The following is a 54,476-nucleotide window of genomic DNA, read 5'->3' as shown; positions in this document are numbered from 1 at the left end:
AGTATGGGACCAGTTTTCAGATAGAGTTGCTTCAGATAAGGTTGCTTTAGATATACAGTTTTGAAAAAACTCCTATCAATTTTGGATCTGATTGTGTTTTTGGTCAATATAACCTACAATCTTAGTTAAGCGTCTCTAACCATCAGGGTGAGGTGGTCCAGTTTCCCAGTTATGTAGGGTTAAGTTCAAATAATGCAATAAGGCTTTCTCTCAGTTCCCAGAATTGAACAAAAGTTTTCTCACAAGACAGAATTTGAAGTAGGCCCATAATTAAATAGAAAGAGAACTAAGGTGGCTCCAGAAATGAGTCACAAAGTGGAGTCAGGGTGGTTTACTAGATTGTCTCAATTAACCACTTGTTTTTCTAATCCCCTCAATTCCCTCAGTTTCTTCAGGTGGAAATCTTGAATATAGAGAGTAGTTCCCTGAATCGGTCTCAGAGCGTGATTTAAACAAGCTAGGAAGGAAGGGTCTGAACCTTTGATATGGAACCTTGATATGAGTCCTTGATTCTCAGTCACAATTCATGTTGGAAACAGCCCTACTCATTGTAAACCAATCAAAGGAATAAATTATCTAAGTCCTCTCAGTAAGGTCCCAGCCCATGTGGTGTTCTACCATGGGAAGTATACTCCAGATGCTTAACTTGTAAAAACACAAAACTACTAAAGTAGTCAGAAAAACCAAGTCTTTAATCAGGAAAGAGATAGGTCCAACATTTGGCTGATACACAGAGCCCAGTGCCAAGAACTACAGGGCCTACACCCTGGGGACTCTGGGAACATATCCCTGGGAGAAGACAAGGCACTAGATGCTTTCTCTGAAGAGTGACAGAACTTTGGCGGTCTTTTATACCCTCTGGAGAACTTCGTACAGCAAGTATGCATAGACAAGCTGCAAGGAGGCTGCAAAGAGGTTGCAGCCAGCAGCTGGGGTATCAGGGAGCCTTCAACTATAATGAATAGCAAGGAAAGGTTCAAACCAAGAGCTGGGCTTCCTGAGAAACTTCTAAAACAAAAAAGGTATTCAACATTTGACTATGTCTACTAATTCCACCCATACTAGGTCCCCAAACACTTTATGGTCTATAGTTCAGTCCAAAACAGGTGTGCCTGGTACTTGAATTCTCAAGGGGCAGGGGCAAACTTGGGGTCTCCAGATTTCAAGCTGACACCTCTAAAGACCCACACCCTGTATTTTTATCCAGCAAAATGGGGAACTCAGAAAATTGATAAAAAGTTCACCCTCCTTTTCTCTTCACACTCTCACCAAAGATATCACAGGATATCAGAGTAGGGAGGAGTCTCAGAGACTTGGGAATTAACTTTTTCTTACCCCTGTTTTACAGATGAGTAAATGAGACCCATAAAGGGGAAGTCATATGGCCAACATCACATCAAATGGTTCATTAATGCGGCAACACCAGGGGCAGAACCCAGAACACATAGTTTTCTGGTCCCACCTATCCCAACCTTTCTCCACCTTTTATTTTTCAGTAGTTCTCCCTTTACCCCCAATTGTTCAGTAGCTTCCATAAGTGTGAACGCATCTTTCTATTTCCAGAACCTGTGCTATCCACTGCTGCCACAGGGCTGCCCTCCCAATAATTAGCATTTTACTATTAATTTAGTTTACCCCAATCTGAGGCAGGTTGAGTATATGACTTAATTATCTGACTTTTAGGAGGGTAGGACAGAGGAAAGAACTTTGTACAGAAAGTCAGGAACCCATGGTTCATGTCCACTGCTTTTTCCTCTTACTGAATCTCGAAGCTGGAAAGAACCTCAGAGGTCATCTGGCCCAACCCGTAAATGAACACTCCCCCTCCTGCAATATCCCAAGTCCTTAGTGATACGGAACTCACTCAGAGCAATCAATTGAACTGAAATCCGCCTCTCTTCTACGTGTACCCTTTGCTCCTATTTATCCCTCTGGGAGCAAGCAGAACAAGAACGTATTCTTGTACAGAACCCCCCTTTAGGCATTTTAAGAAGGCCAAGCTGACGCCTTTGAGGTCTCTTTTTCCTCAGGCTAAGGCAAGGAGGGGATACAAAGCTTTCATCCAAGTCAGAAAGACCTGGTTCTAGAGAGGCCCTTGACACTTCTGGCCATGAGGCCCTGGGACAAGTCTCTTTAAAGAAGTGTCAAAGGCGCGGCAGGAACCAAATTAAAATATAATCGGGGAAATATTTAACTAAACGAAACAAAATTATGTACGGATTAGTGACCCCTTCCCCCCTCACCCCCCGCCCGTTTCTGTTTGAGTTTGATACCCCTTCTCTAGGCAACCTAAGATTCATGTTTCCAGAAGAAGCTACTGCTTTGGTGGATGGAGTTCCCTCTTGTGGGAATACCAATGAAATTGCAGGTCACTCCTTGCCTGACCTTGGACAAGTCTTGTCCCCCTCTGTGGTCCTTAATTTCTACGTTAGTGGAAACGAGAGGTTTTGACTAGGGGATCTTTAAGATCTTTCCATTCCAGCCGGTCCGAGGACCCCGCCAGCGGTTCCAAATCTCCTAGCCTGGCCCTCCGGGGAGCAAGGCGCCCATCCTTTGAGCGGTGACGTCATCACGCAGGTGACGCAGACCTTAGCAACCGGCGCGCAGGTCGGCTCCGCCCGTCCCGGCCATGGCTTCTGTTCCCGCCCGCAGGACCATGGAGGTGGCCCTGCAGGAAAGGCCCCCGTCACGGCTCGGAGAGCCTTTGCGCCGCCGCCCCGACTTTCCTGGCCGAGTCTCGCCGCTGTTCCTGCTGCTGCTGCTGTTCGTCTTCCCGGAGCTGCTCAGCGGTGAGGGCCGGTTGGGCTCTAGGCAGGGGCCTGGGGAGCCGACGCCAGGTGTCCGGTCTAGCCCGGAGGGTGTCGGGGCCTGCGGCGGGGGCCTTAGGTGACCGGCCTGAGGTGACCGGCCTGGGGGTGGGGTGGGGAGGAGCCAGGAGTCACCGAGGCGGGGGCCTGAGAGGAGGGGCCTAGAGTGACTGGGGGCGTTCAGAAAGGAGGGAGCCGGGAGTGATTGAGGGCGGCTTTGAAAGGAGGGGCCGGGAGTGACCGAGGTGGGTACTCTGAGAAGAGGGGGCCAGGAGTGATTGGGGAGTATTCTGAGAGGTGGGGGTCAGGAGTAATTGGGGGAGTTCTGGCTGGAGGGGCCAGGAGTGACTAGGGGTGGTACTTTGAGAAGAGGGGGCCAGGAGTAACGGGAGTGGGTTGGGGGCTTTGACAGGAGGGACCAGACTCTGGTAGCGTGTCTGTGAGGGGTCCAGGACTAGGCGAGGCTGTGTGGAAGAGGAGAAACTTGAGCACCAGGACCCAGAAGCTTAGAGGTAGGGAGGGAGTCAAGCCCAGGAGTGTCCGAAGCAGGCTGGGAGAGAGGGAGAGTTGAGGCCTGGGACTTTGAAGTCGAGTGCAAAACAGAGTCGGAGTTAGGAATTACTGAGGTCTTGTATATATGTGTATATGTGAAGGAGTGGTGGAAGGATACATTTTAGAGTGAGGCCAGGGAGAGCACAACATACCTGTTAAGTTTTTTAGAGGGAAAGGAGTTTAGGATGAGGAGTCAGGCTTAGGAGTAATGACGGGAACTTGGGGGGCACCGTGAGATCTGGCAAAAGGGACTAGGACTTTGGTGGTAGTGGATGGTCCTGGGAGGGGAAGTTAGCTTCTGCCCCGCCCCCTCCAGAAGTAAATGAGATCTATTTAACAGCCCCTTCCCTCCAAAAAAAGCCTGGATCTTGAGCTACTTCAGAGAGCCATAATTCTAGGAATAAGGAGCTGACTATCCCAGTTTGGAATATTGTGTTCATTTCTGTCCCCTTTGGTAAACGGACAGGACTTTGGTAAACTGGTACTTAGAGAAGAGGCAGGTGGACCAGAGGGAGGAAGGTTGTGAATATTATAACTATCTATTGTTTTTAGCTTTAGGGAAGAAGTGGGAACCCTGGGTGGACGTCGCAAAAAAGCAAATTTATTTAGGCTTAATGTGAGGGTAAGGGCTATCCAAAAGTGAAATTTATTCTCCTTGGATGATGGGATGACCTCTTTAGTTGTCTTGAAGCATAGGCTGGTTGACGACTTGTTAGGTATATTGTAATAGGGAACTCTTTGAGTATGGGTTGGACTAGATAACGGTTGTACTTCTGAATCTGAGTCAGAAGGCAATAGGCGTGAGAGTAGTGCTCTGTATTAGGATGAAGGGTCTATGAAATTGGAATGTGTGGGGTAGGTCTCAGGTGGAGCAGATGACTAGGAGCCAAAAGATTCTGAGGGAGTAGCTTTTTGGCATTTTGACTGAGGAGATACTTTCTAAATGTGGAACTGAAGGAAGAACAGGAATGGGGTGAGATTGGAGGGGGAACTTTGTGGGGGGTACTGAAAAGTCACGAGGGAGATTAAAAAATAGAACTGAAGAGCATCTGTTTGTGGGATGCACTGAAAAGCAGGGAGAAAAGGGTTGTCTGGGGAATTGAAGAACTGGAATGGTTGAGAAGTTGGATACAGCTGAAAGAAGGGGCTAAGGAGTGGGGTGGGTGATAGGAGTAATTGAAGGAAAGTTATAGCACTAAAGGAAACTAGTAGAATAGAGGAGCTCTCACTTTTAGATAGCTCTTTTCCTTACATTTGCTTCTTTACAACTTCTACCCACTGACTCCCAGTTCTGTCCCTAGGCCAAACAGCAGACCTTTTAAAACTACTACTTCCCTCTCTCTGTTCACCCACCTCTTCTCTAAGCTCTAGCTTATCAATGTAAATTGTCAAGTATAGAAATTAATACATTGGGTGAGCCCTGCACAGGAAATGAAGAAGGTTTGACAAGGGACTGAGGGATGGTTGGGATCATTAAGGAGAGACAGGGAATTTTGAAGAGTTGGAGGTCTGGGACTGAATAATAGGAGTCTTTCTGAGAGAGACTAAAGGATGGCTCTTGGTAGGGAATAAGGGAGATTCAGGATTGGTTGTTTGGAAGGCACTGAAGAGAGGAGACTTTGATAACTCATATGGGGAGTGCTGCTGAAGAGCAGGGGGGTGTTTCAAATGGTAGAAGAGAAAATGAGAAGTGGCTCTGTGGTAGAGAAATCCCTAGAGTATTGGGAAGAATGTTTTGGATATGAGTTACTTCACAAAGTTTGAAGGTGAAATGTTTTGGTGACTGAAGTTGAGGGCAGAAGAAAGGTCTTAATGTTGAAATGTGATGGCCCCCCTATTTTTGTATGAGCAGTTGTTTCTCCCCAATTCTTGCCCCTTGTGTTTACTGTCAAACAATTCTCTACGGACCATTCTTTTAGTAAATACCAAGAAAAATATAATTTTGTAGATGGAGTACAAATTCTGGATATAAACTGACTTGCCTATAATTAGAGACAATGGGCAGAATTTTCAGGTTCTACTTCTCACTTGTACAATGCATTATGTCTCTGGTTGAAACTCTTTATCTTTGTTTCTCAATTCTACCAATACAGGCCAGCACTTTCTCTCCAACTTACAATTTTAGAGAGTTTTGTAGAGCACTGATTCTTTAAGTGACTTGCACAAGCTCAAGCTGTCTTTGTGGGGAAGATTTAAACTCAGGCTTTCCCAGCTTTGAGACTTAGTCTCTATCATGATATGCTACTCATTTGTAATGGAGCCTTTTCTCTGATTTGTACTATTGCAGTCTGAATTGGTAGTAGCAATTTGAATTGAATAATACTTCAATCAGGCTTATGGAATTTTAGAATATTAGAACTAAGTCTTTAAACAATATCTAGTCCATACCCTTCATTTTACAAATGGGAAAACTGAAGTCCAGAGTGGAAAAGTGACTTTCAAAGGTATAATGCTAGTTAGTGGAAGAACCATTAACAGGAGTCTTAACTTCTCCAGGGCAGATTGACTTCTGCACTTCCTCTCTTTGGATAATTATGTAGGAAGGAAACATTGTTAAATATCCACTTAGTGCCAGGCATTGGACACAACAAAAAATAATCTGCCCTATCCTCAAAGATTGAAATATTCTAACCCAGAGACATGTACACATACAATTATATTCAAAATAAACGCAAGTCAATTTTGTGGAAGACACTCAAACTGTTAGAGGGAGCAAGAGGTGACATTTGAGCTGAACTTTGAAGGAAATAAGGATCCCGAAATGTAATAGTGAAGATTTTAATACTTTTATTATAAATTACTTTACTCAACAACTCCATACTATTCAATCCAATTGAGACCAAGATTTATTTTTCCCATTTTAACCAACTAACACAAAAACTTGTATTTATATAAACAAAGGCCTATCTATCTGTTAGATTGTTAATATTCTTTATGAAAGTCTATGAATGACTTGATTCAATATAATATCTGTGTGATATACTACTTTACAGTAATTTAGTAGATCCTGGCAAGTCTTACTGAGTTGAAAAGACTTTGAATATGGGTCTGGCTATATCAGTGATTCCCAAAGTGGGAGCTACTGCCCCCTGGTGGGTGCTGCAGCGATCCAGGGCAGCGGTGATGGCCACACTTTTTTCGTATTACATTCTATTCTGAGTTCAATAAATAGTTTCATAATTTACAGGGGGCGCTAAGTAATATTTTTTCTGGAAAGGGGGTGGTAGGCCAAAAAAGTTTGGGAACCACTGGGCTATCTGTTTGTTTTGCTAGGACCAGACTAAAGTCAGAGAGGCATGCCTTTAATTTGGACTTTGCAGCTTCAGCAAATTTTACGGACTCAATTCTTAGTTCCTGATCTGCTGGTGGAGGGAATGAATTTTCATTGAATTTATGCATATTATTATATGATGTATTATAATATATGATGAAATTACACATTCTTGAAGTATAAAGCAACTTAGTATAAATATTTAGTTGTAGATTTTGAGTTGTAGAGTTTGTAACTTTGAGAGTATAGAATTCCAGTGTTTCTCACTGTAAATTACAAATTGATAACTGATGAAAATTTGAACACAAATTTTATATATGTACATAAAAAGTAAAAAAATGTACAGACAAGAAGGTACAAGTATTTTGCAAAGATGGCATATTTTTAACTACAGGAAACTTACAAACAACAGTTTAAATTTGTCACTATCAGTATAATAGAACAAGCTATGATAGACAGGTTAATTAAAAGAAAAAATCATTAAGCATTTTTTGTGTACATGGCACAATGCGAGAGGTTGAGTATGTAAATACAAAAAAGGAGAATAGGAGCAATTTTTGCCTTCAGGGAACTTAAATTCTTTTTTTAATTGAAAAAATTTATTTAATTAATTGATTTAGAATATTTTTCCATGGTTACATGATTCATGTTCTTTTCCTTCCTCTCCTCCCCTCCATAGCCAATGAGTAATTCCACTGCATTTTACATATGTCATTGATCAAGACCTTTTTCCATATTATTAATATTTGCATTGGGGTGATCACTTAGAGTCTTCATCCCCAATCATATTCCCATTGACCCATGTAATCAAGCAGTTGTTTTTCTTCTGTTTCTACTTCCGCAGTTCTTTCTCTGAATGTGAATAGCGTTCTTTCTTTATAAGTCCCTCAGAATTGTCCTGCATTGCTGCTAGTAGAGAAGTTCATTACATTCTATTGTGCCACAGTATATACATCTCTGTGTATATGATTCTCCTGGTTCTGCTCCTCTGCATCAATTCCTGGAGGTCGTTTCAGTTCACATGGAATTCCTCCAGTTCATTATTCCTTATAGCATAATAGTATTCCATCACCAACAGATACCACAATTTGTTCGGCCATTCCCCAATTGAAGGGCATCCTCTCATTTTCCAATCTTTTGCCACCAGAAAGAGCACGGCTATGAATATTTTTGTACAAGTCTTTTTCCTTATTATCCCTTTGGGGTATAAACCCAGCAGTGGTATGGCTGGATCAAAAGGCAGCCAGTCTTTTAAAGCCCTTTGAGCATAGTTCCAAATTGCCTTCCAGAATGGTTGGATCAATTTACAACTCCACCAGAGGGAACTTAAATTCTAAGAGAAATTATAACCTCATTTTGGAATTGACTTTTTGTAGTTTGGGAGAGACTGGGTAACAGCACTACCTAAACTTGTTTACTTTTTCTAGAGCACTAAAAAGTGAGGTTGGACTTAAATACTTGTACCTAATAGCATATAATAAAAAATGACAAGTTAACATTTTTAATTTTTAATTAAAAGATAATAAATATAAATAAATAACAAATATATAATAATATATAATATTAAATAATAATTATATAATTAAATAATAAATATAAATAAATAACAAGTAGTCTACATATCTGTGATTTTTTAGTAGTTCCTACTACAATGCAGATTATAGCCCCAATTTTTGCCTTCATGATTCATAACATTCCTTGGTCGACAACTTTCTAGTGGTGAACCCACTTGGATAGGTTAATCATTGGACAGTGTGCACAAAATTTGTTATTTGCCTGTGTTCAAAGCTTTTTTAGCTTGGTGTGACCTGTCAGAGCTCACATCACTGGTTAAAGTCTTCAGGAATCCTGAGTAATTAACCTCTGTGCTACAAAGTGATATCAGAGCTACCCAACTTTGAGTTCCATTCATTTTCTTTTTTTAAACCCTTACCTTCCATCTTAGAATCAATACTGTGTATTGACTCCAAGGCAGAAGAGTAGTAAGGGTAGGCAAGGGGGGTCAAGTGATTTGCCCAGGGTCACACAGACACTGGGAAGTATCTGAGACCAGATTTGAACCTAGGACCTCCCATCTCTAAGGCCTGGCTCTCAATCCACTGAACTACCCAGCTGCCCCCAAGTTCCACTCATTTTCAAATCTCCCTGCCCTACAAAAGGTACCCTTCTAAGATGGCACTTTGGTGAAGGAAAAAAATAGTATATGTAAATATGGCATGTGCTATAGTTTTATTGTTGTCTTATTTTAACTTTATAGTATTTTTGTAGAATTGGTATGTAATAAGAATAGAGGATAAAACAACCTAAAAGAATTGCAATATTTATCAGCACTCCCTTTAACAGTAATTGCTTCAGAGTGTAACTGTGGTTTATTGCTTCATAATTGTCCTTTTGTCACCCTGTCCTCTTCTGGGAAAAGAATAGATGAGATTGCATAGCTTTTTTTTCCCTAACAACATTTCATCTGCCATATTCATTGCCTATTCTTACAGCATACTCTTCTAGGTGTTAGAAGACATGTAAAGTTTAGCCTCTAATAGCAGATATACATAGATAACAATATTCTGCATTACTTGCAAAGTACATCTAGTTAAATCTAAGGGGTCAGGTACTATTTTTGGGTTATGATGATATTACTGAACTATTATTACTTAGACATAAGTTTTAATTTATCCAGAGCTAAAAATATATTGCTGTATTGAATTATTCGCATATCTCCCTAACCTGAAACTCTTGTCACCGGTGGCACTTATTTTTGAAACAGCAGATATTATGTAAGATAATGTGGAATAAAATATGGAGGATAACTGGGTTGCATTAGATGATTGTTAAGGGCCCTTTCAGCTCTAATGATCTATAATACAACCTGTAAACTTAGCCTCATTAACACTGTGCTTGTCTTGAGTGAACTTAAAGCAATATAGTTTTTGATTGCTTCACTTTATGTTGCCAGACTTCAGTGTTTCCAAGCTTGGCATGGATGATAGTAAGTTTTCTGTGAGATACAGAGGTCAAGCACCCCATTTTACTGATGGTGAAAAATTTTTAGGTTTATGATTTATCTGATAAAAATGTAGTACTTTACATTCATTATGCTTTCAAGGATAGGATTTGTCTTATTTGGAGGATCTGTTTTATTTATGGGACCATGCTCCCTTGCTTTGCCAGTCTTATCTTTTTGGGGTGTGTTGGTAATTGTTTTTATTTGGGGGAGAGGGAATGTAAAGGCACACACTTTAAAGTTTAATCTGAATGAACACTTCCTTAAGTATAAACATTCTACAAAACAATCAAACCTTGATTTGTAGAGATTGCCCTTCTGAGGTATAAATGTCCACATTGAAAATATAGCAGTAGGCAAACCAATCTGAGGTGACTTTAGCACACTCCTGCTTCTTTCTCAGAGAAATATATAGTCAAGAAAAAAAAATCCCCACATTGACCTAATAGTTATACATACATATATACACACATTAAATACATGTAGACACACATATATATATATGTGTGTGTGTGTGTGTGCGTATAAATTTATCATATTATATTGTGAGTCCATCACCTCTGTCAGGAGTTGTGTCATATTGATTTTTTGGAATCATGACTGGTCATTGCATTGATCAGAGTTCTTCTGTCTTTTCAAAGTTTGTCTTTTCATTGTTACTGTATAAATTGTTCTCCTGGTTCTGCTCACTTCACTTTACAAAGGTTTATAAATTGTTCACTTTATTTTGCATGATTATACAAGTATTCCCAGGTTTCTCTGAAATCATTCCTTTCATCATTTCTTACTGCACTATAGTATTCTATCACATTCATGTGCTGTAATTTGTTTAGCCATTCCCCAATTGATAGGCACAATTTACACTACAAAAGGAGCTAATATATATATATATATATATATATATATATATATATATATATTTCATTTTCTATTTTCTTTGTTCTCAGGGGTATCACTTTGTCAAAAGTTATGCACAGTTTGACAGTTTTCTGGGCATTGTTCCAAATTGCTTTCCAGAATGACCAGACCAGCTTATAGTCCCATCAACCTCAATAATGTGCCTATTCCCCTAAGCCTTGCCAACATTTTTATCTTTTTTTGGGTCAACTTGGCCAGTTTGATGAGTCTGAATTAGAGCCTCAGAGTTGTTTTAATTTGCATTTCTTGAAGTATCAGTGATTCAGAATAGAAGCATTCATCTCCAGGGGCTGCAAGCAACCAGATGTTATTGGGAAGTTTTTAACAAAATAAATAAAAATACAACATAGATAAAACTAATTTGTGGTTTTCGAAGTAAATATGTGACCCATAGGGATCCACTTCTATTTGAGTTTCACACTACTGATTTAGAGCACTTAAAAAAAATGAGGCTATTGATTTGGATTTCTTTCTCTGAGTATTGGATTCCTTCCTCTGAAAACTGTTCATTATCCTTTGGCCATTTACTAACTGGAGAATAGTTTTTATTCTTATACATTTGAATCAGTCCCATGTATATATCTTGGAAATAAAATCTTTTATCAGAGAAACTTGCAATAAAGACTCTTCTAATCTTAATTGCTCTGGTTTTGTTCGTGCAAAAACTTTTATATTTTACATAAAATGATCCATTTTATTTTCTGTGATCCTTTTTATTTCCTATTTAGTTTTGTACTCTTTCCCTATCCGTAAATATGAAAGGTATTTTTTCTTATTCTTCTCATTTGTTAATATGTGACCTTTTATATCTGGCATGTCTGATTTCATAAACAGAATAGACCTAGTCTAGATCAGTGCTCCCCAACTTTGGAACTTTAAACTTTCAAGAGGTCTACAGATCCACATGTAGAACTAATACAAATTTAAGATGTTCATTGTGTAAGTAGATGCCTAATCTATGAAAACTGGAAAGTAACACCAGACATTTAATTAAAATGCCCCAGTGTAATCTCTAGGCAAATGTATTTTATATAGGCCAAAAAATCTTAAATATATATATATATATATACATATGTATATATGCATTATAATTTTTCTTGTGATTAATTAGACACAAACTCATTTACAACTAACCAAATTCACCATAGTTTATTGTTTTCTTATTTAAGAGGTACTTAGAAACATACCTATCCTGTGAGTCTATGAAGTTTTGTTTAAAAGGGGTCTTCATAATGTAATTATCTAGGAGAGTTATTTGTTACCTTTTAAAAGTTGTATTGAGGTTTATTTGAACTCCCCACCTCCCATGGCAGATTAGAAATGTTTTTTGCTGCATTTATAGATGGGAGGGCAGATTGGGGTCATCCTGTCCTATATCTTTGAAAATGTTTTCTCTCTTAGAAGCCACTAATACAGTGCATTAGTATCAAAAAACAATTATTTATACTTGGGATAGTGGTTTCTAATAAATCCACCTAAACTTTTTGTGGTAGCAAAGGAATTAGAAACAAATTTGGATGCCTATTGATTGGGGAAAGACTGAACTAATTGTGATGTATGAATGTAATGGAATATTGCATTATAAGAAATGATGAGTATTAAGACTTAAGAGAAACTTATATGAGCAGTGACCACCATAATGTAAAGGAAAATAACAGTAAAAGACATGCTAGTACATTAACATTTTGACTTTTGAGGACTGGTGATTAAAAAAACAAAAACACAAACAAACATGTCACTATCTTCTTGATAGAGATGGATTAGAGCAGTGGACAACATATATTGTCAAGGCTTGTTTAATGTGTCAACTTGTTTCTACTTTACTTATTTAAAGAGAGTTTTATTGTGGAGGAAGAGGTAGCACTCCTAGGAAATAACTGATTTAAAAAAAAAGTATAACACTAAAAAATTAGCTTACTGTTGGCTGTTCAGAGAATCTTTAGAGCCTTATTAACTAGTTCTGGTCAATTAACTTTACAACTTAAAGGATATATGATTTAATGAGTTCTTACCCCCAAGCCAATGAGAGGCATCAGAATAAGACTTTAGTGGAGGTTGGACAGTTAAAGCTGTAGCAGTTTAGTGAAATGAATATTATTTTATTCATTCAAGAGGCCTATGAGAAATATAAATAAGTAATGCTTTCAGTCTTGTGCATATATGAAAGTAGACTTTATAGTTTAATGTTCCTTATTTTTCATTTGTTTCAGCTCAAACTGTTCCAACAGTTGTGGAAAATGAGTTATCAGATAATCACACCAAACATAATGTTTCTACTACCAGTGTCCTAGCCCTTGTGCCCAGTACAGAAAAAAGTGAAGTGACCACACTTGTGGTCTCTCCAACACCTACTACCACGCCCCAAATGGAAGCTGATGCTACTGAAGATAGTAGAATAGAGGAAGAAGAACTTCTTACTTTTAACAGTTCTCCATCTGTATCCAAGGGTGTTTTGGACAATGGAGATTATGGAGAACCAGACTATGACTGGACTCCCAATACCAGAGATGATACTGATGAGCAAATGCAAGGAAATACAGGATATGCAGGATTTGAACAGACTGTTAATCTGAACAATTTCCATGAGACAAAATCCTTTAAGTCTCCATCATCGAATATAGAAGAGGAAGACAGTCATTTCTTTTTTCATCTCATTATCTTTGCTCTTTTGATTGCTATTGTTTATATCACATATCACAACAAAAGAAAGGTGAGTTTGAGATTTTTCTTCACCTCAAGCACTGCATGTCAGATTCAAGTTTTTTAAAAAATGTTCTTGAATATCTAGTTAGTTGCTTGATGTGTTTTGGCCTGTGTTGCCTATGAAAAGTTTTATTTTTGTACAAACTTGTTTCCCCTTTTGGTACAATTGATTAATACTTCGATACATTTCCATTCAAGAGGATTTAAAGTTAAAACTTTTCTGACTAATATTAGTCAGAGAATTAGAACAAAAATGTTAAGAAACATAACTACTCTTGATGGTAAAACTTTTGCAAGTGAAAAGAGAGTTAAATTTGAAGGTGGAATTTGAGAATATCTAATCATTAATCTACATATCTGGATTGCCAATTTTGTATGTGTGTATATTAAACCCATATAGCCCAATGTGGTAACATGTGTGTACTTCTGATTGAGTGTTAAATTGGATCCTTAATGAGCCAACTAAGTTAGATTTTAAAAATAACATTTTCTATATAAACTGAACATGGCTTGTGCAGGGCTTGCTTGATTTCTTTTTGGAAGAATGGGTAGTTTAAAATATGTAGTGATCTGTGCATTTAGAATATTTGAGCTTCTTCCAGTTCCATAAGGATGAACTTTCAAGTATTTACAGTATTTCAAAATATTGTATCGAAATTTCAAACACTAATTTGTTTTATCTTTAATAAAGTAAAAATGTTTATTCTCTCTGCTTTCCCTTCCTCTTTCATTCTCACATAAACACTGTACTTGTTTAGGGATGAGATGGGAGGAGTAGGCAGCAGAAAAAATTCCATAACTTCCAGAGAAAGCATTGAAGAAAGGCAAATGATGGCTCTGGTTTTTTCTAAATGTTTCGTATAACTAGTATTACAATAAGAACTGTCTTTTAAGTTTAACATATAGTTATAGGAAAAGACAATTTTCTTAGCCGTAGAACAAAAAAATTCAAGTGTTGTTTCTATTACCATTCAGTATATATTCATTTATGAGAAGAATTTTAGGTAGATCAGATTTAAGTATCAAATATCCTTATTTTTTAAAAATAAAGAATGGAAACATTTTATTATTAGAGAGATAGGTTTTGTTAATTATTCAAAGCTCTTCTTAGTGCCTCCATTTAACTTTTTGCTCATTTAAATCACTTTGTTTTATTTCAGATCTTCCTAATGGTTCAGAGCAGAAAATGGCGTGATGGTCTTTGCTCCAAAACTGTGGAATATCATCGACTAGATCAGAATGTTAATGAGGCAATGCCTTCTCTGAAAATTACTAATGATTATATTTTTTGAAATTACTGTGATCTGAGGTTACTTATTTAGTGATTTTCTTTGACTTTTTATATCATATTATGCAGATATTTGCCAGAGATGGTATATAAATGAGAAATTGACCTCTCTTATTTTGTCATGGTAGTTTGGAGTTAAGGGATGTGTATAATTTTTTATCTTTATTATTTTTTCAGCTGAATTAAAATCTGATATTAAAAATGTATAGCTAAATATTACTTACGTACCCATTTTTTAAGATTTATTTATCTTGTATCTTTTGGAAGTGTCAATAAGCTAGTTTTGAAGTCCCTCAAAATATGTAAATTTTAAATAGACTAATATCACAAGTGGTCTCTCTAGTAGCCAAATACTTACCTTTTTTTAAGCTCACATTTCTTTGTACTATCAAACTAGTACAAATGAATATAACAAATATAATGCCTTGCATTTAAATAGAACTTTTTTTCAAGAAAAGTACTTCAGATATTTCTTAGGAGACTTCAGCAATACTCTTAGACGTTGGGACTGCTCATATAGACAAAATTTCAAGTTGTTGATGCACCAAGTATATTGAAATTTCTGGCATGACAGACCTTATTATTGCAGTTTTTTCACTTACATGTTAAGGAAATGTCATTTATCCTTGTGTTATTGAATTAAACCTTGAATTAGAAATTTTGGGTCAAGTGTAAAGTGTAAAGTCAAGTGCTTAGAACTGGGCTTCTTCAGTGTTCCAAGTTTGGTAACTCAGTGGCAATGAAGGGATTGGAAAAAAATTTGTAATCATTAGGTTGTTATTTTATAAGATTGGGGTGGGAGGTAGTTAGGATAAATCTCTAGGTCTGTTGTATTAGCCTGTATCTACCCAGGTCTATCATATTCGGATTATACCTGAATTGAGTCATGTAGATTTTTATGGGTATACTGACTTTTTTTTTTTAAGTGTGTCATCTTGTTTGTTCACAGATACAGAAAATGATTTAGTGATTTTCTTTTTGCACATTTTTTAATGATGATCAAAATTGATGAGTATGTAAAGAATAGTGATTTGAACTGAAGATGACTCACAAGAATCATTGTATGATTTTTTTTTTGAGGGAGGATGTCCTCAGATATGTTTTAAATTTGTTAAGCTTGGAAATAATCAGTAGGTGAGCTTTCCTATCCAACTCAGATGAAGCAATTCAGCTTATTTCCTTCAGATGTACACTTTTACTCTCCTAATTCTGAGAAAGTGAAGCACAAATGTCATATCAGAACTATTTTCTTGCAGTAATTTTTATCATATTTGAACTTGCATCATTTAATGTTTTGAATTTTAAAAAATAAATAGTAAGAATATAAAATCTATGATGTCACAGTAACTTGTGTTATGTGTAGCATTTCAATATAAACTTCTTTTGCTCTTAGGAAGCAGTAACTTAGTTGCACATAACAGATAACTTTATAGAACACTTTACCATTAATCAAACTTGGCCAAGTGTGCAAACAAGTAAGTATTAGTCATAGTATCTCAGATAATCTGGAAAAGAACAGTTCAGTGACTTGGCTTCTTGCTGAATTTGTTACAGAATATTTTACTCTGTCTCTTGCCTGCTAAATGAGTTTGTTGCTTTTGATTCAGACTGACTTAGTTCTTTGTGGGATGTGGGGAAGTGTATTAAGTTAGTGTAGGAATTTCTGCTTCTTGCCTTCATAATTTCTTCAGCACTAAGCAAGGGACCATTCCTGCTTGACTTCTCAGGTTCCTTTCAGGCCTTGAACAACATACATGATAGCTGAGCCAAATACAACTTAGTGGGAATGTAAAAAAGTTTTCAGCAGGGTCTACAAGTCTTACTAGGTGAAGAGTACCAGATAGTCAATAAGCATCCCTGAAGTGGGGTGAGATGGAAAGAAAGGAAAAGCAGACTGACATGAAGAGAAACACTGTATAGCTACTTAGACTTTCTTAAATTGAATTGGTGCATTCCTACCAGGCCATGACATGGAGTAAAACATGTATTATATATTGTGGCATGTAAGCCCGCCAGTCCATTCCACATGTCTAAATTAATGGCAATTCTTAAATTAGAAATGAATGCTCAAATGTATCTTGACTGTATAAGTCATTTTTCCTCCCCTTTCCAGTTCCTCCTCTGTCCTTATTTGCAGGGCCAGACCAAGTGCCTGCTTGAGAAGGCTGACAAAGAAGACCTAAGGAAAAAACAGCTTTCCAGCAGAAAGTGAAGCAGATATCTGAGGAAGTGTTGAAAATCATTGGACAGTGGTGCTGAGAGGCATGGTGTATCAACAGTGCAAATAAAATTCTAGTTTTGTTATAACTTTGTATTTTGGATTTTTCTGTCCTTTTTTTGTGGGAAGCCAATAATAGGTCAAAAGAAGGTGAGTGGTTATGAGCTGAGAACTGTCTGTGTCATTTCCTAAAGGGACCAGTCTCTTAGTGAGATCATAGCTATTTGTTTTAACAGTAAAGGATTGCTATTACTTGCATGATATATGAAGGATAGGTACTCTTGCACAGGTGCAGGTATTCTACCTAATGAATCCCTATTAGAAGCAACTGTGGCAGAGGTTTTGTGCTTATTGACTCTATGACCCTTTTCTTACAATTCCAATCTTCCCTTCCTTTCCTTACATTTGCCTTTTGCCTCAGGATCCAACCCCCTCAACCCCTCACTTATAATCTCCAAATTACTCCCTAAATTATTCCCTTCTTCCTTCCTAATCTTAACCTCAATTTTCTCATCCTTACTCTAGGCCCCCTCCTGTTCCCAGTTCCTTCCCCCTTTACACCTCTCCCCTTTTGTTCTTACTCTGGGCTCAGACTATTCTGCTTCCCTGCTGGGGCAGCCATAGAAGAGAAGCCACCCTTAAAACCAAGGTGGTTGAACAACATTATGTCCTTAGCTCAGACAGGAGAGATGCATGCTTAAAAGCTTTTGTCTCACTAAAGGATGTTGAAGTTGCAGACAGTCCTCAACTTGTCAGCTCAATCCTGGTTCCAGGACCAGAGACCCAGTGAAGGAAGTCCCAGGCTAAGAGGGCATCAGCTAACTATATAGGGGAGAGGAGAGTGTCAGCAAAGTTAGAGGAGGATGGAAATGCTGTCTTTTCAGTTTCATGCTGGGAAGATGAATATTACTGCTAAAAAACCTATCCTCTGCCCTATTTATAATACCAGATAGTAAAACATAGGGTGTGATGGCAAACCTATGACACATGTGTCAGCACTGACATGTGTATCCATTTTTGATGATGTGGCCGCATACCAAGGATGAAATGTTTCCTGTAGTGTAGTGTAGACACTCTGTGTACTATAGATGACAATTCTACCTATATTAATTTACCTATTTTGGTTTATTAAATAATAAAATATTAAATATTAAATAAATATTATAATTATACATTTTTGTTATTTAAACTATAAATATCACAAAATTATGGTTTTTTTCTTGAAGTGACACACCATCTGAGTTATACTTATTTTTCTGGCAAATTTTGACACACCAAGCTCAAAAGGTTGCCCGTCACTGACATAGGGTAATACTAGGAAGGCAAGGAATCACTGAGAGCAAAGGGGAGTCAGATAAAGTACTCTAGGAAGATCTGCAGATGGTGAAAATGTATGTGTGGAGTGGAGGTTAGGTTACATGAAGAAATCATGCTTTGAAGGAAGAGAGGGATCCAGAAAGGTATAGGAGAAGAGAAAGGGCATTCCCAACTATGGGAGGGGCCTGAGATTACAAGGAGATGGGAAAGTGTTGTGACTTAAGGGAAAAGCTAATATGGAATGTGGAATGAAGTTGAAGAGAAATTTCAACCAGATTTATGGAGAGCCTTAGAAGTCTATCACATAAGTTATTCTGGAAGCAATATGGAACTCTTGAAGACTTTTGGATGAGGAAGTGACATTGACCTGTGTCTTGAAAAGATGATCTTGATGGCTAGGTATATTGGAGTGGCAGATGGGAGGGAACTAAACTAGGTTACAATTTTAGTCTAGGCAAGAGATAATTAGGGCAGGAATTTTTTGTTGTTTAATTATTTTTTATTCTTCCTGATTCCATTTGGGGTTTTCTTGGCAAAGATACTACACTGGTTTGCTGTTTTCTTCTTCAGTTCATTTTACAGATGAGGAGACCAAGGCAAAAAGGGTTAAGTGACCAGACTTGAACTTCTGGAAAAGACTTTTCCTGACTTCAGGCCCTGGCATTCTATCTACTTTGCCACCTAGCTGCCCAACTGTAGGAACTAGGGTAGTGGTAATGTGAGTAGAAAGGATATTGATGGAAGTAGAACGGACAAGCCTAGGCAATTGGTTGAATCCATGGGATGAAAGAGAAGAGAGCCATAAGATGACTGTGGCTTGTGATAGTGTAGTGACTAAAGGTAAGAGTGGCATAAAAAAAATTAGAAAACTGAGAAAAATTGGGAAACTGGGAGATGTTAGTTTAGGGGAGAAGATGAATCGGTTTGGGACATCCAGGTGGATCTATCCAGCAGGTACGTGGAGATACAAGTTGAGTTCAGGAGAGAATTGCCATTGGGTGAGTTCATGATTAAGAATGGGTATGTAAATCAGGGATTCAGTCATCTGCTTATAGGTAATAATTTAACCCAGGAGAACAGACGAGATCTCTAGGGGAAAGAGTATGAGGAAGGAAAGAAAAAAAGGCTTGCACAGTCTTGGGGATATTCATGCTTAGAACAGTAAGAGGTGGATGTTGACCTAGCAAAGATTTAAAAGGAGTGTTCACACAGGGAGAATAGTGTAATGGAAATGAATCAAGAGAAAGTAAAAGGTAAAGTGTGTATTCCGTAGTATAGAGAATTGTAAAGGTCAGAAGGGGTAAGGATTTAATAACTGAAAGGTAATTGGCAGCATTTTGGGAGGAGAGTCAATAGAATCATAGAATCAGAGACCAGATTTAAGGGGTCCAGTGGATGTTATAAAAATAATAGATCTGTCTTCCAGGGACATATATCCAGAGTGTAACAAAAACCTCTTTGTTGTTTAGTCATTTCATCATAGTTGACTGACCTCATTTGGGTTTTCTTGGGAAAGATACTGAAGTAGTTTGCCATTTTCCTTCTCCCGCTCATTTTACAGATGAGAAAACTGAGGCTAACAGAGGTAACTTGCCCAGGGTCACACAGGAAATGTCTGAGGCCAGATTTGGACTTCCTGACTCTAGGCCCAGCACTCTGTCCACTGTACCACCTAGCTGCCCTAGAAAATCCCTTAAATCTTGTCAAACCTGATGACTAATTGCTAATCATTTATGTTGGCAGAAATGATATGACCAGAAAAATGAGATAATTGCCAAGGAATATGAATTACATTTTGGCTAAGAAATGACCTTATGTTCACAGAATCTTTTTGCTGTTGGTCAAAGGCAAAGGCTTCAAAAGAGAGAAGCAATTCAGAAAAGTGAATTGGCTAAGACATGGAGTACAAAATTTTGAATTGAGAGAGAAGTAGGTGGATAGAGCACGAGGCCTGGGGTCAAGAAGCCCTGAATTCAAGTGCAGCCTTAGTTACTTAATAGCTGTGTCACCTCGGGGTGTTACTCAGTCTCTATCTTAGTTTCCTAAACTATAAAATAGAGATAACAGCACCTATCTCCTAAGATTGTTGTGAGGATCAAATGAGATAATATTTGTAAAATACTTAGCCCAGTGCCAGGCACATAGTAGGCAACTAATAAATACAATCTTTTTTTTTTTAATAACCCTTACATTCTATCTTAGAATCAATACTGTATATTAGTTGCAAGGCAGAAGAGTGGTAAGGGCTAGGCAATGGGGGCCAAGTGACTTGAGTGACTTGCCCAGGGTCACACAGCTATTCCGAAGTGTCTAAGGCCAGATTTGGATGCAGGCCTCCCTTCTCTGGGTCTGACTCCCAGTACACTGAATCACCTAAGGCAGTGGTTCCCAAACTTTTTTGGTCTACTGCCCCCTTTCCAGAAAAAATATTACTTAGTGCCCCTTGGAAATTAATTAAAAAAAATTTAATAGCAATTAATAGGAAAGATAAATGTATTAATGTTTCTACCTTTTTTGTAAAATATAGTAAAGAAAGGTGTAAATTAGAAACATTGAACTTTGAAATTATGAAATTATTTATTGGACTCAGAATAGAATGTAATACAAAAAAAGTTAAAACATTTGAAATCATCTTAATGAGAAGGATGAACCTGGTGTGCTGCTACTAGATTAGTAATCCTTGGCTCTATTTTCCTCAGCAGTAATCTTAAATCACCATGACTGACTATTTGCAATTGATTTCTTTTTTTTTTTTGTTAATAAATTGATTACCACACTGAATCCATGTGGGTTCCACTAAATATGATGAAGGAAATGCAATTAACTTTTGAATTACAGCCCATATTTCAGGATAAGTCGAAGGGATCTCCTTTTGCAAATGCACCTGTGACCATCACCGCTTCCCCTGGATCGATGCAGCACCCACCAGGGGGCGGTGGCACCCACTTTGGGAATCACTGATCTAAGGCAATGCTTAGTCCTTTTATGGACCATTGCTTGATACTTGGAAATGATGGATTCTTGGCCAGGGATGGGAGTGTCCCTAAATAACAGCTTGCTTTCAAAAAAGTATTTGCCAGGAGACTTAAAACCCTAACAAAAGCTCAATAAGAAGAGGTCCTTAAGCACATCTACCTATCTAGATACCATAAAGCAGTATATAATTACTGTATTAGCATACATTGCAACATAAAAAATAGAAATCTAAAAAGCATGAGATGAAATAACATTTTATCCTAGGCTTAATTGGGAGCTACTGGAGTCTAAGGAGGGGAGAAACCTGTGTTATAGGAAAATTACTTCAGAAGATTTGGGAGAGGAGAGATGAGTCAGAGAGATCAACTGGTCAACTATTGTAATAGTCCAGATAAGGACCTGAACTAAAGTGGTGACTCTTGGTGGAGAGTTGTTATTAAGTGATTCAGTGTCTGACTATAATCCCATTTGGGGTTTTCTTGGTAAAGATAGTGAAGTGGTTTTTAATTTCCTTCTCTAGCTCATTTTTTACAGGTGAAAAAACTGAGGCAAAGAGGGTTAAGTGACTTGCCCAGGATCACAAAGGAGAGCAGATCTAAACTTGAGTACTCCTGACTCTAGGCCCCTCTATCCTCCGTGCCACCTAGTTGCCCATTTAACTTAGTGGAGAGAATTGGAAAGATATGAGAGAGGTAGAAATGATAAGACTTGGAAACTGATTGGATATGAAGTGTAAAGGATAGTGGGAAGTTGAAGATAATAATTATGTTGAACTTGAGTGATTTTAAGGAACCAGAAGGGGGCCAAAACATATTGGATGGAGGGCATTTGGGCAAAGATCACCAGAGAGAAGAAAATAAGGAGTAAGAGAAAAAGGCCATGGATAGCCCTAGGGAGCACCTATAGCTATCAGAGATGTCTTGGATAAAGATCCAGCAAAAGAGACTAAGAAAAAGCAATCAGAGGTAGGAAGAGAACAATTTTTTTTTTTTTTTGGTGAAAAGCCCTAGACTGAAAGGAATATCAAGGAGACGAGGGTGATCGAATGTCAGAGGTTACAGAAAGGTAAAAAAGGATGAATTTATTAGATTTGGCAATTAAGGGGTCATTGGTAACTTCAGAGAAAGTAGTTTCAATTAAATGATGAAGTAGAGTGAAAAGAATGAGGAAAGGGAATGGAGTCATCAATTGCAGGCAACTTTCCTAAGGGGTCTAACCACAAAAGAGGGAAGGATCAACTGAGGGGTTTTTAAGGATAAGGGAGATATGGGAATGTTTGTAGGAGGTAAAGAAGAAACAAGGGGCAGTTAGATGGCACAGAGGATAGAGTGCTTTAAGTCAGGAAGATGAATTCAAATCAGGCCTCAGACACTAGCTAGATTACTGTGTAAGTCACTTTGCCTCAGTTTCCTCATCTGTAAAATAAGCTGGATGATGAAAAACCATCCCATTGTTTTTTTTCTCAAGAGAATCCCAAATGGAGTCATGAAGAGTCAGATACTACTGAAATTGCTGAACAAGGGAAGAAGCTAGTAGACAGAGAGATGAAAGATAACAGAGTATAGGAATGGCATGGTATGTGTAGAGGAGTTAGTTTTGACAAGAAGAGCCACTTTATGTGAGACTGGGATGAAAGTGGAAAGGGGCAGAAGACATCCTAGTGATGTGAGATGAGGAGGAGAAGAGAGAGCTCCAGGTGAATGACTTCAATATTTTGTCATTATGAGGCAACATTTTCAGCTGGAAGGGTTGGGGAGGAGGAGCTATGGGAGAGTTGAGGAGCAGGTCAAAAGGTTTGGGGGAAAAGCCACTGTGATGAGTCAATTAGGAAGGTATAAAAGGAGTATGTGGTGTATTTTAACTTCAGCTACTTGTGGGCAAGGATCACAGGATCCACTTCAGAGTGGAAGTTATTATCTTACACATTTTGTTATTATTCAAATGAGATTCCAGTTGTAAGATGAGAAAACTGAAGTTCAATGAAATAACTCCCATGGATCATACATATAATAAGTAGCAGTGCCAGGATTTGGACATAAGTCCACATGACATTTTTTGTGACTTAGTATCTCCTATCCTCATATAGGTATATGCCATATGCTCAATAAATTCTGGTAGGAGTCCAGTTTTTCCTATAGTTCTATGTTTTATTCCTCTGATTCTGTTTTGGAAGGAACAGGGAGGGAATGGAGTAGTTGTATGCAATGGAGAATTGGTGTAGTTGGTTCATCTAGGAAATAAGTAATAAGCTCTGAAATAGTAAGGACCAAATCTTACCAATCTTTGTTTAGCATTCAGAAGGTATGAATACTGAATAAAGTAAATAACTGAATATATGGCATATAAAGACCAAGTTCTTTTACTAGCTCTTAGCCAATCAGTTTTGTGCTATGTGTAAACTAATTCAGAAATCTGTTTCTCTCAGATCATTTGACTTTTTCTTTCCTTCCTTCCTTCCTTCCTTCCTTCCTTCCTTCCTTCCTTCCTTCCTTCCTTCCTTCCTTCCTTCCTTCCTTCCTTCCTTCCTTCTTTCTCTTTCTTTCTTCCTTTCCTCTTTCTTTTTCTCCCTTTCCTCTCTTCCTTCTATTCTTCCTTACTTCTTTCTTTCCTTTCTTTCTCATTGCTTGTCTCCTATCTTTTCTTCTCCTTCCTTCCTCCATCCATTTCTTCATTCTCTTACTCTTTTCCTTTCCTACTTTCCTCTCTCCTTTTCTTTCTTACATCTCTCTCTCCCTTCCTTTCTGCTTACCTTTTGAGTTTATAGCACAATCATTTCTGGGGGGAAAAACTTGCCTCCCATTGTACCTTTTCCTTGTAATAAAGAAAAAATAAATAAACAAAACTTCATGATACAGTGACTCCCATCTAATAATGTATGTAAACTGAATTTCCACCTCTGGGAATGAATAAGCACTTATTAACTTCTATATACTAGACACTGTGCTAGTTACTGGATAGGTACTGGGGATACAATATGAAAATGAGGCAATCCATGCCTTTAAGAAACTTAATTCTACTTGGGGGAAATAGGGTCAATCAAGGGAGCTTGATCTGAGGCATTAACAGAGATTATGAGCAAAATCTTTCCAGTGGCAATGATAGCGTTGATTTTATTACTGATCAAAGATTAAGAGGTAGAAGTTAGGGGGAATATAGAGGAGAAAGGTAAGCATTTAGGTAGGTGGCAAAATGCTTATATTTGGTAGGCCCTGTTGACGCTTCCTGTTGCGTCCTTCTCTTGATAGATGACCACTCTTTAACTGGCTCATTGACTTACTTGTTTATTCACTCAAATTCACTTTTAGGATAGCTCAGGTCAGGGCTAGGCTGGAGCCAGCTAACCAGAAATCTAATTGTTAAATTTTCATGTGAACATCTTATCAATTTTCAGAAATCAGCAAATGCTACAAATCAGGACTTGGTTTATTGTTTTGTTGATCATTAAGTTTAATAAAGTTATGGATAAAATGTTACTAATGCAAATTAAACTTTTAAAATGTCTTTTTGGAGAACCAGTTGTTAAACATTTACCAGAACATTCCTGCATCAGCCCCAGGACAGTGCCAAAGATGAGTGTATTAACTTGGGGAAAGGGTGCAGATCACTTGAGGTCCAGGTTTAGTGTCACTATTCACAGTGGGGAGAGGCATGAAGGAACAAGGCAGATGTCAAGATGAAGGAGGCACACTTTTCTAGAATGATTATTGGTTTTTTAAGTGCTTAATTTATCTGTTAGTGATTTTTAAAATTTATATTATTGTAGGTATTACATTATATGTTATTGGGCAGCTAGAATGTATAGTGGATAAAGTGCTGAGCCTGAATGAGGAAGTCTCATCTTTGTAAGTTCAAATCTGGCCTCAGACACTTACTAGCTATGTGACTCTGGACAAGTCACTTAACCCTGTTTGTCTAAGTTCCTCATCTATAAAAGTCATTTGGAGAAGGAGGCAAGTCACGCCAGTATTTTTACTCAGAAAACTTCAAAAAGTTGGATGTGACTAAAATGACCGAACAACAAAGTGATTTTATATATATGTATGTACCTTTATATCTCATCTATGTATTGTAGTACAGAGAGAGGGGGTCATGATAGTTTTTTCAAGCTTTGGCTGAGTTCTGGAATCAGTTAGGGGTTTGGAATCTTGAGGGAGAGAAGTCAGTTGGTTTGGGGAATCTCGTGGAGAGAGTTTCAGACCAGCTGAGCTGCTCCCTTGCCTATTTGAAGAATTGAAATTTGAAATTTAGCCTAGCTTCGAAATATTTATTTAAGAATTTTTTAGTTTAGATAAACCCTTTGTATCTTCATTCCCTATATTATTTCCTACCTTCCTTCCCTTACCTTAAATGTCTGTGGAGTTAATAAGAAGAGTAAATTAGAGAGTAGTTCAAATCTGTGAGGGGTTTAAGTATAATTTGGCAGTATTTTATCTAAAGAAATTGGTTAGTCATCATTTTATTCCCTTTAGACATCAAGAGCACCTTGAGAGTTGAGCTAAGGCAGGACCTTGCTCAGACTCCATCTCTGCCTCCCCCCACCTGAGGTTCCTATGAACAACTGTTAGGGCTTCCTCAATCCACTTTCCTGACAAATCATCCTTAAAGATAATAAACCCTTTTGTGTTTCAACAGATCTGTTAGTTATTTGTCAGTTATTAAGAGAGGGAAGAAGAGGGAAAGAACCAACATACTCTGGGCTTGAAGGGAAGCCTGGGTGTCCATCTTGAAGGAAGGTGTAACTTCAAAACAAGTCCCTTCCTGTGAAATTAACTAAAGCCTGTAGTTAATTTCAGTTCAATCTCCCTCAGTTTGTGTTTAAGTCTAAGTCCAAGTCTATAAGCCCTGCTGTCTTTGCCTGTTTAGATTAATTCTCCCTCTCCCTGAAGATCTTGTTCCCTTCAGTGTTATACTCCCTGACTTCAGCCCATATTATATCCTGAATCTCCTTATTCCAGCCTACCTATAACCTAGATTACCTACCTAGCAACTTCCTTTCAAAATCCCCTTTTACCACACACCTTTCTTCAAATTATCCCCATTACAGTATATATATATATAAAGTACCTTATATGTTATATATCTTTTCATTATATTTTTTCTGTTGTGTTCATATAATTCTTCCCATGTTTCTCAAAATTCTTCATACTTTTAATTTATTATTGCACAATAATATTATATGATATTCATATGCAATAGGGTTTTTCAGCCATTCCCTAATTGATGATTACTTCTTTTATTTCCAGTTCTTTGCTATTGTACAGGGTTTTTTATAACTATATTGGATTGTCTCTAACTTTTTTTTCTATATTTGACTTCCTTGGGATCGTGATATGTCCTTGAAGTAGATTTCCGGTAGTGGGATTGCTTCAACAAAGGATCTGGACAATTTGTCCACTTTTCTTGAATAATTCCAAGTGACATCTAAAGCAGTTGGACTAATTCATAATTTCATTCCACTTGCAGTATGTTAGGGCACATATCTTGCCACAATTTCTTCAACTATTGCAGAGTGTGATATGAAACCTGTGTTGTTTTAATTTGAATTCTTCATGTTAGTTTTTCTGGCATATTTCAAATGGTCAGTTATACTTTGTAATTTTTAAAAAACTATTCTTATCCTAAACATGAGCCATTGAGGAATGACACTTGGTAGTTGTATCAGTTCTCTCTCTATATCTCTTAGATGGCCATATTTGGCAATATTGATAAAATATTTTTTGTATTTTTCCAGTTTCTCTTATCAAATCTTAATGATATTATTCTTGCAAATTATTTTTAATTTTATGTAATAAAAATGTTCTATTTTGTCTTTTGTAATCTCTTTAGTCAGGTTAATTCTCATCCCATTAAATGTATGATGTGATTATTCTTGACAGATTTTAAAACAATGAGACACTTTATATTTAGGTTGCATATTCATTTGGAGTTTATTCCTTCTTTCTTCCCAATAGAATTGCAAGGGTTTTTTTTTTAATATGTTGATAGCATGAAATATATTTGCAAACAATAGCAAACCCAATCCTCGAGAATTAGATGAGACATATTGGAATAAATGCTAAAAAAAAGTCAGTATTATATTAAACTTTCTACTAGGCCCATGTAGCAAACATTCTGTCCTTTAGGGTCCTCCAATCAAGATTTTGCAAAATTATCGACTTTGATATAAATGTGATATCTTCTAGTTGCAGGATTATATGTCATTTTTATCCTCCAGTTGTTTCCCAAACCTTGTGACTGTTGAGAAAGGTCTGTATTTAGATTAAGGAGTTCCAAGTTCTATTCCTGCCTACCTTACCAGGCATTGTGGCATAATAATAATAGCTGACATTTACATAGTACTTTGATTTGTAAAGGTATCGCATTTGTGTCTTATAATAAATAACAAGCTGATGAGACAGGCACTATGAGTATAATTATTTCTCATTTTAGAAATGAGGAGGCTGAGATGTAGAGACATTGTAACTTGCTCTTGGTAATATAGTGTGAGAAGGGAAATTTGAATGCAGGTCTTTTTGATGCCAATTGTAATGCTTTATCCACAACAAATACAAGACCTTTTTTTTTTTTTTTTTTTTTTTTTTTTTTTTTTTTTTTAATCTATTTAAGAACTGGATCTGCTTTAGTTTATTTGTTAGCCATTTTATAGGATTTCTTATTTGATTTTCTTAATCCTAATCTTTCTTGTTAATCATATTCTGGATGCTCTTGCCTCTTAAGTTTTTATAGCCCTTCTTTCTCTGGTTCTCTTGTTTGACTGTTCTTTCTTAATCTCCTTTGCTGGTTATTCATGTAGCTCACACTAGGTAATGAAGACTATCTCCCAAGCCTCCATCGTAGGGTCTCTTCACTTTTCCCTCTGTTATCTTATTTGGTGATTGCATCACCTCTCATGGAGTCATTTATTATTTCCATGCACATATTTCCTATCTGTATATAACCAGCTGCATCTTCTCTCCTGTGCTATAGCCCCACATTGTCTTGAACTGGATGTCCCATAGGCATCTTAAACTCAGCATGTTCAAAATAGAACTCATCTTTCTTCCCCAAACCTTGCCCTCTTCTCAGCTATAGAAGGCATTCCCATCTCCTAGGTTTGCAGTCTCAGTGTCATCCTTGACTCATCAAAACTCCCTCATCCCGTATATCCAATCTGATTCCAAATCTTATCATTTTTATTTTTATAACAGCTCTCATAGCTGTCTCCTTTACTCGGCCATAATCCTAGTTCAGGACCTCATCACTTCTTGCCTGTATTATTACAGTAAACTTCTAATTAGTCTTCCAGGCTTATATCTCACTCTACTCCATTCCATTTTCCACTCTGTTGTCAAAGTGACTTTCCTACTGTGAGGTTTGACTTGTCAGCTTTGGCATTGATGATAAATCATTTGACTGAAAAAGATAAACCAATACTTGAGGGAGAGTTATTGCATGGCTTTCTTTTCACTCAATGTAACCTCTGAGTCTCCACAAGCCAGTACTATACATGAAACTATTGGTTACAAAAAATGGAGAAATTTTGAGTGCTGTGGATAAGTTCCCTTACCTTAGCAGTATACTTTCTAGTCCACATAGATGATGAAATTGATGAATGCATTGCCAGTGTTTGGGAAGCTCCTGAAGGGAAGGTGTTATATTGACCTCACTTTGTATGCCTATGAAACCTGAACAGTGTACCAGTGCCATGCCAAGAAACTGAACTGCTTCCATTTGAATTGCCTTAGTAAGATTTTTAAGGATTACCTGGCAAGATAAGTTACTGGACACTGAAGTCCTTTCTCAACCTGAATTGCCAAGCATTTGAACTCTATCACAGTGAGGACAACTCCAATGGGTTGGCCACATTTTTTGAATGCCAAATGTACCTTTGTCTAAAATATTATTTTATGGAGAGTTCATACAAGGCAAACACTTGCACAGAGGTCAGAAGAAGCAACACAAGGATACTCTCAAGGACTAAGAAATTTGCTATTGATTGTGAGAAATGGGAGACACTGGTACAGGACTCTCCAGTAGGGCATCAAAGGTGTTGTGTTCTATGAGCAAAGCAGATTGCAGTAGCTCAAAAGATGATCTGCAAAATTAGGAGATAGGGAAGTAATTGTTGTTGTAGAAGGGAATCTAGATGAGTAAATTACTATTGAGGTCAGGGAAAGAAATTTAAAGAAAAAAGGAGCAGTTTCTGGTGCCATGCTATAGAGAGAACTAGAATTGGAAAAGGCAAAAGAAGATCCTTCAATTTTGCAGATGATTTATATAAGACCAAAGCAAAAGTAATAAAGACAGAAACCCAGTGATGAGGACTATTTATCTTGAGTTTATTAATAAATCTCAGCTACTTTTGTGTACATCTTGGAAAAAAAAAGATCTGCAAGTTAACATCTCCATCTCAAATGTTCATATAGACTTCATGTTTGACCTGTGGTAGAGCCTTCCAAGCTTATATTGGGCTGATGAGCCAAGGTCAGACACACTGTACGTTGACATAATGATATGATTTTTGTCTAAGTATGAATGGTAACCACCACTACCACCAGTCTAACTTGTCACTTCCCTAATCAGTAGACCCTATGACTCCCTATTACCTCCAGATCAAATATAAAATTCTCCAGCATTTATAGCTCTTTATTACCTTCATAAGCTTTTCCTACCTTTCCAATGTTCTTAACACTTTATTCCCCTCCATGTATTCCATAATCTACCTACACTGGCCTACTCATTCCTTCTCATACAACACTCATATTGTCACTCCATGTCTTTGCATTGGTAATTCCCCCATACTCAGAATGCTTTGCCACCTCACCTCTGCCTTTTAGTTTTCTAGATTTCTTCAAGGTAATTCAAATCCCACCTTTTGCAGGAGGCCTTCCCTAGTTTCCTAAGCTGCTGGTGTCTTCCCTCTGAGGTTATACACCTAGTTATTTACATGTTTTCTTCTCCATTTAGGACGTAAATTGCTTTAGATCAGAGGCTTTTTTCTTTTTTGTTTCTCTATGCTTAACACAGTGCCTGGCACATAATTTAGTACTTGATAAATGTTTGTTGACTGATCAATTGACTTTTACACACTTGGTTGTGGTATAAAATATGAAGCAGACCCTGCAAGGGAAGGAAAGAAAGGACTTTTTTTCCCCCCAACATTTCATTTCTGTCTGTGGTAAGGAGCACTGTGCAACACTGGTTTGTTTCCCCTCTTTAGGAAAGAGGAGAAAATGCTTTTCCTCTTACTTTTCTACCCTAATAAGTTCTGCTTCCTCAATCCCTCTAAGGCTCCAAGTTCATTTTGGGAGTAAGTGTAATTGTTCATCACCAGCAAGCCTTCTAACCTCTCAGAGTTACTCCTTATCCCCAGAACCATCTTTCTACTCTGTTTGAGGGCTTCCAGATGTGTTTTAGAGATTTCAAATTACTTTTCCAAACTAGTACTCAGCACAGTATTCAGAAGTATTCTTTGGAGAGTGATCGTGGGGAAAAAAAGGTGAACAGATAATAAGCTAGTAGTTTTAAATGGATGAACTTTTCTTTAAGAATGTTTCTTGATGATTACTGCTCCATGATAAATTTTAGTACCTTTATCTCTGCATGTTTGCCAATATAGTAGAAATAGATTTCATGTATAATTAGCCTTCAAAGCATTATTAAAATTACAGTTGTGTATTCTTTAAGCCTATTTTTAATGATTAGGCCTATTGTTTTATTAAATCACTAATTCTGATAATTACTTGTCTTTGAATTTTAAAATCTTGATTAAAGTTAAAATGGCTAGATTGTATGAATTTACTCATAGTTTTATCTGTCATGGACTAAATTAAACTGGATCTGATCTGTCAATTTACATTTCACCCAAAAGATAGGCAGGAATACACAGATTCCATGTGATATATATAGCAAGCAAGGTTGTTCAAACTATTTCTATCTTGTTCCTCAACCTACCACATTGCCAGATGGATTTCTAGCTATAATTATTCTTTCTTTGCTTTGAGACATTGTAACAAAATTATATTTATTTTAACTTTGAGCTCCAGGCCAGAAATAGAACTCTGGCAAAATATCTCAGTGTAAAATCTATCTTTCCTTCTCCTCTAGGTTTTCTCTTCTTCAATTGATTCATCCCAACCGCATTTCCAATAAGTACACACACACACACACACACACACACACACACACACATATTCCTGAGTTTAACATGTTTGTAAAGATTTGTAAATATATAAAGCTAACTAAAAGATAAATAGATTTTCCCCTTGCCCAGGCAAAAAGACTTCAGTAATCCTGGAGATAGGTAGCCCAACAGGATAAAGGAGACCTCACTTTGGGATCTGTAGTAAGAGGGAGTTTAACAGTATAGTATTGGTCCATTTTTCTTTTCGTGTCCCCAAGTACCCAGCATAGTATTGCCTAATAAATATTGGTGGAATTGAATTGTTTTCTGAAAGTTTTCCATGTTCAAATCTTATATTCCTAATTGGGCAACAAGCACTTTAGATCTAGCTGAAAAGGATCTTAGTCTTTTTTTGGGGGGGGCAATGAACTTCTAGTTCAGTGATGTTGAACCTTTTAGAGATAGAGTGCTGGGTCCTGTCCCGACCCCACCCCCTCAGACCAAGTGCTGTGCTCACCCCTCTCCAGAGACCCCTACCCCCCACTGAATGCCAGGTGTGTCCTGCTGCCCCCCCCAACCCACAAAGGGGAGAGAGAAAGTGTTCCCATTGGGCTGCTGGATGGAGGGGTGTATGAAGTAAGGAATGTCCTCAGCTAGTATAGAGAGGTCTGAGTGCTCTGCTCCCCTCCAGCTCTGCCTCTGGTGAACTGCCCATCTTACCCCATGTGTGTTCTCATTGGGCTGCTGGGCAGAGGGGCAGATGAAGTGAAAAAATGTCATCAGATACAGTGGAGAGGGGGAGGGGTCCCTCTGCCTTTCTAGTAATGAACTCTGGGGGTGGGGCATGGGGAGAAAGGGTGGTCAAGTGCCCATAGAGAATACTCTGTGTGCCATATTTGGCACATGTGCCATTACTGTTCTAGTTGATCTTCCAGACTAAAAATCTCAGCCCGTTTTTTTTCTTTTTAAAGCCTTACCTTCTGTCTCAGAATCAATATTGTGCATTGGTTCTAAGACAGAAGAGTGGTAAGGGCTAGGCAATGGGGGTTAAGTGACTTACCCAAGGTCACACAGCTATGAAGTGTCTAAGGCCAGATTTGAACCCAGGACCTCCCATCTCTGGGCCTGGCTCTCAATCCATTGAGCCACCCAGCTGCCCTCTTATCACCCCATTCTAATCTTTTCCTAAAGTGTAGTCTGACTAGTCTAGGTCAGATCATCTAGACCAGCTTTGGAGAACCTTTTCTGAGACTGAGTGCCCACAGGGCAAATTCAAGCTGTTTGTGAGCTCCATCCCCCATTATGGGAGAGAGCTAAGGGAGGACGTGCTTGCTTTGGGTGGCTGGACCGAGGGGTAGGGCTTGCAAAAAATGTCCTCAGGTGCCAGGAAGAGGGGGAATAGAGCAACTCTCCAAATGCTGGTTCTGTACATGTGCTATGTCTTCGCCAATGCTGATCTAGACTAACTTCCTCATTTTATAGATTAGAAAATTGGGGTCCAAGGAGGCACTTGAGAAATTCATCAAGTAATACCAGATGTGAGAACATGGTGGGTTCTGAAGCCAAATCCTCTGCTCCAGGATAAATATTTTTTCCACTATGCCATGATGGCTCGATGACATCGACTGTCCCTGCTTTCCACACATCAATTTGCATGCAGTAAATATGCAGTTTATTTATACTCAGATTATTGATATCTTCCTGATTTATAAGGGAAGCTGTATTATGTGCTACAGTGAAAAGAAGTCCAAAAAGGACCACAGGATTTAGAGCTAAAAGGATCTTTAGAAGTAATTCAGTTCATATAGAACATCAAGGGATCTGAAGCCAAATGCTCTATTCAAAGTCAAATACTCTTAAACAAATATACAGGGGCAGCTCACCCATTTTACACACAGAGTTCTAGTTTCAGTTCTGCTACTTACATGCTTTGTAGCTTTGGGAAAGTTCCTTTTTTTGGTCCTCAGTTTCCCCTTCTTCAAAATAAAAGGCAGTTCTATTTGGTCTTTAAAGTTATGCCCCTTCCAGCTCTGAGGTTGTAGTTTTAAATTTAGTTTTATTACCACTCACTTTCCAGGAGAGGGCAGTGTGACTACACTCTAAAAGGTACAAAGACAGCACAGACTGGAGATTAATCACCTCCGGTGCTCAGTGTTGAAAGCCTCAATAACTAGAGTTGTTGATATTAGACATTTTCTCTAAATCAGAGAAAAGATGCCTGTTTTCTTTAGTATTGCTGAGCAGCCTGAGTAGGGTGGAAATAAATAAATAAATAAATAAAGACAATACATTATAGGTAGAAATCCTATGCTCTCATAGAGTTATAGAACAGGAAGAGATGTTTTAGCTATTTTGTCTAAGACTTGGTTTAAAAAAAAAAGGGGAACAGGGAAGTGATTTGCCCAATCCCATAGTAAGCTAATGGCAGTTCCAGGACTAGAATTCCGTTAATAATGACATCTAGTCTCATGTCATCTCCAAATGAGCATGCCACTGAGCTGCCTCAAGATCTGAGCCATCCTCCTTTAAACATTACCCCTGTAATCTTTCACCTGCTTCCTTAGGCCCAAGTAAATTCAGTGTAAGGAGACGATCAGATTTCTCATTTAAATTATTGCTAAAGTACATGTACTGGTTACATCTTCCTCTTGGTTCCATGTGTTGTGTCTACATGTATGTCTCATTACTATTGTACTTTAAGCACAAGCCCATTTTCTCCAGGAACCTTGTTTGTGAGAGGCAATGGTATATCCCTAGTTATAGGGAAATGTTTTTGAAACCATTTTCTTATTACACATTCTCAGTAAATATCTTTTCAAATAAAGCTAATAGAGTTCAGAATTATTGTGAAGTTCAGTGAAATAATGTATAAAAGACATTTTGCAAACCTTAAAGCACTACATCAACAACAACAATAATAATTATCTAACAGTCATCAGTTCTCTAGTCTTGTGATATATTCATTTTCTGAACTTCCTATTGTTTTTCTGCTCTGAGTTCAAGAAATGTTTAATGAGTAATCTAAGAGTGTTCTGGCAAATATTTAACAATCAGACTCTCCAGAAAAATAATTATGTAAACATAGATTTTAAAAAAAGTTTCATATGTATTATTAACATTTTAAATTCTAGATAATCAACAAAACATCCAACTAGGCTCTGATTTATAGCATTTGCTGATTTCTAAGGTGTGTGTAATGAGGATTTGCTCCCCAGAACTCTAAATCTCAGCTTTCCATGTTTCCTCTCACATTACACGCTAACGTAGGGAGGATATAAGTTTTGCGTAGCTTTGCCCCTTGCTCTCCCCCCTGCCCCCCAACACAGCAGGGAAAACTTCTCTTTACTCAGGCTTTTACTTTTGTCCTTTTATTTCTTCTACTTCAAGTGATTATTAATAAATCTTATAAAATATAATAGAATTATTAGATATTAATTTTAATCTTATAGGTATAAATGTTCACACTGGAAATTTGATAATGAAAGCTTGAGAGCTGGTTAGAACTGGTTTCAGCATCCCTCTAGTTGATTAATAATGGGGAATACACTGGTAGAGGCTTATTGAGGAGGGGCACTATAAACCTCAGTCTCTCAAGGTTAACTAATAGGACCTCGAGACTAATGAGTAGCAGCCACTCTCTGGGGACCTGGCCTCCTGGAGGGAGTGTGCCTTTCATTTGTGACCTCTATGTATTTTCACTTTCTCCTCTGAGTATAAATGTATTTGTGGGAGTATATGCTCCAGGTTTATGGAGGCAATGTTCAGTGGCAATTTCTTTCCTATGTTATTTCATTAAATGTCTTTTATTTGAATTAATTCTGCCCTCTAGATAATTAGAGAAAAAGTAAGCATTGGTGGAACCTGACAAGCTATGGTTTTAAGACAGTTTGAATCCATAGAATATCTTTAATCTAGGGGTGGTTATTTTGGGGTCCCAGTGCATGAGAAGAGGTACCCCAATAATAGCCAAGAAGCCAGAAGAGTTACCCAAGTTCCATGAGCACTTCAGTTCTCCACTTTATTTATTTATTTTCTCTCTAATTTTCCTTTTAATTAGAAACAGCAGTATTTTCATTTTTTTAAAAAATTAAGGTAGCTTATTTTCTCCTGAATGTTTTCTCAGGGTATAGCAAGAATTCTTGGCACTTTTCCCAAAGTCATCTAGACATGGATGCTTATCAAGATTGTTTTCATAATGAGTAAGTTGACTGATAAGAATAAGCAAACAAACAAATCCACTCTTTCGTATTATATAGAGGACCTTCATAGAAAACCTGTGAGAGGCAAGGCACTGAATCTTAAAAATCTATTCACCTGACTACTACTGTCCTGTGATGTGTCACCATAGGGTGGGAAATGAAAACTCTTGAGATTCCTATTGTGATGGAAATGATTTGACTTCTGGCCAGTGACATATTGTTTATCAGTCATCTTAGTAACATGTCTCTCTAAATTTGGAGAAACTAATCACCAGAACCTCATCAAAAGGTGAACTTTTTTTCCTTGCCATCCACTAAGATATGCAACAAGGGCTGTGAATAGTGTTGATGGAAGGATTTTTTAAATTGGTAAAATTAAAGATATTTTGAAATATTAAAGAATATTCATCTGTATGTACATTGTGTCCTTGAACAGAACAATTTTTTTTTGTCATGGACTTCGTTGACAGCCTGGTAAAGTCTACAGACAAATTCTTCTAAAATTAGCATTTTAAAATATACAAAATAAAATACATGAGATTATAAAAGAAGTTAATCATCTTAAAATAAGGATGTAATTTATTTTTTAATCCATCTAAATTCATGGATCACATGAAATCTCAGCATAGGGTCCATGGAACTTCCTGTTCTTGAGAAAAAGAGCCTGGACTGGGAGTTAGGAGAATTGTGATTTAATATTTTATTTGTAACCTACTGGCTAGGTGACCTTGGAGAAATCCTTTCCTTTCTCTGGGCCTTATTTTTCTCATTTGTAAAGTAGGGGAGGTGTCTGGACTAGATGATATCTCAGTTTTTCTTTAGCTTTGAGAGTCTATGCTTCTGAATTATATACTTGTTCAACACATGTAGTTTTATAAGAAGTTTGGGATTCAGATTGCCTTGGCATACAATGAGCTTTCCGGAATAGTTGCCACTTCTGAAGGGAAGAGGACAATTTTGGTCATGAAAGTTTTCTGGGCAGGCTGGAAGACTAATTTTGCTGTGATAGGAGATAAGCTTCTTGAGAGTAAGTATTCTTTTCCCTTCCTCCCTCTCTCCCTTCCTCTCTCCCTTCCTCTCTTTCTTTCTTTCTTTCTTTCTTTCTTTCTTTCTTTCTTTCTTTCTTTTCTTTTCTTTTCTTTTCTTTTTTTTTTTTTTTTTTTTTTTTTTTTGGTAATTATAACCCCAGTGCTTGGCTCAGAATAGGAGATTGATAAATGCTTGTTGAATGGTAACACAGACAATTTTGTACTGAACTAGGAGTCAGGCAATCTTGGTTTTAATCCTGTCCTAGTAATTTTTTTTTAATGTCACTCAAATCTCTGAGTCTCTTGTTTGACCATGGGCAAGTCACTTAACCTCCACTGCCTAGCCTTTACCACTCTTCTTCCTTAGAACCAATACACATTGATTCTAAGACAGAAGGTAAGGGCTAAAAAAAATCTCTGAGTCTCAAATCATCTCTAAAGTTTGTATAATTATAGCTCCTGTGTATTGTTCATAATTACAAGGGACATGAGAGGTTGTACAGTCCAACTGTGCCAGAATAAGAATATATCCAAAAGGTCATTCTATCATTTCCTAAAAGCCTATAGTGAAATCTTCTTCCCTGACCCTCAAAGTGGAACCCAGAGCTATCATATGAATAATGAAGTACGGCATATGAAATCATTTGGAAAAATATCAAGCATCATTCACATCCAAGAGACAATTCTTCTTCTTCCTGTTGCTTATTTATAAAATGATTTTTTTTCTAATAGCCCTTCCATGGGCCAGTTGGGTATTTTCTTTGGTTATATACTTGCTATGTGTTAGACTCTGTTTAGTTCAATGGGCTGAAGGCCTGAAAAGCACTTTAAAAAAGTCACACACAGAATGGACTTTGTCCTCTAGAGATTAACTTTATTATTATTTTTTGCTGGCAAACTCTGACTGTAAATATGTGATCTCCTGTAGTAATGAGTTTAATAATCCTGTTAAAAAGGAAACAAAGTTCTTGTGTGCAGTCATGCTGGCTCCTATAGTTCCCTCTCTCCTTTTAAATGTTTACAAACCATCCTTTTAAAAATACCTTTTATAAATTTTGACTGGAATAGTAGCTTGAAGAATTTGAATTTACTCTTTCTCTTTTTTGAAAAGAACATTTTTCTTTTCTAGGCCCATGACATTTCTAATCTCTCAGGTTTTTTTTTTTTTTTTTACACTTCTAATCTCTATGTGTTTTGTAAGATCACCATCAGTAACTCAGCAGTAATCTACTAACTTTTGGTGCTTGGGTATAATACATCAATGCTTGGTGAACTGAACTCACTTAGGGCAGCTAGTTATTTCTTACCACTTTGTTTGTCTTCTATTAATTATTTTTGCTTTATTCTTATCAGACAAAATATTCTCTTTGGAACATAAAAAATCAAATTAGAGTTGAATAATTCAGGTTTCTCAGCCAGATACAGTGAAGAGTAATGATTCTGAAGTCTGACAATTGACGTTTAAATCCTTCCTCTGAGGTCCTTTCTAGTACAAAATTTATGTATTTTTTGACCTCAATCACTCCGTACAGTGGTCTTATCCCTTCTCTGGTTTTCTTCTTGCCCCAACTTAACCCAAGTACCTCTACTTGGATTTATCATTTATGGCTAGCCTCATTCCATACTAGGTTTTAGAGTTCCCAGTACTATTTTTTATAGGGGTTTGTAATTCTTCATTAGTTGTCTTCCACTGCCTAGAGGTATACTAAAAACAGCTTGAACTGGTTCAGTAGAAAACTGTTAAATATTTAGTGTAGCATTTATACTTTGGCAATTGCAAAAGGCAAATGTTACAAATCAAGGCCTTGTTTATTGTTTTTGTTGGTTGTTTAGTAGACTTAAGAAAGTGATGGAGAAAATATTAGTAATATAGATTAAACTTTAAAACGTGTCCTGCAGGATATTTTCCTCCCAGAGAACCTGGTTATTAAACATTTTCTATCATACCTTTTACTGCCTGCATCTTCTATACATGTTTTTCAAAAATCTGAGTTGGTGAACCTATGTTTGGGTAGCATCCTTTTTTCTTCTCATTGAAAACATTTGTGTCTTTGATATTTTAGATTTAAGAATTTAACCTTCTCATCTGGGCCACATTCTTCTTACATAATACTAGTCAATTGGAAACTACTTATTTTGTGTCATTTGTCATGTGGTTTCCAAAAATCTAGGATAGATTTCAGACTACTCCTGATTTTCTTCTATTTTCCATTATGAACTCTATAATGGAGTTTTTCTGCTATTATTTTCATTATTTCTATCTTTAGTAGCTCCTATCAGAATCAGGTCCAAAATATCAGATCTTTTTGTTTCTTCCTTCATCTTTTGATGTATAAAATTATCATTAAAAAGTCATTAATAAATCAATTGCTTTTTATATTTCAACCAATCAATCCATCAATAAACACCAACTTTGTGCTATCAATTAAGTGCCTATTATGTGCTGTGTCGTTTAAAATTATTGTAAGCCCTGGAAGACTATGTTTCCCAGGACTCCCTGCTACAACTTCCCCCGACACCTCCCACCTCCCACTTCCTTTGTGGCAGGTGTTGGAGAAATTATAAAAGAGGGTGTTTTGGGTGCCTTTTCTCTCTCTACCCTGGAGGCTCTTGGCTCTGCTCTCTCCAGCTGGGAGACTGGCTGACTGTCTCTATCCTGGAGACCCTTTTCCAATACTTAACCTTTCCCTTTTCTAATTTAAATAAAACCTAGCTATTCTAAACCCTAAGTTGCTCTATGATCTTTTATTTGAGCCCCCAAGGGCTCTCTGGTCAATTTCCCCCTGCTGCTGGGGACCACTACCTTCCTTTCACCTCCTCTCTCCTTTCTCCCATCCATCCTTCCTCTTACCTTCCTCCCTTCCTCCCTTCTCCCCCTCACAGTGCCAAAAACTGTGCTGGGAATACAAAAAGAGATAAAAGACAGTCCTTGCCCTCAAGAATTTTATAATCTAAATATGTAAACAAATATATACAAAGCAAGCTACATACAAGATAAATAGGAAATAATTAATAGAGAGAGAATGCACTAAAATTAAGAGATGTAGGTAGGGAAAGACTTTCTGTAAAAGATAAGTTTTAGTTGGGACTTAAAGGAAGTCAGGGAAGTCAGTATGCAGTGTTGAGATGGGAGAGCATTTTGGAATGTCTGGTCCTGCAGGACAGCCAGAAAAATTGTCTAGAGCTGAGAGGTAGAGTGTTTTGTTCAAGAACAGCCAGGAGACCAATGTCAACAGATCAAATAAATTTAGCATAAAGTGAAAGGGAACTCCAGCAGAAGTCTATATAGTTGGAATTCTCCACTGCTATGCCTCTGTTATATGCTTGGTGTCAAAATTTGTAATCTATTTCCTTATCTACTTCCTTCTTCTGTCTGGGTAACATAGTATTTTTTTTTCTGAAACTGTGATTTCATTGGTGAAGAAACTCCATCTACCAATACAGATTAGCATTGGTCAATATGTCCTATAAAAATATTGCTTCTCTTTCTTCTTTTGTTTATGTTGACTATATTCCCCTTTTGAGTTCCTGGATTTACTTACTCACATGAGTAACAAAAATGTCTAATAGGCTAGGTGGTACCATAGTGCATAAAGAGCTTGGCCCGGAATCATGAAGATCCATCTTCCTGACTTCAAATTTGATCTCATACAGTTACTATGTGACCCTGTGCAACTCACTTAACCCTGTTTACCTTAGTTTCCTCACCTGTAAAAAATGCTAGAAAAGAAAATGACAAACCACTCTAGTATCTTTGCTAAGAAAACCTCAAATAAGGTTATGAAGAATCAAACATACCTGAAAAATGAGTAAACAACAACTAAGTAATAGAGGACGTAATTTCCCTCAGTTAATTTGAGCCACCTCCCAGAAGAACTATTGCTACATCTGATTACTCTTAGAAATCTGTCAGTAACATTCAAAAGATTGGGAAGAATGGAGAAAGATCAATATTGTCCCCATTTTTATGTGGAGACAATAAATCTCTATAAATTATAAGCTTTACTTTGATTCTTCAGAAAGTCTTCAGAAAAGTCTAGAATGGATCATCCCAGAGTTGATTAGTAAGCACTTAGAAAGGGAAACTGATTCCAAAGAGATAGGACTGCCTCAAGAAGTGGTTGGTTCCTATTTGTTGGAGGTCCTTAAGCAGAGACTGGATGATCACTTGTCATATATGTTTTAGTGTGGATTTTGGTATATATTAGACTATGTAGTGTAAGGGTTAAAAATTAAAGATTGGACTAAATTTATGAGAAATGTGGTTGCTGAAATTAATTACTCAAGTCAGAATGAGTTTTTATGGTAGTTTACAAAAGGAGAGAGAGTAAAAGTAAAGGAAACATGAAAGAGGTAAGAGTAAGATATTCATTAAGTATTTTGCTCTGGTTGCTGGCTCAACCCAAGAAGGGTTAATTAGTCCTCAGCCAGAGGGCTAGTGATGAATAAAGCAAGGGCTCTAGCCACGAAGCCTCTTCCAAGATGGAACCTTTCTGAAGAATAGTTCCTCCAGAAAGCCAGGAAAGGAGCCAGCCCTTTCATTCATCCATTTGGTAGTCCTAAAGGAAGGTCCAAGAGCTGTCTCACCAATGTCAGAGTCTCAGGTCCACGAAGCAAATCCTTCACCAGTCTCCAACTCAAACTCCAAACTCCAAAGAACTCTCTCTCACAGGAAGTTACAACTGCTTTTAAAGACGTTTCTTTGCATCACTACCTGTGCCTCCCCTTTACTTAGACCAATTGCAATCTTGGAACTTTCTTAGGACTTAGGAGGTTTTAATTTAGAATAAGATTGTTTTGAATTTTCATTTACTTTTAAATGTAATTTGCATAAGTAAGTTTGATGGATTGGTTTAATTTTTTTGTAAAAGCTTATGCAATGTTGTGTTTATTGTACTTTTTAAAAATTTTTCTAAGTTTTCTATTTATGCATTACAAAAGTAATAGAATTTTCTGTATTAGTTTATGAATAGTATTTTTAAGATTTTAATGCTTTGCATGAAATTTGTGCTTGTATTTCTATTTTGATGTTTTTTGCTTATTTTGCTTTTGTATATGTTTGATTTGTACTTTGAACTTTGTATCTGTTCATTGTATAATTTTCCTTTTTCCTTTCCTTGATTTAAATCCCTGGAGTAAGGTAGTATTAGATAGGATAAGATAGGTGAGTGTAAGCTGTTTATTATTTTGGGTAAGAATTCTAGTTTAGGTGGGATATAAATTTGTTGGTACACAAATACCAAAATATTGTATTCAGTACTATTTTGGCTTTGTGCAAATGGGGGGGGGAACTGTTATAAGGAAAAGAGCAGGAGCAGGAGCTGCTGAAAAGGTAGAAGCAGGAAGGTTCTGGAATTCTACAGAAAGGACTGAGGTTTCTTCTTCTAACAGACAGTTTAATTGCAGGTTGAGTTTTGTCAAGTCTCCTGGGGTGGACCTGGTGAGCTCTCTCTTGTGGCTTTTCTTCTGACCCATTTTACCAATAACTTGTTCCTATGTTTATCCTGTTTCTGCTGGCTGAGAGATATATCAACAGAGCTGCTTGAGATACCTAAGGCATCCTGTCAGTGAGAACCTTTCCCTGAGTTCTGTTACTGCTTAAACTTCCAACCTTATCATCTCTATAACCATCTAAGGCAGGACTTGGGTTAGTGGAATGTATTTATTGCAGAGACTGGGACTTTAGGTAGAGAGGTAAATGACAGTGCAGATACTATCTCTCTGAAGGAAACAACTAGATTTGGTCGGGGAGGGTTAGTTATATTCTTTACATAGATTATCCAAATTCCCTTCCTTTCCTTCCCTAAATAAACCCCTGTTTGGACTGCATTTGGTATCCTGTAAGATTTATCTGTTGGCCTTCCCTAACCCTGTGAATCTTCTGATTACTGGTCCTGAACAATTAATTATTCCTTGACCTCTAACATCCCATTACCACCTAGTATCATCTAGATAAACTTTTCAGGATGACGGCCTACATTCATACTTCCCTTTCACCACAGTGAAACCAGACCCTCTCAGCCTACCTTTCCAAGTTGTTCCATGCAAGAAAGTTGCTTCACAGACTCCTTGTTAGTTCTTCACTCCAGTATTTTTTTGAGGTACTATTTTAAGGTTTGTGAGAGGATTCTCATAATGGTTTGAGCTTTCCCAATTTCTACTCTGCCATCTTGCCAGGTGAATTACTTGTGATGAAATGTCTCATATTTTCTTCTATTATTTCATTCTTTTGATTTTGCTTTATTATTTCTTATTGTCTTAGGAAATAATTAGCTTCTCCTTTGTTCAGTTCTAGTTCTTAATAAATTATTTTTTTTCTTCAAATATCTGGATCTCTTTTTTGATCTTTCATAATTTTCTTGATTTTCTTTCATTGTTTTTATTTTTCCCCCTTATTTTTCCTCAACCTTTCATTTGGCTTATGAGGTCTTTTCAAAGCTCTTCCAAAAACTCTTTTTAAGTTTTTTAAGTGGCCATTTATTGTATTTCTTTGCTATTTTTGAAGTAGATTTTTTTTTTACTTCTCTGATGTCTGAGTTTAGCTGAGGTCTTCTGTCCCTATTATAAGAGCTATCAATGATTGTGTTCTTTCTCCTCTGCGTGCTCATTTTAAAATATTTTAACTTAACTTATTTTATTTTAAGTTTTGGTGGCCAGACCAAAATTCTTTATTATTGACTTTTTGCTGGAGTCCCATAGTTCCTAAGGTTCTGGGGTGTGTTATCTCAGTTATTACAATTTTTATAGACCAGGATTTGTTGTACTCCTGCTCAAGACTCAGTCCACAGTTGACCTCGGGTGCTCCAAAAGTCTGTGGATAATTCAGCCACTGTGACTGCAAGCAGCCAGTTTGCTTCCCACTATAGCAGCAACCAGAGACTCCACTCTCCTGGGAGTAACCAGCGACAACTTATGGGTGGAAGAGCCACCTATAAGTGATAATCACTCCAAGGAAAGAGTTGATTCTACTCTGTTCTGTTCTTTCCCCAGAGCTTTCTGCAGTGGGACCAAAGCCAGAGAAGTCAGAAACCTTCTCTAATTGTTTCTGGTTGTTCAGCTTCACTCCAGACTCCTGTCTATTTTTGCTGCTAACAGATTTTGTAGAATTACTTTTGGTTGTTTGTGAGGAGGTATTTAGAGGGCAAGGAAGCTTCATGCCTTATTCTACCATCTTCCTACAATGCATCAACATAACACTATTTCTTTCTCTCCAGGAAGATTATTCACCTTTTTCCAAAGCCATAATCAAGTCATTGTTTTCATTCCATTTAATCTGTATCATATTTATGAAGTCATTTTTGTCTCCTTGAGATCAAATCTATAGTATACTCTCTTCATGCATTCATATAGAGTCACACAAGATCTTACTTTCTAATTGTTGCTTTCTTCTTGGAAATTGTTTCCTATGAATAATTGATCCTTTCTTCTGCTCTTCTTAATTGTTAAATTTAATCTTCATATTATGGTAGATAGAAGATCTGTGTAGGCATTTATCTCTTTCCTCCCTCTTTATCAAATGTGTAAGATTGTAGGAAAATATACTTTTATTAGTTCTTGTTATGTAGACTCCATCCCTGACCAAGAGCCCATTTTTATGTCAGGATCCAGAAATACACATTCCATTCTCCAACATCATTTTATTAGCCATCTGCTAATTCTAAAATCTGTCTATCAGATGACAATAGGGAAAGAAAACAACCTGTGCCCCTAGGCAATGAGATTTGCATGCAAGTTGAGGGAATACCCACATCAAGGGGATCAGAAATCCATTGAAGTGTTGGAGTAAGTCTTTCTCTGGTCCCAGTAGTCTTCTTTAGGTCAGAGATCAACTTGCACCTCTCATATATGGGTTTATTGTTGGAAGAGCCAATGTTGCCTTCTTCCTAAGGTTTCTGCAAGATTCTCCTTGTTTATCAAATTTGTTTGAATCAGATTCTAAGTACTTTGCCATTTTTTTAGTAACTTGCTTGGATAACTATTATGAGTAACTTCAGTGTCAAACTGCCTGATTGTCATAGAGATTCCCAAGTGAGGCTTAATTTCTTTAATTTGGGCATAATTTTTTCTCTTGGTAGGATGACAACTATTTGCTCAAGTGATTTTAATTGGTAAATAGCTCCATGCTGCCTCATCCTAAGTCAAACTCAATTAAATTATCTAATTATCTATAATTATCTGCTTTGTTTCTCATGATCACTTTTCTCCAGATATCTCCTGTTACTTCCCTGGTCAATTGGATCTCTGTTAAACTCTCTTCTAAGATGGGGGAAAGGATCTACTTGTACAAAAATATTTTTAGCAATTTCTTCTGTAGTGGCAAAGAACTGGGAATTAAGGAGATGTCTATCAATTGGGGAGTGGTTGAACAATTTGTGGTATATGGTTGTGATGGAATACTATTGCATCATAAGAAATGACAAATAGAATGAGTTCAGAAAAACCTAGAAAGACATATGAACTGATACAAGGTGAAACTGATACAAGCAGAACCTGGAGAACACTGTATACAACTATGTTGGCAAACCTATGGCACACATGCCAGAGAAGGCTGCTCCCCTCCCCTACGCCCATGTGTGCCTGAGAACATTTCTTATATCACCTATCTCTCTGTCTAGCAGCCCAAAGGGAGTGCTTCCTTCCTCCCCTGTCTGGGGCAAGGCAGGGGGCTCACAGGCAGCAAGAGGGCTGCAATTTAAGCACTCAGTCTTTAAAAGGTTCACCATCACTGGTATACAGTGACAGTAATATTGTACAATGATCAGCTGTAGAGGATTAAACTATTATCAGCAAAGCAAGGTTCCAAGATAAACCCCCAGGGACTCAAGATTGCAGATCAAAGCATGCCATTTTTCATTTTATTTTCTTCATGAGTTTTTTTTATTGTATATGTGATATAGATTTTCTTTCATGGCATGAGGAATATGGAAATATGTATTGCATGACAGTACTGCTATTGCCTTAGGAAGGGGTAAGGAAGGAAGGAGAGAATCTGAATTTCAAAATGTCAGAAAACAATCGTAAAAAATAGTTTCTACAAGTAATTGAAAAAAAAGTCTCTTCTAAAATGAACTGCTAACATGTAAAAACCAGTGGAAATGCACGGGGGTGTGTGGGGTGGGTGGAAGGGAGTGTAAGAACATAAATCATATAACCATGGAAAAATTTTCTAAAAATAAAAATAAAATGAAGTGCTCAGATCTGAACTCAATTCTTCATAGAATTATACAGTTTTAGAGTAGGAAGAAATCTTAGAGATCATTGAGAACAAATTCCTCATTTTATAGATAAGAAAATAGAAACTTAAAGAGGTTATTTCCCCAAGATCATATATTATTTATGCCATGATAAATGTGGCATTTGAAATTATGTTCTTTGGCTCCCAATCCAATGTGCTTTTTACTAAGTTATACTCTTTCTCTCCTGTAAATCTGTATATCCATCATCTATTCCTCTACCCTCTCAAAGCCCTTCACTGCCATTGCATATGCTTGGACCATAGAAGATGGTGATACTTTCACTTTTCTTATTCTATCAATATAGAATATATAGTACTAGAGAATATAGTACTTTTGTTAAATTAGCCTAGAATCTTACTACCTTATTTTTACTAGCCATGTCATACTATGAATACAAATTGAGCTTCTAGTCACTGAATATCTCCAACATATTTTTTATATTAGCTATTATATAAATGTATAAATGGAACTTAACTGCAAGACTTTCTTCTTTTCCATATAGTTTCATATATTGTATTCAAGATATTGTTCCCACTAATTAAAATCTTTTTGAATCTCAATCTTGTTATCCAATGTTTTAGCTGATTCTTTCAGTTTTGTGTAATCTGCAGTTTTGATAATTGCACTATCTCATGCCTTCAACCAAACACTGAACAATACAAACTAAAGGTAGGTTCCTGGGACATTCTACTAGAAATCTTTCTCCTGATCAATATGAATTAATTTGCTATTGCTCTTTTGATTCTATTCAACTAGTTCTGGATACACCTAACTTTGCTAACAAGTAGCACAGAGGTATCAAACATGTGGTAAGTAGATGCTATGAGGCCCACAACATTCCTGCCTCCAGAGTAAATTAAAAAGTAATTGGGAATAATTTAACAAACTAAATAAAAATACAGTAAAACATAGATAACATCACATGTAAAAACTAAATCAATACGTAGCCTGCAAGTATACTTATGTAGGGATTAGTGGCACCGTTTCTATTTGAATTTGATATCACAGATCAAGACCGTCTCTATCAAAGAGGAATCTATGGAAAGTGATTGATATTTAAAAATAATTTGCTTTATGAACTACTTTGACTTTTATGGAGGGAGTTGAGTTGACCTCATAGAACTCTTCTAGCTCTGAACTCAAATGTCCCTACAGCTTTTCAGGGGTCTTGCCAACTTGGGTTATTCAGCCAGATTTTCATGCTTTGAGTAGTACTGCTCTAACTTCTTATGATTAACCTAGATATGAAATGTCATCTTTTTGGTACGATGTACATACTGGTGGTCTGGCTCTGGACTGGTGAGGGGAATGCCAGAGTACCTGAGGTCTGCTATAGAGCTGGCAAGGAGGCTGCTGAGGGAATGGCCCACCACGTGTAGCTGGTGCCTTTTATTTTTCTGGCCTGGGGAAGCTGGGTAGCTCAGTGGATTGAGAGCCAGGCCTAGAGACAAGAGGTCCTAGGTTCAAATCCGGCCTCAGCCACTTCCCAGCTGTGTGACCCTGGGCAAGTCACTTGACCCCCATTGCCCACCCTTACCACTCTTCCACCTATGAGCCAATACATAGAAGTTAAGGGTTTAAAAAAAATTATTTTTCTGGCCTATTTTTTATTATTTAATAAATAATTATAAATTAAGATATAGTCTCCAGAGAATTTTAAACTCTTTTGACTTTTCCCTGGCTTCCTTTAGGACTCTGGTTAATTAAATCTTACCTTCTAGGAAAGGTACTTCCTGGACCCTCTAGTCTAGTTGCTAATCATTTCTATAATCATCTCTATTTATCTTGTGTACTAGATATTTACGTGTTGTCTTTTCCATTATAATGCACACTCCTTGAGAACAGAACTGCATTTTAAACTTTGTTTTTGTCTTTCTTCATGTAATCTTACATATATCTTCCAAAACAGAGGTTTTGTGACTTTATGATTCCAAAAACTTTCTTGTCCTGGGAGCTGGAAAAATTCAAGTGCCATCTGATGTCATTTCCCACTTCTACTTCCCTCTACTCTGACGGTTTTTCTTCTCCCTCTGCCTAAGTTGTCTATCAGCATTCGGTTATTGGAGAAAAAAAATTCTTATGCAGAATACTAATAGCTGGCATTTATATAGTGCTTTAAGATTTATAAACCATTTTTTACATTACAATGAAATTACAGTCCTATTAACCCCTCCCCCCCCAACAAAACCTTTACCTTTTGTCTTAATCTCATCTAATCAGAACACATTAACAAAACATTTCCCACCCACCTAGAGGGGTAATGCTGGATGCTAAAAACGTAGAGCATGGAGAAAAGGATACTGAAGAAACAGAGGACCCCAAGACAACACTTCATACTTCAATTTTACCGTTGGCTGAAGCAGTAAATAAAGAAACAACAAATATTTTGATAACTTACTATGGGCTAGTCCGTGTAGTGGAGAAACAAAGAAACAAGAAGGTCTTTTGAATTCTTCCTCAGGTATTGCTCCCTTTCCCCCAATTCCTCTGAGTGCAGCCAGTCTGGAACAATCCATTCCCTATTTTGGTGCCTTTGCTTTGACTATTCTTCAATACTGGAATGCATTCTTTTCTCACTAACCTTCAGAGGCAGGTAGATAGTGCAATGGAAAGAGTCTTGGGGCTGTTATCAGGAAGACCTGAGTTCAAAACCAGCTTCAGACACTCAGATGTGTAATCCTGTGCAAATTGCTTAACTTGTCTGCCTCAGTTTCCTCAACTATAAAATAAGGATAATAATAGCACCTGCCCACTAAGGATTGTTGAGAGGATTAAATGAGATCGCGCTTGCAAAGCAGAGTGCCAGGCAGGTAGTAGATACTTAATAAACGATCATTTCCTTCTTTCATTTATATCAGAGTACCTTCAAGACTCAACTCAAGCTCCTTTTTTTTTTTTCCTCCATTGAATTCCTTTCATGATGTCTCCAGCTGCTAGTGCCCTACCCTCATCCAAAATCTTGTATCTATTTTGTATTTAACCTGTATATCTTTATATGTGCATGTGTTATCTCATCTGACATAATGTAAGCCCTTTCAAGGAAAGGGCTGCTCCTTTTCTGCCTTTATATCTCTAGCACCCAGTGTATTAGTTGGCTCATAATAATAAATAGTCAATAAAAATTATTAAGTACCTACTATGTACCAAACACTGTGCTAAGCACTGGGATATAAGTAAAATAAGAAAGTCAGTTCTTGATCTCAAGGAGCTTCCAAGCTACAAGGGGAAGACAGCACACAAAAGGAAACTGAAAAAATGGGGAGAGGGAATGTATAGTGCAAAGGAATATAGCCAGGTGAGAAATGAATTGTTCTGTTATGGGTACTCTCATTAACAGTGGTCCTGGGAGATATAATAAATGAAGGATAAATAGATAAAAGATAAATTCTTCTTGATTCATTGAACTGATAGTATCAGGTGGTCTTCAGAAGACTATCAGATTCTATAGGAATTCAGGGTAGAAAGACCCTTGTATGTGGGGATGTTCAGGAAAGATTTCCTAGAGGAATTAGGACTGAATCTGGTCTAACAGTTGGCTAGGAATTGGAAATGATTAGTGGGGATGGCATTTGAACTGGACAGAACTGTGAGAACAAATGAGAAATCCCTTCTCTGGTCTGTTGAATATGTTCAATAGCACTCCCTATCCCCAGTTCTCTCCCTGGCTGGTTACCAAAAGGACTCACCTGAGGATGGGATTGATTTAACAAGTTGGAACAAATTGAGGAGCTATTTTCTCTTGAGCAAGTGGATGCACTTGTTGCTAATATATGATAATCAATGCACAGAACCTGGGGACAAAATTCTGCTGGCACATGGAAGCAGATGGGAGACTGTCAGTTATGCAGTCACTTTGCCCACTGGGATGCCAGAGTAACATCTACCTGCTTTTTCCCAGCACTACTGGCTTTAATTGCAAAGTCTCCATTACCTGGCTAAAGGTCGTAAAATGTGATTATGCCCCTTGGCTCATTTGAACCTTATTTGAAATGTCTTTTACAATCTAGCTTATTATATTTAAAATACACACATGTAGGAAGTATAAGTGGATAGAAAGAAAGTTCCTCATCGTCCCTCTCTTTCGCTGGGGATTAGAATCCCTGCATGGATTAGAATAATGAAGATTTAAAAACCAATTTGAACATCCTTATGGTGGCTAGTTTGGGTTGTTTTCTCTGTAATATGGTGTAAGCCTTTGGTTGCTGAATACTCTGCTGTGAATGAATTTGGATTGAGCCAAAAAGCTGGAGTGGTCGGAAGGAATGGCATATTTCAAAATTAATAAAAATTATTAGAACCACAGTTCTCAGCTCTAGTGAATCTCCGATCCTGCCATCCTTAAAAATAGCCTCTGAACACAGCTGTCTTCACTGCATTTTTTAGCACTAATTTGACTATTCACAAGCCTGTGAATATTTTTGAATCCTGTTGGGGTGAGCATTACAGATGTGTGAATCTGTATGGGTAATAGCAGTAGTGGAGACTTTTTAAAAAATATATTTGAAAACTCTTAGGGTTTCTGGTGAGAGAGAGAGCAATAACTGGGGAGGAAGGAAGAGGAATTCTTGGCTAATAACCTTCATTTTGCCTTGCTGCCATGGAATCTCTAATGGCTCAGCTCTGTCCTGGGATGACCCAGGTAATCATCTCTTCTTCATGAGAATGTGTCCTGGGCAAGTTTGGATGCCTTTACAAGTATATAGAGGGACACATCTAAAACTTTTCACTTGCCAAAATCTACTCTCCCCACCCTCCTTCTCTCTCTTTCATTTATATAGTGGGCACTTATCTCCTAGGGGAGGAGGAAGGAGGGAATGTGACTTTTATACACATTCTCAGTGTGCTCTGGATAGTGAAAGTTCACGTGTATAACAAAGGGGAAAAAATAAGTTGCCAGGGAGAAGCTAAATATCTGTGGTCCAAGGGTAAGTATATATTTATCTCTTAGAAACTTTAGAGAAGCCTTCCCCCCCCCCCCCCAATTAAGACTCTTTAAAACAATTATCTTAAAGTTCTCTGAGTTTGAGCTTCTGGGGCCTTTAAATTCTTTTTTGAAGAGCACCTTTGCATGGCTCCCTGAGAGGTTCTAGGATTGTTAAAGATAATTTTATCAACATGTTGATTAGCTTTGAGAAAATTTACTTACAAACTCTTTTCCAGTGTTCTGGGCTTCATTTCTCTGTCCAGGGAAGGCAAATGAATCTGAATAGAAGCTTTAGAGAAGCATAAGTAGGAAAGGGAATCTGCCATAAAATAGGAAGAAACAGATAAGATCCATTAGTCTCATGAACTGAAAAGATGCTTAAAAATCATCTAAGTTAACATTTATTTTATAAAGAAATTGAGACTCACTTAAAGAAAGGGACTTGCCCAAATTCAGACAGGCATTACAGAAAAGATCTGGGTTTGAACCCAGATCCTCTGACTCAAAAACTAGCCTTCTTGCCACTGTATCATGCTGCATTTCTAAATTGCAAGGCCAATTTGAGTGGAAGACATAATCTGTAGCTTGGTTACTAGTTTCATGATCCCTTTACATCTATCAATATAGGAAGCTTCTGTGATTTCAACCAGCATTAGAAACTTGTGGTATAGGAATTTCTTTAAACAATATAAATTGACAACCCATCCAGAACTTCACATATAAATCCCAGGGAGCAGGGAGGTTAAGGGATTTGACCAAGGTCATACAGCTAATACATTTCAAAAGTGCATTTTGAACTTAGCTCTTTCTAACTTCAAACCTGCTACCTGTTGTGAGAAGATTACTTAGTTATTATTTAGGAGACCTAACAGGAAGGGCTGGAGAATTCCACATGGAATGGGGAAGCAGGCAGTGGCTTGCTCTCTCTCTGAGAAAGACTCCATGGTGGTTGGGACAAGCTGTAACTGACCCTGGGAGACCTCAGAGCTAGTGGAGTTGCACCCTGATTCCCTGGGATCCTGGAGTGTGGTGAAGGTTGGAAGCAGAGGACATCTATTCTGCATGACAGCACTGAGTAGGGAAGTGACCTGCGATCTGGTGGACAGCTTGCAGACTTCAATCCCTACCTGGCTACTTTGGGTCATCAATTCTGGAGGAGTTGGTTCCTGGCATCCTGTAACATCTCTGGAACAGTTGTGAGATCCCAAGTTCAAGCCCTCTTCCCCAGGTCCTTAGCCAAGCTGTCAAAGCCTGGCAGAACTCAGGCAGGCTAGGGATCTTACCCTTTTTGACTCCAGTCCTGGGTTGTTAGCCATAGTTTACCTAACCCCACTTACCAATCCCCTCATATTATAATTAAACTGATTCCCTCTGTGTTTTTAGTAATTTTAGGTCCTCATTGTGTGTATGTGTTAATCTGTATTTATTCCAGGCTGGGTGGGGCTGAGTGACAGTTGGTCAGGCTTAACTGTCATTTCAGTCAGTAGTCTTTCCCTTGTAGTTAAACCTGGTTCCCTGGCTTGTGAAGTCTTTCCCATTGTCCCTTCCTGTCTCCTATCCACCCCACAGAGCCCATATTTAATATTTAAGGCACCTTCCCTGGTTTTCCCCATTATATACCACTGTCAACTTCCTACTCCATAAGCACAGATAATTTAGAACTGACTATAGGTGTTGCCATACTGAATCGGGGAGGAGGGTGCAAGGCAAAAGCTGGGTGATGGATGGATGAAGTTGTGACAAATATTCTTCTGGAATTGCTGTATTTTTTTTTGATGGGGAATGGGATAGAATTCTGGAAGGCAGATCCCTTCTTGATGGAAAGGGCTTCATTGATAACATCCATAAAATATTCACTTCTTCACAAGAGGTGTAGGCTTGGGATTGTCCTCATCTTTAATTTAAAAAGGCAGTTGGGGATCTTGTGTTCTGTCTTTTACTCCTTTTCATTATCCAAAATCATGGTAAAAAAATAACTTGGATTTGTGATTTATTTATCATCATATTATCAGAAAGGTAGTGTGTCATGGTAGATGGGGAGTTGGCTTTGGAATCAGGAAGGCCAAAGCTCAAGTCTTGCCTCTGACACTCACTAGCTGTGTGATCCTGGTTGAGTCAGTTAACTTCTCAGTGTTCTAGGGCAGTACTGAAAATGTGTTCTAGAAATTCCTAAGATGCTTTCAGAGTGTCTTTAAGATAAAATAATAATTCCATAATAATTTATAAATATGATATCACAATATTATTTCATAATAAATTGTTTTAATTTTTAATATTATAAATATGGATAGCTATAACCCGCATAAACAAAAGCTCTTGGCCAGGAATTCTCAATAATTTTTAAGAGTTTAAGGAGTCCCAAGTCCCAAGATTAAAAAGTTTGAGAACTGCTGCTCTAGGTGACTCTTTAGGGCTACATATTGCAAAGAAGATGTTTAAAAGGGAACTTCCTCATCTAGTTCTCTGTATCAGTGAAATCACTGATCTAGTCTTTCCATATATAATTTATTTCATATGCATCATATAATTACAGTTGTATTTCATCTATAAATGATGTGATTATTTAAATAGCCCATTACTAATTTCTTTTGTGCACTTTAAAAGCTACCTTCTGTGGTAGCTACCCTAGACTTGAGGATAAGAAAATGGAGTTGAGTGAACATATTTTTTCTATTGAAGGTCAAATAAAAGTTTGAAATCATAGCTTCTATTTCCAGCACATAGTTGGCCAGACACCTTAAACTGTGGTGGCTTCCAGTAGGAGTTATAGCTGTGATAGATGGCCAACTCTAATAACTTGTCATGAACTGGAAAGAGAGTAATAAATATGAGTTTGTTGAAAGAGGAAATTTTAATTTTGACTTCTGGAGCTGCTATTTAAGATATAGTTAAACTTTCAAGTCTTTCTTGATTATAAGAAAGGGTTAAGCCCTCAGCCCACAAACCCTGGGAAAAAATCTGATTCCTTTTCCACTGCCCTTCAAATATTAAAAAACAGTTATGATGTCTATTCTCACCCACTCCCCAGTATCCAGGCTTTTTTCTTCTTTTCTTCCTAATTTCTTCAGATTTAAGACCCTTCACCAATGGAATGCAAACACTAGCAGATGCAACCGAAGTAGAAAGTCATTGGGTATCAATTTGTCTGTCAGCTGAGTTTAGAATCATTTCAAAGTTGAATGCAATGTGATGAATTAGTTGTCCACAGAAATTCTCAAAGGCAAACCTCAGTTAATTTGCAAAACATGACCCATCTGACTCAGGGGAATATAAGAGTTGGGAAGACACAGACATACCTTAGAGACATTGTGGATTTGTTCCAGACCACCCTAATAAAATGAATATTGAAATTAAGTGAGTCACACAACATTTTTGGTTTTCTAGCGTATGTAAAAGTTATGTATACATTCTACTATAGACTATTAAGAATGCAATAGTTGTTTATGTCTGATACTTCCTGACCCCATGTATCATAGCCTGATCTGAAGATATCATCCACTATCTCTTTTTTTTTTTTTAACATTTATTAATAATCATTTTTAACATGGTTACATGTTTCATGCTCCTATTTTCCCCTTCACCCCCCGCACTCCCCCCACCCATGGCCGACGCACTTTTCCACTGGTTTTGTCATGTGTCCTTGATCAAGACCAATTTCCCAATTGTTGGTGATTGCATTGGTGTGGTAGTTTCGAGTCCACACCCTCAATCGTGTCCGCCCCGACCCATGCGTTCAAGCAGTTGCTTTTCTTATATGTTTCCTCTCCTGCAGTCCTTCCTCTGAATGTGGGTAGCATCTTTACCATAAATCCCTCAGAATTGTCCTGGGTCATTGCATTGCTGCTGGTACAGAAGCCCATTACATTCAATTTTACCACAGTATATCAGTCTCTGTGTACAATGTTCTTCTGGCTCTGCTCCTTTCACTCTGCATCA

General features: G+C 37.5%; 1 protein-coding gene across 1 annotated transcript; it reads left to right on the top strand.

The window, feature by feature from the left end:
- The first annotated feature begins 2,629 nt into the window (after positions 1–2,629).
- Positions 2,630–16,847, top strand: C2H5orf15 (chromosome 2 C5orf15 homolog). Its single transcript, XM_044659921.1, has 3 exons — positions 2,630–2,789; positions 12,760–13,259; positions 14,413–16,847. The coding sequence occupies exons 1-3, from the start codon at positions 2,630–2,632 to the stop codon at positions 14,542–14,544; spliced, it is 792 nt and encodes a 263-aa protein (XP_044515856.1). The 3' UTR covers positions 14,545–16,847.
- The last annotated feature ends 37,629 nt before the right edge of the window (positions 16,848–54,476 follow it).

Source organism: Gracilinanus agilis, chromosome 2 (genome assembly GCF_016433145.1).
Source record: "Gracilinanus agilis isolate LMUSP501 chromosome 2, AgileGrace, whole genome shotgun sequence".
Classification (NCBI taxonomy): Eukaryota; Metazoa; Chordata; class Mammalia; order Didelphimorphia; family Didelphidae; genus Gracilinanus; species Gracilinanus agilis.
The sequence above is the reverse complement of the archived record's forward strand: the minus strand, read 5'-3'. Positions and strand labels throughout refer to the sequence as shown.

Bases quoted from the DNA above. Each gene is read 5' to 3' on its own strand.
- C2H5orf15 (XM_044659921.1), top strand. From the start codon at position 2,630: ATGGCTTCTGTTCCCGCCCGCAGGACCATGGAGGTGGCCCTGCAGGAA. The intron at 2,790-12,759 runs GTGAGGGCCGGT...CATTTGTTTCAG, and splicing joins CTTCCCGGAGCTGCTCAGCG to CTCAAACTGTTCCAACAGTT. The intron at 13,260-14,412 runs GTGAGTTTGAGA...GTTTTATTTCAG, and splicing joins CATATCACAACAAAAGAAAG to ATCTTCCTAATGGTTCAGAG.